Source organism: Panicum virgatum, chromosome 4N, assembly GCF_016808335.1.
Source record: "Panicum virgatum strain AP13 chromosome 4N, P.virgatum_v5, whole genome shotgun sequence".
Lineage (NCBI taxonomy): Eukaryota > Viridiplantae > Streptophyta > Magnoliopsida > Poales > Poaceae > Panicum > Panicum virgatum.
The window spans coordinates 1,574,715-1,644,186 of NC_053148.1; the positions used below are offsets into that span (position 1 = coordinate 1,574,715).

The 69,472-nt window shown below is 46.1% G+C and overlaps 6 protein-coding genes and 1 pseudogene across 11 annotated transcripts; 4 read left to right on the forward strand and 3 right to left on the reverse strand.

Moving 5' to 3' along the window:
• Positions 1-1,854: 1,854 nt before the first annotated feature.
• Positions 1,855-7,822, forward strand: LOC120669870 (peroxisomal membrane protein 11-5). Of its 5 annotated transcripts, XM_039949745.1 has the most exons (11): positions 1,855-3,268; positions 3,358-3,414; positions 3,602-3,683; positions 3,772-3,873; positions 6,134-6,342; positions 6,446-6,520; positions 6,634-6,708; positions 6,930-7,010; positions 7,116-7,190; positions 7,282-7,455; positions 7,564-7,822. In XM_039949745.1, the coding sequence occupies exons 4-11, from the start codon at positions 3,852-3,854 to the stop codon at positions 7,591-7,593; spliced, it is 741 nt and encodes a 246-aa protein (XP_039805679.1). In that variant the 5' UTR covers positions 1,855-3,268; positions 3,358-3,414; positions 3,602-3,683; positions 3,772-3,851; the 3' UTR covers positions 7,594-7,822. The 5 variants fall into 5 exon arrangements, with proteins under 5 accessions (XP_039805679.1, XP_039805680.1, XP_039805681.1 ...); XM_039949746.1 differs by lacking the exon at positions 3,358-3,414; XM_039949747.1 differs by having other exon boundaries at positions 1,855-3,047; positions 3,124-3,683.
• A 603-nt stretch (positions 7,823-8,425) lies between these two features.
• On the reverse strand, positions 8,426-10,250 carry LOC120668521 (annotated as a pseudogene).
• A 7,751-nt stretch (positions 10,251-18,001) lies between these two features.
• On the forward strand, positions 18,002-21,142 carry LOC120670748 (protein DWARF AND LOW-TILLERING-like). The gene has a single exon (XM_039950895.1). The coding sequence runs from the start codon at positions 18,879-18,881 to the stop codon at positions 20,718-20,720; it is 1,842 nt and encodes a 613-aa protein (XP_039806829.1). The 5' UTR covers positions 18,002-18,878; the 3' UTR covers positions 20,721-21,142.
• Positions 21,143-24,092: 2,950 nt separating this feature from the next.
• LOC120669978 (nuclear speckle RNA-binding protein A-like) lies at positions 24,093-28,137 on the reverse strand. Of its 2 annotated transcripts, XR_005672930.1 has the most exons (8): positions 27,827-28,137; positions 26,695-26,816; positions 26,392-26,620; positions 26,191-26,252; positions 26,028-26,109; positions 24,862-24,917; positions 24,540-24,675; positions 24,093-24,440 (listed from the first exon to the last, which is right to left on the reverse strand). XR_005672930.1 is itself a non-coding variant. In XM_039949915.1 (7 exons), exons 1-6 carry the CDS (start codon positions 27,993-27,995, stop codon positions 24,563-24,565), a joined length of 777 nt encoding a protein of 258 aa, XP_039805849.1. In that variant the 5' UTR covers positions 27,996-28,133; the 3' UTR covers positions 24,093-24,440; positions 24,540-24,562. The 2 variants fall into 2 exon arrangements, 1 of the variants encoding a protein (XP_039805849.1); XM_039949915.1 differs by lacking the exon at positions 24,862-24,917 and having other exon boundaries at positions 27,827-28,133.
• An 8,129-nt stretch (positions 28,138-36,266) lies between these two features.
• Positions 36,267-39,449, forward strand: LOC120668988 (calcium-dependent protein kinase 26-like). Its single transcript, XM_039948810.1, has 4 exons — positions 36,267-36,434; positions 36,827-37,584; positions 37,676-37,972; positions 38,655-39,449. The coding sequence occupies exons 2-4, from the start codon at positions 37,002-37,004 to the stop codon at positions 39,290-39,292; spliced, it is 1,518 nt and encodes a 505-aa protein (XP_039804744.1). The 5' UTR covers positions 36,267-36,434; positions 36,827-37,001; the 3' UTR covers positions 39,293-39,449.
• Positions 39,450-39,778: 329 nt separating this feature from the next.
• On the forward strand, positions 39,779-48,118 carry LOC120668987. The gene is made up of 17 exons (XM_039948809.1): positions 39,779-39,934; positions 40,021-40,123; positions 40,191-40,365; positions 40,451-40,556; positions 40,636-40,715; positions 41,248-41,280; positions 41,961-42,093; positions 43,036-43,147; positions 43,354-43,434; positions 43,577-43,641; positions 44,221-44,277; positions 44,805-44,876; positions 45,204-45,449; positions 46,399-46,511; positions 46,620-46,712; positions 47,022-47,217; positions 47,701-48,118. Exons 1-16 carry the CDS (start codon positions 39,878-39,880, stop codon positions 47,164-47,166), a joined length of 1,671 nt encoding a protein of 556 aa, XP_039804743.1. The 5' UTR covers positions 39,779-39,877; the 3' UTR covers positions 47,167-47,217; positions 47,701-48,118.
• A 1,761-nt stretch (positions 48,119-49,879) lies between these two features.
• Positions 49,880-51,222, reverse strand: LOC120671472 (dehydration-responsive element-binding protein 1C-like). Its single transcript, XM_039951805.1, has one exon. The coding sequence runs from the start codon at positions 50,958-50,960 to the stop codon at positions 50,301-50,303; it is 660 nt and encodes a 219-aa protein (XP_039807739.1). The 5' UTR covers positions 50,961-51,222; the 3' UTR covers positions 49,880-50,300.
• Positions 51,223-69,472: the final 18,250 nt, after the last annotated feature.

Consider the following 69,472-nt stretch of genomic DNA (forward strand, 5'->3'; position numbering starts at 1 on the left):
GAAAAGGGGACCTTGTTGCTTCGCTCGTCAGCAGAAGCGAGCGAGTGTTCTTGTGGGATTGTAGATTATCTATCTTCTATAATATAAAGATCGAAAATAATTAAAAATGTTTCTCATCCGTACCCCTCACGCTGGATCCATCTGTCAGGGTCGAGAGAGATGGGAAAAGGTGGAGACCCATAAAAATCGAGATGTTTGTGCCCAAAACTTAATTTTTTTTCTCACCCATCGCGGTTGTACCCACCCCCACCATCGAAATCACCGCATATACGACGAGTATACAAGAAGAGTCCGAGTCCAAGTCAAAGGGGGTGTTTAGTTCATTTTGCAAAATTGTGTAAAGATGTAAAGAGGGCATTTGAAGTACTAAATGAAGTCTATTTGTAAAACTTTTTGCATAGATGGGTTGTAAATCGCGAGACGAATCTAATGATGCTAATTAATCCATGTTTAATCAATAATTAGCGGATGGTACTGTAGCATCACTGTTGCAAATCATGGATTAAGTAGGCTCATTAGAATCGTCTCGCGATTTACAGCCCATCCATGCAAAAAGTTTTATAAATAGACTTCATTTAGTACTTCAAATTAGCAAGATTCTGTTTCACTTTAATGCGTTTACGATTTTTTTACAAAAACATGTAAAGATCTGAACAGGGCCCAAGGGAACGAAACAACGAGTAGCTGCACGGCCTGCACGCGCGTCTCCTCGAGTCCGTTATCCCCGTCCGCGCGTGCCACGTCTTCTTGGTGCTCGTCTCCCTCTACGCAAATCCCTCGGCGCAGGCGGCGTTGATTGAACTGATCGCCGTGACAGCGGCCGTCGGCGCCACTCCGATCCTCTCCGGTGCAGTGCCGTCGCCGATTCTAATCAGACAATGGCGCTGTTTGGTTCGCGCTAATTTTATAGCACGCTAGTGAATAGTAATATTTTGACTACTAATTACGGTGTCAAACAAAGCCAGTTTATAAAACTAACTACAGAACCCCCGTGCTAGTGACTCTGAAGAATCTAATGAGACATTTGACCGAGCGTTTAGATGATGGTTACTATAGCATCACTGTAGCAAATCATCGATTAATTACCGTCATTAGATTCGTCGCGAAAAATTAGACCCATCCCTATTTTTTTTTTACAAATAAACTTCATTTAATACATCATGCATGCAATATTCTCTTTTCGGCAAACATGCGCTAGAATTCTTGCCGATCCAAAAAAAAAAGGCCGATGGCTGCACGAGGCACCAGTGCAGGGGCCGCAGGCAAGCAGGAAGCTCGACTGCGCAGGGCGCAGGCAAGCAGGTCCGTGGAGCTCCATGACGAGGGGATGCACACGACGGGACTCTGTTGCTGTGCCAACACGGAAAGAGACGGATGTGTTGTCTCTTTGTTTCAAGTATATACTTCACGTTTTATTTATTACCACTAAAGTTTAAGTTATCAAATTTTATTCACTACTATATGTACCCGCTCACAGCTTAATTTTGATCTTCATCTTAAATTTTTTTCCTTACAATGAGAATGGAGGTGAGAAATTTTTTTTTTCTATGTTTGGAAATTTTGATTCTATTTATTTATCTATCTTCTTCTTCTATACTATAAAAATCGAAAACAATTGATTTTTTTTACCTAAATCGGACCACCGTACCCCTCATACTGAACCCGCATGTCGGCGTCGAGAGGGGTGAGAAGGGGTGGAGACCCATAAAAACTGATGTTAGACTGATGTTAGGGGATGTTTCTGTCAAAAACTAATTTTTTTTTCACCCGATGACTCGCATACCCGCCCGCGTACCCGTTGGTCAGCGCCTCCTCCTTTCCCTCTTTTACCTCTACTCCGTGCCACGGCCCGTTGGCCATGGCCGCCGCAGCCTCCTCCCCTCCTCCCGCTCGCCGCGCGCACGCGACCGCCTCCTTCTCTCCTCCCGCTCACAATGCGCACGCCACGGCCGCCACAGCGTCCTCCCCTTCTCCCGCTCGTCCAGAGGCACGATGCCCCGGATCTCCACTCACCGGCGTGCTACCTGGTCTGCAGCCCGGCCACCGCGCAGTGGGCGTCCGTGCCGGCCTCCGGCTGGGTCCCCGCCGCCTCCCAGCAGATGATGTGGCTGGATCCCCATCGCCTCCCAGCACGCGTTCCACCTCCACCTGCTCCAGTTCTGGCTGGACGAAGAGATTGAGGCCGAAGAGGACACGGACGAGGAGGACGAGAACGCGGAGCGGGAGGACGCCGAGCACGAGTCCGAGTCCAGCGATCCCGCTCCGAACTTTCTTTTTCATCCACGTGTTTGATCCGAACTGCTTTCCCCCTACAGATTACATATTTCAAATTTGACCATACAAAGTTGTGATTGAATTTTGCGGCCGCCGGAACGTCGAGGTTTGGGAGGCGGCCCTGAGGACGCTCGGCGTGGGAGCCTTCCTCTGCGCTCAGGCGGCGCCGGGCCGCCGGCGCTCCTTCCTGTCCTCACGCGCGTCAGCCTTACCAGCCTCATGCTGCTCATCCCATGGCCCCTCAGCGGCTCAGCCCTTATCCTCTGCTGCGGCACGCGTTTGGGCACAACGCGTTTCCTGTTGACTGTTTAATTATCTGGTTGCTCTTAGTGTTTTGTTGCAGGCTGTGGGGGTTTCCAGTCTTCCAGGGGAAGGTATGGGTAATTGTTTGAAGTAAACTGTAGCATGCTAATTTTGAGACAGCCACTTTATGCTGAAGAAGATTGGAAGCATTGCTTACAGTCAATTCTTGAACATTGTAGCATATATCTTACTATGAACAATAATGCAGTGAGCAATAAGCTCCCTATAGAATAATCGTTATGCTGAACATTTCAACAGACTTTCTGGTTGGTGCTATGCGAGTGTTTGATTGATGTGGCATAATGATGAGTCATGCTGGTTCCAGGTACGGATGCTTTCATTACATCAAAGTAAACATGCAGTTCATGCCTGGCATTTTTAGGTCCGCATTTGATGCTAAGAAAATTCCACAAGGAGGATACACACTTCCTTTTCTTTCTTTGAACTGTAAATCATCGACATAACAAAAGGTGCTTCATCACCCAAGGTAGCAATAACAAGGTGTTATGTTTCGAGAAATGCATAATGCACATCAATTTCATTCAGGAGTCTATTTGGGTGACTCGGTGCTGAATTGCAAGGTTGATGATTCTGCCTGGCTTGCTGTTGATGCTAATAATCATCTGCCATCAGCCTCTGCATCATCAGCTCTACTACGGCAGGGGCATCGACGGCCATAGCAACCTTCACGGTAAGCATGCCATGCAGTCATCTCCACATACCTACAAACCCGTTCCGAAGACTCAGTCCAAGAGATGTATTCTCTCCGTTCATATCCAGCCATGTCTGAAGCATAGGTAGAGACTGAATTTGCAGTACATGCAAACTCAAAAGACGGTAAGCATGAATCCATTCATAAATTTTCGTTTAGCAATAGAAGACTAGGTGCAAATCAATGCATATTTTTAAGCTGCTTCCTCTTTCTTGTTCAATACATTTTATTAGCACTTTGTATTAGGGAGAGAGGAGAGACTTGACCTTTTGATATTACTCCTGAAAAGCGTAAGACCCTTTGTGATTCCAGCCGTCTGCACCCTCACAGAACCTTCAGCGAAAGTGATGAGAGAAGGATTCACGGCAGCAAGAAGCACTGTCGGATCATGAAGGTACACCCCTGCAACCATTTCTGTGAGTTCAAGACACAAGACTGCAAATCTTTTTGACATGTCTCCTCTTTCATGAAATGTTGTCAAGCACAAAAATGCCATCAAACTTGTCTTTGAGGTGTTATCATAAATTTTTTGCAAGAAGGCCTTGGTTCTAGAATTCAGGTTATGCTTCTACAAAGATTTGAAGGTCAGTTCACAAAAGAGATAACGGATGTACTTAATTGATTAATTCTAATTCTAAATATAAGCATCATGGAGGCTTCACAGATTTGCCAAGATACTGCATTTGATTTCTACCTGTATAGCTATGCTGGCATTCAGGTTGGGTGTCCCTGTCCAATTACTGAACTCCGTTTACTCTTTTGGAGTGTTCTGATCCAGTGCAGTGTTACTTGGCTATAGATCAATTCTAGATTTATATTTTGATGAATCACAGCATTGGATCTTGTCACATGATTGTCAATTAATTTGATCGGTATTGCGCAAATAATGGCAGCACCTTTATGAGAAAAAGTGGCAAACATAAGATTGTTTTTTTTTACGGAGGGATGAGAACAAAAATTAATTGAGCAATGAATTGCTTGGTCTCTTTGCTCTTTCTTTGATAAAAATTGTGGCAAAAAAATCTTGGATCCATCAGCAACTCTTCATGCATCTCTCATATGCACAAAAGTTATATTCATAAAAATTCGAGAGGTGAACCCAATATTTTAGTTTTCAGTCATACTAATCTGGACCATGCAGAGAAGGGGAGAAAAGGGGATGCTTGAATCTGGAGTTATGCGCAGCATCCTTAATAGTTGAAGCAAAAGAAGTTAAACTGTCAGGATCTGGCTTCAATAAAGTTGGTGGGTGAGTTATTCTCGGATGTATCCATCCTGGCGATATGAACAAATCACTGCACCCTCGCTTAGGAAGTCAGCAGGATCTTACATGTGCTTGAGATTAAGCATGATTGACACAACAGAGTCCATCCAAACCTGAATTTGATATAGTACGTGAATACAAATACTTATAAGTTCATCCCCTATCCAGCTATGTATTGAAGATAACAAATACTTATTAGCTCAACATCCATTAGAATAAACTAGAACAAACAAAAATAGATATGGATGATCGATAACAAAATCTATGGTGACTTTCCCGTATCAAGATATGCCGGTCCAGTATCTTGACCCGTTCGCAGGAGAGATAATCGTGTGTGTTAGTCCAATCTCAGTGCACAATTTTATTACACAGTTATCAAGAGTAGGTAACACTAGCAGTTGAGTAGTTTTACAGGGATAAAACTCATTTCTCATCTTACAGAACTCTCCCTGTTAATTATCTTGTTATGTCGGCAAAATTGCTGATGTGGCAGTGAATTTAAAATCTATAAAACTCTCTTGGAGCACATGCGAAGGAGAGCACGTTTTGTAGCCGGTTTCCTTCCTCCCCAGTACGCTTAACATTTTAGTACCTCCTCCATAACCGTATTTAAGGGGGAGACGTGCCGAGGCGTGAGGTCTTGTTGTACTCCTGCTACTACCCATCCCTGTCCCAATCAACTGATCGCCCGCAAAACGAGTAGCAGCTGCAGCAAGGCAGGCAGGCGGGCTTGATTCGCCGAATTCGCAGGCGCAGGTGAGGTTTCTTGCACGCCTCGATTGCTCGCAACTTTGAGTTCCTAGTCAATCTTCGTCCCCCCTGGACCATGGCGATTCATGGGTTAGGAAATTCCGTGGTTTGAATGATGCGAGGATTCTAGACTCCGATTGCGCCGTCGATTGGGTAGCTTGGCTATTTAGATTTCGGTGCGAGATATGATTTTGTTAGGGTTCTATCCGCGGGAAGAGAGCAAAGATTCAGGGATCTCTGCCTCACGGCCAGCCTCAATCTGTTCGTCTTCCACGATCCCCAAACTCTGCTGGGATGCTTTCACGCCGCGCCGCTACCGACCCGAATCTGCTGCTGCTGCTGCTTCTCTAGATCTCGCTTCTCCTGGTCGCTTTGGCCGCCGGACAACCGTCTTGGTCGCGGCCGCGGGCGGCGGCTGGGTTCCGTTGACGCCACAGCCTGCGATGTCCCGGCGGCCTGCAAGACAGCACCGCTCTCCACCGTGGATGGGGGGCTGGGGAAGCACGTCTGGTATCAGATGGCGGCGCTGCTGGTGCTTGAGGCCGCTGCCTCCCACTCCCAGCTGGCCGCGGCGTGGCCCACGCCCCGTCGCCTGATCTGTTGCATAGGCCGGTTCGCCATGCTGCCGATTTCTGGCAGCATCAATACGAAGGCGTCAGGCCTGCAGGCAATATCTTCGGGAGAACCCGCAGCACTTTTATCTGTTTACTAGAACTTTATTAGTTTCAGGTTCAGTTCTTCCCTTTGTGCTTTAACTGTGCATGCCGATTCTGCCATTGTGATGTTAATTGAGTCACTGCTGTAGTTTTAATCCAAATTCACTTATGCAGTTTACTCAATTCACACCATGACTTCTTTGGACACTGTGAGAGGAGATCTTGCTTTGGTCATTTTGTACCTAAACAAGGCTGAAGCAAGAGATAAGATCTGCAGAGCTATACAGTATGGATCAAAGTTTCTGAGTAACGGAGAACCAGGGCCAGCGCAGAATGTCGACAAGTCAACTAGTCTAGCTCGGAAAGTTTTCAGGCTTTTTAAGGTATGCTACTGTTTAATTGTTTGCACGGTACAGATTGGAAACTGAAAAAGGTTCAAACTTGAATCTTTGCACGATTTATGAATCTGTCTGTTACTTATTACAGTTTGTCAATGACCTGCATGCTCTAATTAGTCCTCCTGCCAAAGGAACGCCACTTCCGCTGATCTTACTTGGAAAGGTATGCTGATTGCTGAAGGTGGCATTACATTGTTCCTTCCTCAACTCATTCAGCTGAGGATGGTTGGTTTTGTTCTGAAGTTTCCTGATTGATTTTCTTCATGTACTTCCCAGTCGAAGAATGCAATGCTGTCAACTTTCCTCTTCCTGGATCAGATTGTGTGGGCTGGGAGGACAGGAATATACAAGGTTTGAGGATTTCCTTTTATACTGTCACATACAAGAAAAGTTTGATTTACCAGGGTTTCCCCCTACCTTTTGTACTCAAAGAAACAAAGAAAATAAATTGGCACAGAATTCTTCTGCCCTAGTATATCTGCTGAAGAAGTCATACAAGAAAAATGAATACAGCTATTTTTTACGTGGTGACAAACAAAAGATTGGTAATTTTAATCCCATTCCTTTTACAGAATAAGGAGCGAGCGGAGTTCCTCAGCCGGATAGCTTTCTATTGCTTCCTCGGTTCTAATACCTGCACAACCATTATTGAGGTATGATCATTCCCTATTGTTCTGTTCTGGGAGTTTGTATCGTTATCTGGTTTCGGACATGTAATAGTTTCAGTACATGGGAATAACTCATGCCCAATCGTATAGCTTGCTGAGCTCCAACGGTTATCTGAATCGATGAAGAAGCTAGAGAAGGAGCTCAAACACCAAGTGCTGTACAAGGTACCTCCAACTCGACCAAAGAGCAGTCCTTGATGAAACTGTTTTTCCATACTCCTCTTTGCTGAAACATTCGACTGTGTGCCTATGTCAGAACGAGCAATACCGAATGAAGCTGCAGAAGTCCAACGAGCGGCGTCTGGCTCTGATCAAGTCGAGCCTGGACATAGTTGTTGCCGTGGGGCTGCTTCAGCTGGCCCCCAAAAAGGTGACCCCCCGCGTCACTGGGGCGTTCGGCTTTGCCAGCTCACTGATCGCTTGCTACCAGGTACCAAAACACATCCCCTGCTCCTCGCTCTCTGTTCAGAGCCACCCACCGGAGAACCCGAAGCTCGAGTCTTCATTTCTTCTGACTCTCTCTCGCTCTCCTTGGCAGTTGCTTCCGAGCCCACCCAAGAGCAAGTGATGCGATCTGTAGAGGGCAGCTGGTGGCTCCATCCGCTACTGATGGCATCGATGACGACAAATAAATCCGGAAGAAACTCTCCGTGTAGCATGTTTGGTAGACACTTGTATTGTTGACTTGGTTATAGTCCATTGTGGCTGATTATTGTACGATCCAAGTTGTAGCTTGCGGTGCCGGGACTTGTCATCAGTTTTCACGAAATAAGAAATGGCCCGGAACTTGTCATTTATTTAGTCTCTTTGGGTCGAACCGGGGATTGCAAGCGAGCAAGGAATCAGACTCAATGTGGTGTTGGGCCTCCGCTTGCGTTTCTCTTGTGGCCTGTTCCCTTCAGGTGAAGAAACATCAGAATTCAGAAGGCGTCAAACCTGTTGCCGCCTTGTTCAGGGGCTTCATCGGCCGCAAGCCACTGAACTACTTATAAGCTTGATCTTCCCAAGTTGCCGAAGACGCAGGCCATAAAGACCATTTAGTCAAGACCTGAGAAACAACTTGGTCGACAACAGACACGAGGCTCCTTTGCAGTAGTTGTTCATGGACATGAATCTTTCCTTAATCAAACCAGTACACATTGAACATTCACTTCTTTTTACAGAAGAGAAGAGTAGAGTAAGAGCAGATAATTAGTGTCACTGAATGATGCATAGCTATTATTTAAAAATGATCTTCTATTTTTGCTGCAGGAATCATAATGAGTTCAATAGAAATAGAGGAATCATAATCGGTTCAGTAAAACTAGTTTTAGTTATCTCCGCCTCACCATTTAAACGGCATAAAGAAGAAAAAAACACTGCTGATCACATCAACACATTTCATGCTTCTCCTTCAGAACTGAACTGAACTACAAAAACAATCTCTACTTTATTTCTAAGCAAGCAATGGTTCATCGGTCCGTCAATCAGAATCTTAATCGGAACCCGGACAAATCAATGTGAATCCTAATTGGAACCCGGACAAATAGATCGGAATCCTAATCAGAATCCGAATAATGAAGGCCTCCCATGGTCACGACATGACCTATACACGAAGTGAAAGAGTATAAAGTTGATGATCTTATGTATGTCTATCTGTAGCAACGTACGGATACTATTATAGTAAACCAATAACCAATATCGTTTTTTCTTAATCCAAAACCTGAACAAGTAGACAAGGACATGATGGAAAAAGCAGAGCAACCTACATATGCAGACGGCTAGTGCTTCGCTTTACAGTAGCTTGGCGACAAACGGATCGACGGAATGGAGATTTCCAATCCACATGGAATCGATCATTAACCATCCTCACTCCTTGTTCCAGAAGCAAGTTCAGCTGTTGAGATCTTCACCGTGTCCATGGCTCGTGCCCCTCTGGCGAACCTCACGAACAGCACCGCTAGGTAGTCCTTGGTCGTCGTCTTCCCGTACCGCCTGGGCCTCTTCTCGTCCACCATCTCCGGCAGCGGCTCGATCTCCTTCTCCGGGTCCAGCGTGTAGAATATCGCCAGCGAACCTGCAGATACCTCTATTGCGTCCTGTGCACGGGGCTCCTGAAGAATCCATTGCTCATTATCTGCAAAGAATTGCGTGCCCGTAAGGTATGAAGCGAGCAGAACACGATTGCATTGGAACAAACACGACAGCAACCTGCAGATACCTCTATTGCGTCCCCAACGTTGACGAGCAAGGCGTTGGGAACGATGGGCACGTTGTACCAGACGCCGCCGCCGCCGCCGTCGTTGGGCTTCTGCACCTGGAGCCCGCCGACGGCGTCGTCGATGAGGACGACGGTGACCACCGAGGCGTCGGAGTGGGGTTTCAGTCCGAGGACGAGGTCCGGCCTGGGGCAGCGCGGGTAGTAGTTGAACCTGGCGTGCGTCATGGCGACGCCCTCGTTCATCATGCCGACGAAGCGGCCCTCGGGCAGGCCCAGCAGCCTGGCGAGGCTGGCGAGCACGACGTCGGCGATGCGCCGGCACCTGGCGGTGTACTCGCGCAGGACGGCGCCGAACGCATGAGGCCGCGCCGGCCAGAGGCTGCCGACGACCCGGGACTCGGGCTCCACGATGAGGTACAGCCTGTCGCACCAGTCCAGGATCTGATCCTCCGACAGCACCACTTCGTTGCCGTACCCTTCGAACATGAACTCCTCGCCGTTCACCAGGTTGGAGTACTTCTGCTTATCCTCAATCGGGAGGTTGAAGAAACCCCTCGTCACTTGCATCATCTCGGCGAGGAATCCTGGCTCCATCCCGTGACCAACAGCCTGGACAGAGACTGAACCCAAATCAGCTTGGTTGGAGTCGGGTCGATCAACCAGAAAATAGCAAGAGAAAGACTTTTACCAGGAAGAGGCCCCAGTTCTGCAGAGCGGACTGCAGCTTCGCAACCTCGCCGCCATCGTCAGCAGCGGACAGCCGGCTGAGGTCAACGATTGGAATGGGTTCGGGCATGGCTGGTTCGGGCATGGCTGCGGCCGCGGCCGCGGCGGGACGATCTTGGTCGCGGACCACGTACCGGCTCTGTGGCTCCGGCACGCCGGCGGCCAGCTCCTGCACGATCGGCGGTATCTTCCATGGTTGGACATGGTCCTCGGCCATGGTTGCTATCTTGGTTGTCAATTCTTAGTTGTCGTTGTTGTTGGTCCTTTGCCTCGGCCATTGAATTTTTTTTCCATGGACGGCACTTTGTCCCAACTTGATAATTTTAAAAAGGGTCCGTCTATACCTAACTCAAGTGATTTGACCCGTTCCAACACTCAAGTAATTTTGTTCTTTGTTTCACCCAAAACAAGTGAACCAAAAAAATCGAGTGAGACAAAAGGTTTCCTCACCTGAAATTAATAACCATCGGATCAGACATCGACGACCACAAAAAAAAACCACAAAAAAAGAGTACTAAAAAAACATATAAACCAAAACAAAAGGACAAAGATAAATGGAAAAGACAAATTAACAAAATCAAAATATTTCTATGGATTCCAAAATTTCAAAAAATTTTGGGGACAGTGAGAAACCCATCAAATGCCAAAAAATTCAAACTTTTCAAAGAAATTACACCCAAACTCAACATAAATGACAGTGCTATACGCACTGTAATTTATAAAGAAATGAACTGTCATTGAAAGAAAATTGCATATTACAAACATTTCTATGGATTCCAAAATTCCAGAATTTCATAAAAATTTGGTGATAGAGATAAACCCATCAAATGCCTAAAATTTTAAAATATATTACAAATTATTTGGAATTCAAATTAAAAAGATTCAAAGAAATTACACCCAAAATCAACATAAATGACAGTGCTATACGCGCTATAATTTATAATGAAATGAACTGTCATTAAAATTTAGGGATAGTGATAAACCCATCAAATGCCAAATATTTCAGAATTCAAAATATTACAGAGTTATTCTATGGAATTCAAAATTTCAGAATTTTTCTGGGCTGCCTAAGTAACCCAACAAATGCAAAAAAGAAAATTGACATAATCAAATATTCAAGCAAATTACAAACCCAAAAAAGATGAAATTGAATCAACAAACAAAGGGCGAGACCTAGCAGGACGAGACCTAGAGAGGAGCAAATCGAGCGCTCCATCGAACATTTCTGCGGAAATCGTCAGCCACCAAAAAAGGCAGAGGAAGTGGAGCCAACAAACAGGACGATATCTAGAGAGGAGCAATTGAGTGGATCGAAAACCCTAAACCTAGATGAACGGGAAGAGCACAACTCACCACGAAACATTTCTACCGAGGAAAATACACAGCACAGCAGACAAATTAAAAGGAACAAAATAAATGGATTGAACGCAACAAACAGGACGGACAACGAAGTCGACGAGATCTGGAGAGAACGAATGGAAAGGACTGAATCAAACTCACCAGAAATCCCTAACGCGTCGCCGCTCAACGGCGAGAGAGCATGTCGCTGCTCAACGGGGCTAGAGCAAATGCGGAAGGGGGAAAAAGGGGCGGGTGAAATGGATAAGAAAGGGTAGCGGGGAGAGAGACCCAGAAAGAAATATAGGTGCGGTTCCCCAAAATACAAAAAGAAGAGGCTGCCAACTGGGTCTCACAAACCAGCGCAAAAAAAAAAGAAGCGGATGGACGGAACAGAAATCAGTCAGATCAAAAATCAGACGGCCACCCATTCGAGTGACAAAGCCAAGAGAATCACTCAAGTGATCTATAACTTTTCCTTTTTAAAAAACTTGGTGGGATATAAGATGCAAATACCAGACATGGACCCATGAAATATTTGAGCAAAGGACTTGACTCTGATCAATGTTGATTGCTATTTGGTAGTATTTCTCCGTGCCTCCGTCACCAACGCTATTATTCCCCTAAATGAACCACTAGCACATTTCATACTACCAACTACTGGGCTGTTTGGATTGCAGGTTGCAGCCAAGCCTCGCCACGCGAGCAGTGGCGCGTCCACCGGAGTTGTGGCGAGCTGTGGCGAGCGAAGCCAAAAGAAAATAGTCAACCAAACATCAGCCTTGGTATGTGTGGCTGCCGAACTTGTGGTGCGGTGAGTTATGGCTCCAATCCAAACAGCATCTTCGCGCCCCTGGAATAACGCCTATTTTATCTAATCATTGTTAGCAGATGAAACTACCTATGTTGAACCAAACTATCCATTTCTCCTTGTAGAAAAAAAAACGAAGACACATGTTTATGCAACAATCACTGGCAAGGCAGCAGCACATGGCAACTGTCACTTTCAGTTTCCTCTAAGCTCTCAATGTGGGCATAAGTTTTTCTTAGAGCAAATAGAATTGCTGCTCAAGGTGGGTGCAGACCCGTAGAGTTAATTCAATGTCATTCTCATGTTTCATGAATCATGATATGAGAGGTAGCAAAGATAAAAGATATGCAAATGATACAAGGGGGTGTGTGGAGCTATAAAAGGAGCCAGAGGCCTAAACCTCATATTTTTCTGAACGTGGCTAAACCTCAGCTCCAATAGTTTGTTATCAGGACGATTCATGACTGTTGCATGATTCATGAAAATTGTGGTTCACCAACATAACCATCATGCATGTCATTTCCCTGGCAAACTACGTATGAGGTAGGAAAAGCATGAAGAAGACTATATTGTAACCGTTTTGGGAATTATTAGCACGTAACACAAGTAATACCGTTCATAACAGCTGTAGATTAGCATACACATACTGTACCTAATCTGAAACTAATAGAAACTGATGATTCGGAAGCAGCCGGGGGTTTAGGGGGTCCAAGAGTTCAGGAAGGTTCCAAACGATCAACACTCGACAGTACCGGGACCCAGCGGCGATGCATCAACACTCGACAGTACCGGGACCCAGCGGCGATGGCATGACTCGTGCAGAGAAGCGGTCTCTCTTAAGGTTGGGTCTTACCCTGTTAGAGACCCATGCTTTCCTTTTTCTATCACCAATTTCTTACTGTCATCGTGATAATAATTTATTTAATCCATTCCATTTAAATTAGAGAAAAGTCTGTTTTACTTCTCTAGATTTATCACCGAATCTGAAAAACAACCCCAAACTTAAAAACTAGAATCCACTACCACGCGTTCAATGAGGTGGACTGACATGTGGATCCTACTGCCACATAAGTAAAACCACCTTAAGAAAACCGCTTTGAAATGTTTTCAGATTTGGTGAAAATTCAGATGGGTAAAATGGAATTTCTCTTTAAATTACAAATTACAGTATTTGTGGGTTAATTCTTCTAACTACAACTGTTACTGTATCAACTAGTTAGCATGTGAGTTGCGACTATAATTAAGAATGAATACAAAATGAATAGGGCTAAACTGCTACGTACTTATGCAAATAAGGCCCGTGAATAATTAGCTGGGATGGCCGTTGGGACCCTAGATCAAGATGAACAGGGAGAAACTATGCCATGCGTAGCCGTTGGGCCTCTACGGATGGAAGCAGGTAGTAAGTAGTATAAGTGTTCACTAGACTATACATTTTGCTAGATTATTAGGCCAGTTTCAGATTGGAGAATGAAAGATGCTTTTACTGAGAAGGAGATTAGAGAGGCGATCTTTCAAATGAAACTCAATAAGGCGCCTGGGCCGGATGGCTTCCCAGCTGAATTTTATCAGACTTTTTGGGAAGTGATCAAACCTGACCTGTTAGCTTTATTTAATGAGCTTCATCAAGGTAGTCTGCCTCTGCATAGTCTCAACTTTGGGGTGATCAATCTATTGCCTAAAAAAGCTGAAGCGATTATGATTCAACAATATAGGCCCATTTGTTTGCTAAATGTAAGTTTTAAAATTTTTACAAAGGTTCTAACCAACAGAATTCATTTGGTAGCTCATAAGGTTATAAGATCTTCTCAAACAGCTTTTCTTCCTAGTAGGTTTATTTTGGAGGGTGCAGTTGTCTTACATGAGACAATTCATGAGTTGCATAGGAAAAAGAAAAGTGGGGTCATTCTTAAGTTAGACTTCGAAAAAGCTTATGACAAGGTGAAATGGCCTTTCTTGCAACAGGTGTTGCGTTTGAAAGGCTTCTCACATAAGTGGATCTCTTGGATCCAGCAAGTCACAGAGAAAGGGACAGTAGGTATAAAAGTGAATGATAATATAGGACATTACTTTCAGACAAAGAAGGGGGTCAGACAAGGTGATCCGTTATCTCCTATTCTTTTCAATATTGTTGTAGATATTTTAGCTATTTTAATCGACCGTGCAAAAGAGACTGAGTTAATTAGGAGTCTAGTCCCAAACCTGGTTGACAATGGCTTATCTATTTTGCAATATACGGATGATACGATTCTCTTCATGGAAAATGATCTAGAAGAGGCCAAGAACATGAAGCTCTTGCTATGTGTTTTTGAGCAGTTGTCTGGTCTTAAGATCAATTTTCATAAAAGTGAGATGTTCTGCTTTGGTGAAGCTAGGGATCTAGGGACAGAGTACTCTCAAATCTTCGGCTGTGATATGGGTACTCTTCCTTTTAGATACTTAGGAATACCAATGCATCATAGAAAGCTTAGAAACTTAGAGTGGAAAGAAGTGGAGGAAAGATTCCAAAAGAAACTGAGTGGATGGAAAGTCAAAATGCTCTCTGTAGGTGGGCGGTTGGTTCTCATTAATTCTGTCCTTACTAATTTGTCTATGTTTATGCTTTCTTTATTTGAAAAAGACTGGATTATTATAGATCTAAATTTTTCTGGCAGAGCGATGGTCATAAGAAAAAGTATAGACTAACAAAATGGGGGGTACTCTGTACTCCTAAAGATCAAGGAGGGTTAGGAATCTTAGACCTTGACCTACAGAATATATGTTTACTCAGTAAATGGGTGTTTCGGCTTATTAATGATGATGGAATTTGGCAAAGGCTCTTAAGAAATAAATATTTGAGACACAAAACCATCACACAAGTAGAATACATGCCGGGTGATTCTCATTTCTGGTCTAGCTTGATGAAAGTCAAGAATGATTTTTTGAGAATGGGCAAATTCATGGTGGGAGATGGGTCTCAAACTCGTTTTTGGGAGGATGCCTGGCTGGAGACCATTCCTTTTAAACTTCAATATCCAGATTTGTATAACATTGTACGGAAGAAGAGTGCAACAGTGTCAACGGTCCTTAGGTCGAATCCTTTAAATGTAGCCTTCAGAAGATCTTTAGTTGGGAATAACTTACAAGCCCGGCTTCACCTAGTAGCTAAAGTTGTGAATGTTCAGTTAACAGATCAGAATGATACCTTTTTATGGACGTTAAAACAAAATAGTCAGTTTACAGTTCGATCTATGTATAGAGCTTTGGTGGCACCTTTGGCTGTTCCGTACAATAATATCATCTGGAAGTTGAAAATACCCTTAAAAATTAAAGTTTTCATGTGGTATTTACAAAAAGGAGTAGTTCTAACCAAAGATAATCTAGCACGTTGACAATGGAAGGGAAGTATAAAGTGTTGTTTCTGTAATTTCGATGAAACTATTCAACATCTTTTCTTCGATTGTCAATTGGCTAGAATTATTTGGAGGATTGTACATGTTTCTTTTAATATTACACCACTCATGAATATTCTCCATATGTTTAATGGATGGTTAATTGGGCTTAATAAGAAGCTTATGTACAAAATTTTGGTTGGAGCTTCGGCTGTCTGTTGGGCAATTTGGTTAAGTAGAAATAACATGGTTTTTAACAACTCCAGAGCTGCTATTTCTTTGCAGGTAATATTCCGAGGGACACACTGGATCCGCTTTTGGGCTTTGCTGCAAAAGGAGAACGAGCGACCTCAAGTTACCTTGGGGTGCCGTGTGCTTGAAACTACATCTATGGAGTTTTTCGCTTCCAATGGATGATCTTTTAGTTATAGAATTTCCAATGGATATTTTTGTGCTTGGTTCTCAAACTGAGTCGTCTTTTTTGGTGTTCGGAAGAACTTCGAGTGTAATAATGAACAGCTATATGCATAGTTTCATGCAGGGGCTGGAATATTAATATATTCCCGTTTCTAAAAAAAGCCAGTTTCAGTGGAGAGTGTCATCACACGATTATCTAGACTGTGAATTAAGTAAACCGAGCCGGAGGAGTGTCATGGTGATGACACTAACACTCCTCTCACATCCCGTGACTCTCTTCTCTCTTCTGCTACATCAGCAAATTTAATGTTCATGACACTCTCATGACTCTCTCACTGAAATTGGCCTTAGCTGGTTGATTGGCCATTATTTTTCTCCCCGTACTTGAGCTGAATTTACTTGGAGGGGAATGTTTTTTTGTGTGTGTTTTTGTGTGTGTGTGAGTGTGTCAACTATGGCACGTCGCATAAACACGTCAATCGTAGAATTAACTGAGTGCTAGCTCCTTGAATTTACAAGAGAATGGTTTACTAATAACTACTTGAAACGCCATGTCTTCCTCCATGTAGTATTCCCTCTGTTTGGCACACCGTCTGGTCGAACACGCCGTTGTTGCTGCACGCCTTCCCTTACAGATTAGCCAGCTTGCTAAAATGGCTTAAGAGCATCTCTAACAGATTACTTATATCTCTTATCTTAAATATTTTCTCTCTCCATTACGAACAGCTACTTTTATATTTTAGGTAATGGTTGCTGCAACAGATTGCCAAAATTCAATCACCAATAATAAGATAGAGGGGAAATCCCCTTCATTTAGGTGAGAGAGAGGTGTGTTTTGGTAATTATCAAAAAATTATAAGTAATGGGAATCGGATTGGTAATCTGTCGGAGCACCTCCATCACTAAAAACATCAATTTTTTAGTATTGAGGAGAGGGATGGGTAATCTGTTGAAGACGATCTAAGGGTCGCTAACCCTCTCCTAAAACTCGTTGGCGCAGGCATCACATCATATTCAACTTGGCGCCCGAAGTTAAACATTAAATCATGTAAGGGCACAACTAGGAAAATCACACTTCCCTGCTAACAAACAGCTCCTAGTGGCTATGATAGCAAGTATTCTAATGGATATCAGTGCTAACCTGGTAATAACCCTGTTGTAGATGCTCATACAGCCATATCATCGGTGGCATTGTATGACAGTTGTGTGGAAACCGTGTGTTGAACATTACTACTCAGGAAACGATACTTGTACCACAAAAAACAAATGTAGTGATTATGGTAGTATGTCTTACATTACACCTAACCGTATAATGACAGTGCTTATGTAGATGCTCGTGCCAAAAAAAAAAGTCTGAAAGACTTATTCTTTTTTAAAAGAAGGATAATATAATTTATAGATTATTTGTTGATGTTATTATGAAAATTGATAGATTATTTGTTGATGTTATTATGTGTTATTTACTACTTTTTACCTCTCTCCGGACAGGGGCTTACCTCCAAGCTGGCATTTGTATCGTTAGTGGCTTTGTGTGAGTAAAAAGTAGTACTACTGTAGAAACAATACTGAATTTCCAGACACGTCTTAGCTAGTGGTCCTTTTTTTTTTGAAAAAGTTAGCTAGTGGCCATACGTGAACCAAATTCCAACTGGGCTTCCCTAAATGCCAACTCGGCAGCTCATTTAAGCAAGCAAGAGTACACGCGGAGCATTGAAGAGAAGCAGGCCACCACGGGGCACGCGTGCGTGCGCCCCGTCCTGCACCGTCAGCAGACACGTCCGTGCCCCGCGGATCGCGGGTCGCGGGTCGCGGCAGCAAAGCGACAACGGGGCGCCCGCGTGGCGTGGCCCGAACGCGACCGGGCAACCACGCGTGCTTCCACGTGGACGGCGTGGGGCAGCCCAACGGTAACAAGGGGCCATGGCGGGCGACGAGGGCGGGTCACGTGGCGCGCACCTGACCCTCATCACGGGCGCCCCGGCGGCAAGGCAACGGTCACATACCTCACCTTGGCCAGGTGGAATGGAAGGCGGCAACGGTCACATCCCGGACCACCCCCCCGCCACGCCGCGCCAGCCGTCCGGTCCGGATCTGACGGCCGCGCGCGGGCGCCTCGTGATTCCCGCCTGCCAGAACGGCCGTCTCCGTCCCTGGCCCCCGGGCTTCTTCTCCCAGCCCCCCTTCCCTCGCGCCAGAGCGAGTGAGAGAGAGGAGTGAGGCGAGAGAGAGAGCCACCACACACACACAGCAGAGAGGGCGAGACAGGGAGACACAGAGAGAGGGAGGGTTCATGGTGATGCAAGAGGAGGAGCAGTAGCAGTAGGATCCATTAGGGAATAGGAACACACTCACAATCGATCCCATTTCATCCCCCATTGCCGCTGCATTGCATCCGATGTTGCATTGTTAGATCACCGTCCCCTGCTTCCTGATTTCTTCTTCCATTTTTCGGTTCTTTTCCGTCGGGTAATGGAGGTGCTGGGGTTCGCCGCTTGCCGCTCGCTGGGTTCCGCCGCCGTCGCCGCCGCGCGGGCTCTGCGGACGGTGAGCCGCCCCGGCATGCTCTCCGTTGCCCGATCTTTCTAGATGTTTTAGGCCGTTCTTTCTCCAAAATACATTCTTTGATTCTTTTGTACTAATCCCCAATTCTTTCCTGCATATACAGCATAACATACACATAGCCACACCTCATAGACATCGAATTCTTTTTTTCCTCTTGTTTTTTACCCAAAGGAGGCTGACCAAATTCTTTCCCAGACTAGATCCTCTGTTTTTAGAGTTCTCCTCCTTCTCTTGTACATCGATTCGTATACAGATCACATTGCAAGATCCTCTAGCAGTAGCTAGATACCAGAGAGGGACAGAGAGAGAGCAGAGTGAGGAGTGGGTCAACAAGGAGGAGGAGGACGAAGAGGAAGAGGAAGCCGCAGAGGAGCAGAGGAGAGGACTAGGTCTCTTCTTGCCGCAACGCATCCGGCCGCGTCTCCGGGATGTTGGCTGGTTGCTCCTTCTCATCGTCGAGGCATCAGATGAGCACCGCGCAGCGATTCGACATCCTCCCCTGCGGCTTCTCCAAGCGGAGCAACCGCGGCGACGGCGGCGCCGCCCCGCGCGTCGCGGCCGGAGACCCAAGGACCGGCGGCGGCGGCGCCACCTGCTCCTTCCGCACCCACCCGGCACCGCCGGTCACCCAGGCGGTCTCATGGGGCGCCAAGCCGGAGCCCGGAGGCAATGGCGCCGGCGGCGTCTGGGAGAGGAGCAGCAGAGCCGTCAAGCGGGCCCACGAGGAGGACGCCGGTGAGGAGTATGGAGGCCCCGTCGTCCGCGCCAAGCGGACCAGAATGGGCGGCGACGGTGATGAGGTATGGTTCCATCAACCCATTGCAGGGACAGTGCAAGCAGCTGGGGGCGGCGAAGGAGAAGAGCCAGAGGAAGAGAAGGTCTTCCTGGTGCCGAGCGCCGCGGCGTTCCCCCACGCGGGGCCGTCGCTGGTCGCGGCCAAGAAGGAGGAGTTCAGCAAGTCGCCGTCCAACTCGCCGGCCTCGTCGGGCGGCACGGACGGTGGCTCGTCCGCGGTGCCACCGCCGCCCGAGCTTCACGCGAGGAACGGCGTGCCGGCGCGAGGGGAGGCCGGGCGGGAGGCAATGGAGCTCGTGGTCGCGCTCACCGGGTGCGCCGACTCCCTCTCCGCCCGAAACCACGACGCCGCCAACTACTACCTGGCGCGGCTCGGCGAGATGGCCTCGCCGGCGGGGCCCACGCCGATGCACCGCGTGGCAGCCTACTTCGCCGAGGCGCTCGCGCTCCGCGTGGTGCGCACGTGGCCGCACCTGTTCGACGTCACCCCGCCGCGCGAGCTCGCCGACGGCGCCGTCGGCGACGACGACGCCACGGCGCTGCGGATCCTCAACGCCATCACCCCGATCCCGCGGTTCCTGCACTTCACTCTCAACGAAAGGATGCTCCGCGCGTTCGACGGCCACGATCGCGTTCACGTCATCGACTTGGACATCAAGCAGGGGCTCCAGTGGCCAGGCCTGCTCCAGAGCCTCGCCACACGCGCGACCCCCCCGGCGCACGTGCGCATCACCGGCGTCGGCGAGTCCAGGCAGGAACTGCAGGAAACCGGCGCGCGGCTGGGCCGCGTGGCCGCCGCGCTCGGGCTCGCGTTCGAGTTCCACGCCGTGGTGGACCGGCTCGAGGACGTCCGCCTGTGGATGCTCCACGTCAAGCGCGGCGAGTGCGTCGCCGTCAACTGCGTCCTCGCCGCGCACCGCCTGCTCCGCGACGACACTGGCGCCGCGCTCGCCGACTTCCTCGGGCTCGCGCGCAGCACGGGCGCCGCCATCCTCCTCCTGGGCGAGCACGAGGACGCCCTCAACTCCGGGCGGTGGGAGGCGCGGTTCGCGCGCGCGCTGCGGTACTACGCCGCGGCGTTCGACGCCGTGGGCGCGGCCGGGCTGTCGGACGCGAGCCCCGCGAGGGTCAAGGCGGAGGAGATGTTCGCGCGGGAGATCCGCAACGCGGTGGCGTTCGAAGACGCGGACCGCTTCGAGCGGCACGAGAGCTTCGCCGGGTGGCGGCGGCGCATGGAGGAGGGCGGGTTCCAGAACGCCGGCCTCGGCGACCGGGAGGCGATGCAGGCGCGCATGATCGCGAGGATGTTCGCGCCTGGCAACTACAGCGTGCAGGCGCAGGGCGACGGCGAGGGGCTCACGCTCCGGTGGCTGGACCAGCCGATGTACACCGTGTCCGCATGGACGCCGGTGGGCGACGGCGGCGGCGGAGGCAGCACGGTGTCCGCGTCCGTCTCCACCACAGGGCAAAGCTGAATGGGTGAAGAAGGTTAAGTGATGAAGAAAGAACAAGGTTTTTCGCTGGTTCTTTTGCTGTTAGTGATCATTCAGTAGTTCATTATACAGTCTGACAATTCTTTTATACATCCAGAAGAACAAAAAAAACAAAGGAGAAACAAAGATTTGTAGCTTTTTTTATATATAGTTTGATAGGATGAACGATTCAATTGTTAGTAGTTGTAATTCTTTATTCTTTTGGCTGCTGAGCCCCCTGCAAAAATTAGCTGCATGTTATGTAGAAGCAAAGGAGTTTGCAGATGTTGGCAGGATGTCTCCAGTTGCAATACATCATATTATTACATGGAATTTTTTTACCGTATTTGCTTAGATATTTGTAACTTGTAATCTGTGTTCGAGTCAGAAGGAAATGGAATCAAATACTATGGTTTTCATCTGAATTGTTGTTGTTATCAGGAAAAAAAAAGTATAATTGCTCCTGATCAACTTGCCGAATGTTTTGAGTAAACTGGAACGCCTTATGATCCGAGTCTCTTTGAATTGTGTTGCACCCTCCCTCCATGAACTTGATCCTACTGTTGGAACGAGATTGTAATCAGCCATTGCGAGGGGCTGAAAGTGTTATGGACCTATAGAGCTGTCATGGCATCATCTTCTTCTTCATATCTGTGTGACTTGTCATATCTGTCATTCTTCTTATGTAACACATGGGTGCTGTGTGAACTGAAGCCGCTTGATCTGCCTCCACTTTTTCCATGGCTGTTGCTTCACCATTTGCATCGACAGTTACTGAAATGTCCAGTGCAGGAGCATTTTTCACAATGTACGAAAGGAATTCAGGCAGGCAGCTGGATAGATTTGGCCCATTTCCTGGGTTGCGGAGAATATCAGCGGTCCAGTTGGGCCCACCGAGAGTTCCCCATAAGCGGTCTGATTCTGATCGTTAAAGCAGGGCCCGTGGGCTAACTCGGACGAGCCATCGGCGTACAGCCCAGCCGTCGCGCGTTCCACCGCATAGTGTGTGTCAGTGTGTGGGCTTTGGAATGTGATTCAGCCCTGCTAATGGGTTGGAACCCGCACCATACCCAACCCCACCCAAAATTAACATATTTAAGATATCCAACCCCACCCAATCCAATTAATTAATTTCTCAACTCTAACCAACCCGCCCCATTATAAACGGGTAACCCATAAAAACCCATGGGTTCTACTATGCAGAGGAATTTAGTGGTTTTACACTTAATGTGGGGACCACATATATGTCTAGCCACACTACTTTGCACAGAGTATCTGTCAGTCATATTGACTCCTCTCTAAAAATTTCAGTCAATTTCGATAAAATTTTATAGTGTGAACGCGAGATTTTAATTCTAGGGTCCGGCTCTTGATGTGAAGCCCACGTGTAGTTCTAGCCACGCTGCTTTGCACAGAGTAGCTGCCAGTCGTACTGAGTCATCTCCAACAAATTTCAGTCAATTTCGATAAAATTTTATAGTGTGAACGCGAGGTTTTAATTCCAAGGTCCGACTCTTCATGTGGGGCCCACAGGTAGTTCTAGCCACACTGCTTTGCACAAAATAGCTGCCAGTCGTACTGAGTCATCTCCAACAAAATTCAGTCAATTTCAATAAAATTTTCTGATATAAACACGTGGTTTTAATTTCAGAGTCCAGCTCTCACGTGGGGCCCACATTTATATATAGTTATACTATTTTGTAAAAAGTATCCATTTCAACCCACCCCAACCCGCCTCAACCCGCATTTATATAGAACCCGCCCCGACCCACCCCATTAACTAATACAACCCATTTTAATTCATCCAAACACACTCCATTTCAAAACCCACCCCACAAAACTCATTTCAACCCAACCCATTAGCAGGCCTAAACATGAAGATATCGTTAGACTGTGTTTAGATCACTTTGCATTTTATATTTTTGTATTTTTAGAAGGGAATCTTTAATATTTGAAATATTAAATATAGACTAATCATAAAACTAATTACAGATCTCGTATGTAAACTACGAGAAGAATCTAATGATCCTAATTAATCCATCATTAGAGCATGTTTACTGTAAAATTAATGTAGCAATTTAGTGTCTAATCACGTCCTAATTAGGCTCGTTAGATTCGTCTCGTGATTTACAGTCCATTTGTATAATGCGATTTATTTTCGACTATATTTAGTACACCATACAAGCTATTTACAAAAATTTTGTATTTTGGATTTTGAGATCTAAACAGGGCATGAACATCTGCGTATGATCCAAGACCCTGAACCAAGAGGTTGGCTGTCGGTGGTGCTGGAAACACTCCAGCATGAAGAGTTGACACAATTGGTGGTCACAATGTGGGCAAATATGGTACGCAAGGAGGAAGGCGATCATAGAAAACATCTTCGAGAGCCCTCTGTCCACTCACTGCTTCGTGGAGAGGTTTGTATCGGAGTTGGAATCGCTTACCAACCCAAGTGCAAGGAGGAGCAGAATCGAACAGGCGGTACTAGATGGGCACCACCTCCAACAGGCAACAGGTATGGCCAAGTTAAATGTTGATGTTGATGCTGTTGTCTCCAAAGGGTCAAACCGGGGGGCCATTGCGGCCGTTGCACGCGATGAGGCAGGCCGATTCCTAGGAGCCTCGGCCCTAGTTTTGACAGGCATTACTGAGCCAGAAACACTTGAAGCTTTGGCTTGCAGGGAAGGCTTTTCCCTGGCCAGCGATCTTCTACTTCAAAGTATCCGCCTGGCAAGTGATTGCGTGAAAATGCCCTGGGACCGTATGTTCAGGTTGTGCGGGAGATCAAAGCAAGGATGGCAGATCTTCATAAGTGCGAGATAATCCATGAAGGGAGGAGGATGAATGTTGATGCTCACAGACTAGCGAGGGGAGCCCTCGGCAGGCATGTTGGCCGACATGTATGGTTCCTAAATCTGCCTGATGGCGTTTGTAATCTTGCTCTAGACGGCTCTGCCTAGGCAGCTCTTGTAATCTCGCTCTAGACGGCTCTGCCTAGGCAGCTCTTGTAATCTCGCTCTAGACGGCTCTGCCTAGGCAGCGCTTGTAATCTCAAAAAAAAAAAAAAAGTCCGGCCGGCTTGCTTTGTGTTGCAGCCCGTCCCGTCGTCGTCTCACCCACATACTGACATACGCGAAGCAAAATCTACACATGGAACAGGCTGCGCCTATGCTGCATGTCTGCATCGAAAGAACAAATACGAGCACAAACATTCAGCAGACTCAACTGACCGTGGAATGAATGAATGGGTTAAAAGGGCAGCGTTCATGGTGGGCACACAATCCGCAGCGCGTTTAATCCAGCAAATAAAACAGGAACCATCCAGCAGCTGAGCAGATGTGCCGAATCTGAAACTGATGTGTGGAAACTAGATAGACATGAAATACAGGCTACGAAGCCTTTATGCGAGATGGGAGAAATATGCAAGCTCTCAAATGTAGCAGCCAGGCCAGCATTCGTCAGATCCACGGATTAAACGGCAAAACTGCCTCGAGATACAAATCAGCACATTACAAACAACTCGGCAACAGGCATTACGTCGACAGGTATGGCACAAACGTTTTAACCTTCTGTAGTCTATTCTGTCTAGAAGACATCTAGCACGACCAGGGTCGCATAACTGGAACCACGTGGGGCACAAGCTAACGAACCTATCACTGTGCGGTAACATCTCTGGAATCGAACTAACAACCCCTCATGGCCTTTCGACGTCGACCAGGCCTACAAAACAGCGATAGAAGCGGTTGATTAACACAATCCTCCGTCAAAATTGATCCTTCAAAAGAAAGGGCGAGGCGAATTATCAGACTCTCAAATCACCTGGTAATCCGAACACCAAGCACTTATCGCCTGCCACGAGGCCCACCAGGTCCTGAATTCCCCCTTGGACCCGTAAAACGAGCAAACTGCAGGCGTAAATTGGACGAGTTGCGATCATGCTCATCAAACTTATAGCCTGCAAAATCAACCGGAGCTTTGTGATTTTCTTTGGTGATTTTCGTCGAGTCAAACGCTGCATCTACATATGTTGTTATTGATACAAAATGAATTAACAAGCAGTCCGCAACACATAACGGCAACACTGACCAGTCTAATTTAACATATTCTAGCAATACGCCACAGCGAAGTCTGAATTACTTACTGATCTTACTAGAGATGTTGGCCCCTTTCACATAGCCTTGCCCATTAATCATCTCTCTAGAATAAGATATAGGGTGACACACATCATTAAGTAGACCGCTCTCACCCTCATAATCACATCACTGCATCATATCCATAACACTAAACTGGTGGCCACACGAAGAACCAATTACTAAATTATTCACGGTATCGGTAAGCCAAGGGTGTCAGCAATATTTTCTGCTGTAGTGTTTTCCAAAACATGCATATGTCAATATAAAATTGGGAAGCATTATCACATGAAACTCAATCCACCAAGTGGCATAAGCATCAGTGACAAATTGTGACAGGCCATGCGGTGGGAAATTTTATAGAATTTTAGTATGGACTAAAAAGGCAAGATCTACACAAGTTGATTTGGAAAGGTTTTGGGTGGCCATTCTCCAAAACCAAAGAAGGATATATAGTTTGCTTGACAGTTAAGGTTCGGTAGAGCTTCTGCAGGTGCTCCAGTAGCGCAGCAAGAAAGCCACGGCTGGGCAGTGCAACTGCAGCTGCAGCCACAGCCAGTGAAATAGCTGAAGCGAACCATATAACGTCTGTGGATCTTAAAGCACAAAGTAGCACTTGGGGGAGAAAAAAGAAATAGCAAGAAAGAAAGAAATAGTTACGCCCTCCATTACGCCCTCCATTCTCTTTTACTTTGTCATTCGGACATTCATTGATAGCCCACAATACACAAATCTGACCATTAGTTTTTCTAATCGTATGGTACAAATATAATAAAATTAACCTCATGAAAATATATGTGAGAACGAATGTTTGCTGTAACATTTCCATATAAAAGACCTAAACATTTTCATATAAAAGACCTAAACATTGATATGTAAAGTGGTGCTGGAAGGTTATTAAAGGTTCTTGCATGCTTTCTAGGATGACCGCTAAAAGAGAAGGTAGGTTTCAGCTCAGATCTATACAAGATGAAACTTGAGGCATCCAAGGAAAATGGAAGCGGATAAGACCAATACCTGAACACAGTGTAGTCATGGTTTTCGACATTAAACAAAGAATTCAGTATATGACTAAATGCAACCAGAAATAGATTTGGAATTAACTTCAAAAAATGATTTAGATTCAAATGAGCATAGTTTGGAAAGTATCCGTATATGTCAAGTTCATCAGTTTCACCTTGCAAAGCATCCATGGCAATAGCAGCTTGAGTAGCTTCAGCAAAATCAACAAAACAGAGGACAATAGGGTCACCGCCAGGCTGCCAATAGAAAGTAGTAAGAAAAATGAATGAAATCAAAGAAGAGACAAATGCTTGAAAGAAATCAAATAGTTCGCTTACATGTTTTGGTTCTTTGTTTACAAGCCTAACTTCACGGAAGCCAACAAATGGCCGGAAGATATCTGGGGGGGGGGGGGGGGGGGGGGGGAGTGAAGGACCAATAACTAAAGATGGAGGTCTATCATACTTGATATCACCTGCAGTTTATGCAACCAATGTGTAGGGAAAGCGAACAGCAGAAAATATATAGATTAAGGATACGTGAAACTTCTCGACATGTACAGCCAGTAGGAATGCCTTCAATGTATAAGGTGTTTGAGGCATCAGGTGGAAGGGGAGGCTCTGGCATTCCACCACCATAACCAATATTTCTGCTATCCATACCCCTTGCAGCCATCATTGAGCGCTCATCAACTGGGTAGCCAGCATTGCCTCCCACAGCAGGCCTAATAGGTTCTCCAGTAGGTCCAGCACCATAGGATTGAATTTGCTAAGAAGTTCAAGAAAAGTGTTAGCTGACTTTGTTTTTGAGAGATGAAAATGCAACGACACAACAATTGATACCCCAGTACGCAGAAAACGTTCGTAGGACGCATTAAGAGACTCGGTGTCTCTAGCAGCACGATACCCTGGCCTTTCATCATCACGAGGATAATAGCCGGTCATGTCAGGTGCACCAGGTCCATCTATGGAGCGAAAACATCAGTAGTAAATACAGATTTCAAGCCATACTCACCCAGATTTATGTGGAACATTTCAATGCAGATCAGGAATTAATGATAATGTTGTCTCAAGCTATTCGGAGTTGCAGCCCAATCTTAATTATTTCTTCCTCTAATTGTAAATATCTAATCCCTTTTATTTTGTGTCATATTTTTCGTAAAATTGCTTGTCCAAGTTTACCTTTTAAGCCATGGAAATAAGAGGGGGTAGCTCCTTTGTCGGTTACAACTTGACAAACAGACTCTGATGCAAACTATTAGCTGTGGAGGTACTTAGGCCCGTATGAATAAGAAGCCTGGTGAAAACAGTACTATGGTTTTACCGTTTTAGTCCCTAGATACCTTCAGCTTCCTGTTGCGGCTGGGTTTGACCTACGCGTAATGAATCAACCAAAGTTTCCGTACACTTTGCTCCTACAGCTTGCGTCAGACAAACAATTCAAAGATTGTAGCACTGCATGTGGACCACTCAGCAGCAACTAAAGACATGAATCTATCAGTGGGTTTTAGCAGCGGGTTTTAGCCTCTAGGTGTCAATCCTAAACTGGTAATAGGCAACAACCGTTTGCACCAGAGCACCATTTAAGTGATTGCGACACATCGCGCAACCAACAGAGTCCACTACGGCAGATCCGTGGGAACGAGCTCAACACCGGAATCCGGATCCACCTGCTTCCGACAGAAAGCCGACGCAGACGTCACCGAATTCATCGCATCAGCGGTGCACACACCTCTCGCCACCGAAGCTGCTCGAGCGGAAACGCTGGGAACTCGCGCGATCTCAGCTCCGTCACGGGCGGGGAGCAAACACTAGAGCGCATTGCATGGAAGCGGCGGCAGCGCTAGAGCCCCTAAACGGCCGACGGCGCCTCCGCCACGAGCAGATCGAGCGGCAGCTAACGCAGAGTCGCGGACGACGACGCGCGGATCAGATCGCGGGGCAAGGCGGGGCGGGGCGGGGCGGGCGGGCGAACCTGAGAAGTCGGCGGGCCGGGGGCGCTTCATGGGCTGCTGGCCCCCGGCGGGCGCCATCTGCGGGGCGGCGCCCATGCCCGGGTGCGCCCCGGCCGCGGCGGAGGGGGGCGGCTGCTGCTGCTGCTGGCGCGGGTCCGCGGCCGCGTACCTCCAGTACGCGTCGGCCATCGCGGCTGGTCGGTCGCGCCCCCGCCGGGGAGGTGAGGCTCGCCTGGGATGGGAGCGGAAGCGGGAGTGGAAGCGAGGCGGGCGGCGGGAGTGGAGAGAGGGCAGAGGTGGTGGTGGTGGAGCCGCGGGGACGGGGAATGACGTGTGGGGACTGGGGAGAGGAAGAAGGACGCGCAAGGGGTCGTGGGCGGCCCTGATTGGCTGGTATCACGGTCTGCTGTCTCGTTGTATTTGGGCCTTTGGCCGGCCGTATGGCAACTGGGCCTCAAATCGTGTGAAGAGAGCATGCCACTTGTTCACATCCTCGAGTTTGTTTGCAACATTGGAATTTCCCGTTGGATAGGGCTCAGTTTTCCACTTCTTTTTTGAAATTAGAAAGGACTCAGCTGTAATCCAATGTTCTGCCGATTGCCTCCTTTGGTTGAGCTGCCCGTACTATTATTAGTACATGTTTACTATAGAACAACATTATCGAATACTAGACTAATTATATTTAATAGATTTATATCATCAATTAACCTTTATTTATATAATTAGCTTTTAGTTAGTCTATATTTAATATTTCTAATTGGTGTACAAACTTGGATGTAACGGAAACTAAAGTTTTAATGCTTTTCCCTAAACAACGGATAAACACACAAAGAGAAATACGCCACAGTACAATGTCAACGGCTCGACGACCGATTAAAGATAGATCGATCAATTTTTTTTTTTGCTGTTGTACTCTCTCAGTCCCAAATTATTAGTCGTTTTAATTTTTATAGATATATTAATATTAACTATACACCTAGATATGATATATTTATATGTACGAGGTCAGTCTCAGTGCACAATTTTATAGTACAGTTGTCTAGACTGAGAACTAGGTAACTGTGCCAGATATGTTTGATGGTGATGAAACTCTCCTCACATCCTATGAAACTCCATCTTTCTCTCTTCTTGTCATGCCAACAAAAATGATGATATTTAGTGTTATAAAATTCTCCATGAAATTTTCATCGAGACCGACCTAAAATTCGAAACGAATAGAGTAATACATAAAAATGGGTCAACTACCCCACCGGCTCACTTAGATCACGGTCCGTCCATCCATCCAACCACATGACACACACCGGCGACGGCCGTGTCATTCACCGCGAATCCGCGACCCCAGCACAGCCCCCGTTGACATCCCCTTGCTCGATGCTATGACGGGACCCACACCCACACCTGGCCACTAGCACCCTGGGCCCCACCACGTTCCCGACCCGGAGGCCCACATGGCATTGGCTTCGAGTTACCGTTAGCGCGCCTCGTGTCCTGTTCCGTCCAGGCAGGAGGATAGGGGGTGTCTATTTATAGCGTGCGCGATTAGGTTCGCGCGCGTCGCAGAAGAGGTGGAGGCAGCGAGTTCCGGCTGAGGCGGAGGCAGTGAGCTCCGGCCGCGAAGGTGCTCCGGCGAGCTCCAGCGGAGGCGGGCGCGGCGGCAGCGAAGAGGCGGTGGTGGCTCCGGAGGCCGAGGAAGGCAGAGGCGGCGGGGGAGACGGTGAAGAACGGCGGCGGAGGCGGTGGAGGGGACAGGGGGGCGGCGGAGACGGAGACAGATCGAGACGGCGGTGTGGGAAGATTTGCGCAATACTGGATCTACGGTCGACCGGAAGTGGGGCATCTCACGATCGACTGACCCGTCCACGTGGTGGGCCCAACACTCACATGTTTATCTTCTACCGCGGCAGCATCTCTCCCATTCCCTTTCCCCTTCCTCTCTCTCCATTTTCCTTGTCTGGATCTAGCAGCTTCTCCGCGCCCGTGCCGCCGGGCCCCTGCTCCTCGGAGCTCACCGACGGGACCCCTGCTCCTCCGCCCCACGCCGCGCGGGCCCCTGCTCCTCCGAGCTTGCCGATAGGACCTCTGCTCCTCCGCCCCGAGGCGTGGCAGCTGACCAGCGGCTGGGCAGAGGCGGCGTGATGGGCCGGCAGCGGGGAGGGGAGGCGTGGCGGCGGCGGGCGGCGGGCGGGAAGGCCGCGGTGCGGCGAGCCGGCGAAGGGAAGGCACGGCGGCGAGGAGCTCGCCCCGAGGCGGTCGACCCTGGCGGCGGGGCGAGGCGCGGTGCGCCGGCAGGGGCGGCGGCGCTCGCCTCCAGCGCCGCCCCCTGCAGATCCAGTTTTTTTTTTGCATACATTTTTTTTAAAAATAATTTCCGAGTTTTTTATTTTGGATGTATATTTTTTTCTTCCATTTGATAAATTTCTTATCTGTCAAAATTTTTCTCGCAATTTTTTTTTATCTCACCATTTTGTTTCTTGAAATTTTTTCTACCACCAAAATTTCACTTGAATTTTTTTGACTCATAAAAAAATGTCTGAATTTATTCGTACAGACGCCTCCTCGTGCGGTTGACCGCAAATTAGCGTGGCCTGAAGATTTGTGCGACGCGCCTCCCACTCGCTTGCGCGAGAAATAGATGCCCCCTAAATAGGCGTGTACGCGTAGTCCCCCCGTACGACGCGGTGCTCGCGGTGCACGGGGGGCAGGCGACAGCCAGTGGCGGCGCGAGCCGCGGAGCCCCCAAGTGGCGGTCGGCGAGTGGTGGCCCGAGGGCAGGCGGTGAGCGAGGATTGGCCGGACAGAGCCGCGTGGATGCAGTGGTCACCGGTCACCACCGCTCCAAGGAAATTCTGGTGCTGATGCAGCCTGCAGGGGTAGAAGAAAGGTGCTCGGACAAGTCGTGCTCGTGTCAGTGTCACACTTGCATTGGTGCAGTGCAGCGCAACGCACCAACCCGCCCTGGCACCACTCAGCACTTAGCTAGATTCCTCACCACACCAAACATATTCCAAAACAAAATCATTTGTTTAAGAACCCGTAAGGGAGTGTTTAGTTGGTGAAAAAATTTGGGTACTGTAGCATATTTCGTTATTATTTGGTAATTAATATCTAATAATAGATTAATTAGATTTAAAAAATTTGTCTCGTCCTAATTAGTTAAATTGTGTAATTAGTTGTTTTTTTAACTACATTTTATGCTTCATGCATGTGTCCGAAAATTCGATGTGATGGATACTGTAGAAAATTTTTTGGGAACTAAATGTAGGTGCTCCACTCTGAACTCCAACCAGTGGAGCACCATGCGCGTCGATCTCCGAGACACCATCATCGCCATCGCCCGGAGAATTATTCCCCTTGCATGCCACCGGCAACAAATAAAGCACAAGCAGTGCTTTCTTTTTTTAATAAAAGAAACTAAATGATCACGGGAGCACCTTTATCCAGTAAGAAGATGCACCGGCCTTGTCCTTGTCCACCCTAACCACTTCAGCTCAGCTATTTCCAACGTTCTTTACATAATACCCCCCAGCTCAAAGTCCTATGTATGCAAAATGCTTTGCTGCTGATTGTCCTAATCCTAGTCCTAGTCCTAGCTAGCCTTCCTTTTGGCGAGCAACAGCCGTGTACTGCCCGAAATGTCCCAGCAGGAGCAGCCGCATTATTACAAACCGGTTGACATCACGCAGTGGTGCATAATGCAAGCCGGTTACTGTACTTGAAACTTGAAAGAAGAAGAAGAAGAAAAAACCCATCGTGTTTGCTGCTGGCCTGCTGCTGCCAGCACAAAACGGAAGCAAAGCAGCGGTCCCAGGCCCTGGATGGCCGCCGTCAGAAGCAAAGCAGCAGCGGTAGCTTACTAGCCAGTCGAGTGTGTGCAGTGCAGTGCGCCATGGCGGCTGCTGCCAGTGGGTCGCTTTCCGTTTTGGTGGCAACCAGGTGTCCAGGTCCCAGGGCGGCAGTGCGGCTTTCCTCATCACGTCCGAAACGGGACAAGCCGTAGAATCACAACAAGTGGCACGGCAAACCGTGACGTTTTTTTTTTCCTTTCAAAAGAGGAGGAAAAAAAAGGAAAGCCGTGACGTATTTTTGCTGAGGGGCGCCGCGGTTCTGATAGGTCTGGACATCCACTTGAGGGATCGGAGGGGGGCAACTTGTGGTGCTAGCTAGCTTTTTTTTTTTGAGGTATGCTAGCTAGCTTCTTATTAACCCGATTCATCACAACACAGAAAAGGTGATGCTAATCAGCAAAAAAAACACACACACACTTGCGATTTCCTCTCAATTTTAGGAACTCTTGTAGCCTTGTTGCAACTTTCTCCAATAGCCATAGAGTTTTTTTTCCTTCTTTTAACATATTCTAGCAACACATAACGGCAACATTGAATTGCTTCCACCTGATCAACAATTTCTCTGCCAAATGCTATGTCAAGCAGGTTCTAAGTGTGACTCCTAGCGTCAGAAAATTCAACTCGCACAAAAAAGCCAAAGACGTAGTGAAATTAAATAGTGTAGCTCATAAACGTCACGGTTTGGTCTTGGTCTGGAGCACCCAACTTGAGGGTGAGGACTGAGTCTGCGGAGGATCAACTTGTAGGGCTGGATCCTTTAAACTAATCCAAGAAATCAAAAGGTCGATGCCAAGCAAAACAAACAAACTTACATCACCAACTAAACTACATAATTTGAGAGATCGGGCCCGGGTTCTTTATTTGGCTCCCCTATGCATTTGTGTTTGCATTATTGTGTGGGGGAACTGATTTGAAATGATTGGAAGTTTGGATCCTATTCATTTAGTATCTTATTTCAATTTCGCACATTGCCCTGTATTCGGAACTCTTTTTTGCCATAACAATTCCGAAAAACTAGTCTATCAACCCGTGCCCCCGCACAGGCTAGTTAAATATATCTAATAATTATCTATCTCACGGTATATTTAACCAATTAAATATTCTAATTCAGAACTGTAAAAAGAATATATTTATCATTATGTAATTGTAATAAATGTGATAGATTTAGTTACTAACAATTTTTTCTCACTTTGCATCACACATTCATATATGTTTGATTTGTATTTAATTAAACACTTTGTTTGAGCTATTTGAACAACATAAAAATTGGTATTCTTATCTCTTCTCTTATACATGAATATACGGTGACACACACATTATGGTTAGTATTTTTATATAAATAATAACATAAATAATATATTAGTAATGATAGAAATAATAATTTAGAATTTTATTTTGATGTGCTTTAAGATTTTATTATAATAATATAATTTTGATTTTGATTTCCAATTTATTTTAACTTTTTATTATGTTATCATTGGATTATATATATATATAAATTTAGGGGGTTATTTGATATTATTTTATAATGACATAAGCGGGTAATTTACATGTAGATTAGGGGGTTACTTTAGATTATTTTTATAATGACAGAGGTGGGTAATTTAGATACATGTTTCGGGGGTTATTTAAGTCTATTTTTATAATGGGAAACGTGGGTAATTTATTAGAAAAAAATAATAGATTCAATAACTATTATGATTAGATTGTCGAATTGATGGCCGGATGTTTCTGATTTTTGTGAGAATTTGTAGGATTTCTCTATTTTTTTAAACTGTCCACCTAGGTAGTAAGATATTTTTTTTGGTATAAAAACAACGGATTGGATAATAGCTATTTAGTGTGTTGCCAATCGACAGTCTTAAACAGGTTATTTCAACTTTGCACATAATAACTCTTGTTTTTCAATCGTTGGGGTGACGAGAACTCAATAAACAGCATATACTTTTTAGAAAAAAGATTAGACAGTGCTATATTTTGAGCGCTACAAATCAACTAAAAGTAATGCCAAACACATCCTCCACGCATACAAACATAACTCCAACAATTGCGGCCCTGTTTAGTTCCCAAAAAATTTCAAGATTTCCCGTCACATCGAATTTTTGGACACATGCATGGAGCATTAAATGTATTTAAAAAAATAACTAATTGCACAGTTTAGCTGGGAATGATGAGATGAATCTTTTGAGCCTAATTAATCTGTCGGTACCCTGCAACTGGGGTACCCACTCCTACTGTGCCAAGACTCGCGTAGTTATCCGTAACTACGCCCTAAGGAGCTGAGCAGCCGGACCCCTGGGGTCCGACTCCATCTCACCGGACCAACGGTCCCGGACCCGTTTTACGCTCGGGGACGGGTCCGGTGTCACCACGTGTCCCAGAGGTGGAAATGCTCAGCACCTGTGGCCGCGGACCCGGACCCCCGCAGGTGGGTCCGGGACCTCCATGTGCTATCTGGACTCCCGCAGATAGGTCCGGGACCTCCACGTGCCTATCTGGACCCCCGTGAGCTCTCGGCTTAGCTAGTTGCTCGGGAGGGGTCCAGAGCCACCACGTGTCACGCAGACGCGGGCGCGGGCGCAAGCCTTCCGCTGGAAATTCTCTCACCCACCCGCATTAAGTGCGAGAGGTTGAGGCGTGCTCTGCTGCCGCTTTGCACGAGGCAGCTTTTGTCAGTCCACATTGTGAATCGCCAGTTACCGAGGCGGCTCGTCTGTTACCGAGGCATGCAGCAGTGTCTCAGCGTCGCGCGCGTGGGCGACGAGTCATGATGACCAACTACTAACTGAAGCAACAGTGCACGCTGCTACAGCGGACTGAGTCAGTAGTTCGGCGCTTCATCATGACCTCGACGCGCAGCTCCAGAGGCTAGACTCTACTCCGACAAGATAGCTCAAGACCATCCCTGGTCAGAAGCTACGCACGAAAGCCGACGACGAAGATCTCCGGATCTGTAGCATTTAAGGCTCCGCTGTGTACAATATCAAATATATCACCGGGCCCACCTGTCGGGGCCCCGCTCAGTGTACGTGCTCCCCTTGGACATATAAAAGGGAGAGCACGCCCGCTAGACACGAGGTTAACACAAGACAGGCCAAGCGATGCGAGGGCAGACACAACACAAGCTCGGATTCACTCCGAACAATCCCGTTCTCAACCTCTTGAGAGCACAAACAATACAACACACAATGGACGTAGGGTATTACGCTCCGGCGGCCCGAACCACTCTAAACCTGATGTGTTCATCGTGTTCTTGCATCTAGATTGGGCTAATCCTAGCTAACCCCCGAGTACTCACCCTCTGGGTTTAGACGGGTGCATTACGTCACTCGGCTGTGGGTTTGCACACCACGACATAGTCCATGATTGAACACTAATTACCAAATAAAAACGAAAGTGCTACAGACTAACCCCTTGTTTAATTGCGAAATTCAAAATTTCAAATCTATCACATCGAAAGAGAATCTTACATGTATGGAGTTTTAAATCTAAATGAAATAAAAAATAAATTGATAGTTTGCTTGTAAATTGCGAGACAAATCTAATGAGCCTAATTAGGCTATAATTAGACATTAAATTGCTACAGTAACTACTACAATACACAGGCTCTAATGATTTATTAATTAGACTCATTAGATTTGTCTCGTAGTTTACAGACGAGTTCTATAATTAGTTTTGTAATTAATCTATATTTAATACTTCAAATATGTAAATATTCTATTTTTATAATTTTACACGGACAACTAAAAGAGGCTTAAAAAAGACACTTGCTAAACTATGACACGCTTGTTCTACACATGAACCCAGCATTGGGAACAAGTGTCCTGAGCAACAGTAACAGACTGAAAGCAACAGGGAGGCAGAAAAAAATTAGGCCCTGTTTAGTTTCCAAAAATTTTTGCACAGTATCTGTCATATCAAATCTTTGGACACATATATGGAGCATTAAATATAGTTGAAAAAATAAATAATTACACAGTCTAACTGATTAGCACGAGCTAAATCTTTTAAACCTAATTAGTCCATAAATATATATTATTTGTTAAGTAACAACGAAATATACTATAATATCAAAACCCAAACTTTTTCACCAATGAAACACACCCTTACCCGAATAGGATCGGAGGCACAGACCTGCATGTGCCGTTTTTAACAAACGGTACGGCCAGTCTGCGTCACACGATGGATGGCAGAGGCAGGCAGGGCCACCAAATCCCCAGACGTACAGTTTACTTTTTTGAAAAATTTCGTACAGTTTACTTTTTTGAAAAAAAACAAGTCCAACCACTGCACCTAATTTGAAATCAAACAATTCAACCCCTCCTAAATCCTAAACGAACCCAACATCGTACACATTCTATCTACAAGCACATTAACATAGTAGTATCGTAAGTATGGTGTATGATATTAGTCAAGAGCAACCTTCCAAGCTTACCTCTAATAATAAATACTGTAAGTACTCCAGATGGAAAGAAGGGCATGGATAAACAAAGATATTAACCGCATGATTAGCAGGCTAAAATTACGCTGCTATATCACTCGACTCCCTTTCTAATTCTTCTACTACGAGTAGCACGGCTAGCCCTATCAAAAAGTGGGGGCGCCTCCCCACCAACGGAACAGACAGACAGACCAACACCGTGACCTCTCCCCCCGGTCTCTCTCTCTCTCCTCCTCAAGCTCTCCCTCTCCCCCCCGCGGCGCGGCCGAATGCCGCGAGCTGGGCGGAGCTGACCCCGCCCGCCGGCGACCCCGCTAGGCCGCCGCCACCGCAGCGGCATGGGTAAGTCCCTTCCACTAGCGTATCTATATCTTCGAGGCCAGATATGGCGGTTTCTCCGGCAGTTTTCCATCCCGTCTCCGCCTCTCAGGCGAGACGCGGCTCGATCTGCGCGGCCTCTCGCCCAACCGGCTCCGCCGGAGCTTGCTCGGGCGGCTGGCCGCGGGCTCTGTCGCCGCCGCGCCGGCCGCGCGGGTTTCGCGGGCGCCCCCGTGCTGGGAATTTTGAATCCCGAGTCGGTGTCCGGGTCCCGATCCCGCGGGGTTTCTCGGTTTTTTGTTTGGAAACATTTTTTCTTTTGCGGGACAAAGCCGCGATTTTGGGGGCTCCGAGAGCTAATAAAGCTTTGCATTTTTTTGGTTTCTTGCTTGCCTTTCTCGCTTTCCTCGCCGCAGATTCGGCTGCCGAGCGCGGAATGCCCGTGGAGGGAGGGCACTGACCTGAGGCGCCCAGATTCGGGAGCACGGGAGCAGCCTCGCTTGGGGTCCCGGGGATTCGCCTCGCCGGGGCGGCGGAGGTGGTTTGGGGGCGGAGGCTTCTCCGGATTCCAGCGTGTGGGACCTCAACGCAATGGCCGCCGCCGGCTGCGGCGGCGGCGGCGCCGAGGCCAAGTACAACTCGTACAAGGCGCCGGGCTTGCGCGGGGCCTTCCTGGAGGCGGCGCACGTCTCGTGCCTCGAGGACCGCTACGCGCTCGGGCCGCAGCTCGGGTGGGGCCAGTTCGGCGTCATCCGCTCCTGCTCCGACCTGGTCACCGGCGAGGCGCTCGCCTGCAAGTCCATCGCCAAGGACCGCCTCGTGTCCCCCGACGACGTGAGGGGCGTCAAGCTCGAGATCGAGGTCATGGCGCGCCTCTCGGGCCACCCCAACGTCGTTGACCTCAAGGCGGTGTACGAGGACGAGGACTCCGTCCACCTCGTCATGGAGCTCTGCGCCGGCGGGGAGCTCTTCCACCGCCTCGAGGAGCGCGGCTGCTTCTCGGAGCACGAGGCTGCCGTGCTCTTCCGGTACCTCATGGAGGTCGTGGCCCATTGCCATAGCAAGGGGATCGTGCACCGGGACCTCAAGCCGGAGAACATCCTCCTGGTCAGCAAGTCACTGTCCTCGCCGATCAAACTCGCGGACTTTGGCCTCGCCACGTACATCCAGCCTGGTACAGTTGGTATCTGATCAATTCTATGCAAGGTGCACTTTGTCAATGCTAGTCTTTGGGAGCTAAAATCAGAATCTGGGTTTTTCATCAGGTCGAAGCTTGAGCGGCATGGTTGGAAGCCCGTTCTACATTGCGCCGGAGGTGCTTTCTGGTGGATACAATGAAGCTGCTGATGTGTGGAGTGCCGGGGTTATACTCTACATCCTCCTCAGCGGCATCCCCCCGTTTTGGGGGAAAACCAAGTCGAAGATATTCGAGTGCATAAGGTCGACAGAGCTGTGGTTCCCTTCTGATCCATGGGATAGGGTTTCTGATTCAGCAAAGGAGCTGGTCACTGGGATGCTGCGGCGTGATCCTAGGCAACGACTAACCGCCAAGCAGGTTCTAGGTGAGACATGAATTGAGCCGTTTTCGAAACCGCCAATTTTAAATACCTGCCCTTTTCATGCATCAATATCTTTAGCTCGATTCATGATTCCTGACTATAAATTCAGTCATGAATTGATTCGTTTTCGAAACTACCAATTTTAAATTAAATACCAGCCCTTTTCGTGCATCAATATCTTTAGCTCAACTCATTATTCCTGACTATATATTCAGGCAATTGAACTGTCGACCATAGAGATAAGCGAAAACATGTCTAGCCTTGTTTAAACCCTCAACAAATTTGCCTTGTTTACGTTACAAATTGAGTAAAGCATTGTAGCTTCTCCACTAAGCAGTGTGCTAGCGCCAGCTCAGGCTGCTGGTTTTCCTAATTTAATCTTGCAAGGCTGGGAACGAAGACAAGTGTCATTGCAGTCATCACCATTCTTTGGTAGGGCCATGTTCTGGTAGATCCACTACTACCGTACAGACATTTTAAATTCCCCTCTCTCTTCGCTCATGTTACTTTTTAAGATTGCTGATTCATTCTTCCACCCTTCTTGGAATCTGGTTTGGTTGGTTGTCATAGCATCATTTCCGGGCCTTACTGTACAGATCAGCCTGTTGTCAATGATGGCTTCTCCCCCATTTTGTAATAGCTGTTCACCATGTGGGCTTTTTTCTAAACAAATCTTCTTACGCAGAGCATTGGTGGATGCAAGAGCACGCAGACCAATCACAAGATTCCTGCAGCCATTGCCACGGGATCGGCCTCAGGAAGGAGGATCTCGGCTCGTGCTCCTTCTCCACGCCGCTGGCGACGCGGAGCAGGGACGTGAGCTTCAACACCGGCGGCCCCGTCTCTTGCCAGGGCATGACGGATGACGAAGCGTGCTCGCCCACCTTCGCCTGCAGGTCGTCCTTCTCGGCATTTGTCGCCGACTCGGCCCCGTCTTGCTGGATGTCCGGGTTCTCGTTCGGCCAGGCGAGCAAGCCCAGTGGCGGCGCGGCGTTCCTGCCGCCGCCGGTGGCTTCCATGCCGAGCTTCTCATTCTTCTGCGCGCAAGAGTGCGGCGAGCCTGAGCCGTCGGCATCACAAGGGGTGTCGGTTGCTGCTGCTGCTGCTCCTTCCATGTCTCGGAGGATGTCGGAGGTCATGGGGACGGCAAGGCCTATGACGAACCAGTCGCGGGTCGCCGGCATCAACAGCAGGCGGAACCACACGATCGGCACCGGCGAGCGGGAGCCCCTGGACGTGGCGGTGGCGGAGTCCGTCATACGGTGGGCGTCGTGCACGAACCTGTCGACGACGCACTCGCTCCGGGCGTCGCTCGTGTGCTAGCATAAAGTGTTTCGGCCGCCTTTACCTGTAACGCGATGCAAGCTGTGCTGAGTGTTGAGATGAGAGTGACAGTCAGAGGTAGAGAATGTAACCTGGACCCGATATATATGATGTTGTTATTATAGTAAAGCAGTAGATTAACTAGTGATGTTCCTCAGTTCCTGCATGCTGAATGAGATGTGTTGGTGGTGGGCGGAGTTCCACTCGCGCATTTCGTCGAACACCAAATCCACCAAAGACAACAAACCGAGCGTTTTGAGCCAGAGTACTTTGTCGATATGGCTAGGCACCTTGTGAACAAGAATTTCCCAGATTCTTCTCTAAAAAAAAAGATTTTCCCAGATTCATAGGAGCAGTTTATATATAGTATATTTACTAAATCAACGGTTCATTCGACCTATATACTTCAAATAAAATGATTACTGAAAAGAAATGCATGAAACCTGATTTTAAGTGATTAAATATCTGTTGCCCGTCCATTTGAAACTCGTACTAGTACACGGGAAAACGACGAAACGAGTTCGTTTTCGGGCGCGAGCGACGCTCTCCTCCAGCTTTCCTCGCGCAATTCATCGAACACCGCCCATGGCAGCAGCAGCCGCCGACGAGGCCAAGCTCGAATCCTTCCTCCAATGGCTGCAGGTAGGCCCCTATCCCTATTCCTTCCCTCTCCTCCAGCTCCTCTGTTCCCAAAACCCTAAACCCCGACCCTTCCCTTCCCTCGGCAGGCCAACGGCGCCGACCTCCGCGGCTGCACGATCCGCGCGTGCGGCGCCGGCAAGGGCTTCGGCGTGTTCTGCACGGCCGCCCCCGAGCCGAGCGCCACAGATGGTAACATACCCTTCCCCTCCTCTCCCCTCATCCGAGCGCTGACGTGCGCGCGGCTGCGCCGGTGCAGGGGTGGTTTTGGTGGTGCCGCTCGACCTCGCCATCACGCCGATGCGGGTGCTGCAGGACCCGCTCGTCGGCCCGCGGTGCCGCGCGCTCTTCGAGGAGGGGGGCGTCGACGACCGCCTCCTCGTCATGCTCTTCCTCATGGCCGAGCGGCGGCGCCCTGGCTCGCTCTGGAAGCCGTAAGGCCGCAATTCGCATCCCCCCGCACCTTCGCATCCGACTTGTCAGAGCCGTGGTTCAAGTGCTGGGTCACTGCGTCTGTAGGTATTTGGATATGCTTCCAACCACCTTCGGGAGCTCCCTTTGGTTCAGCGAGGAGGAACTTGCCGAACTGGAAGGGACGACTCTGTACCGTGCTACGATGATCCAGGTTCGTCTGTGCCCACCGGTGCTTCTAGACTTTAACTTGGGGATATTGGGTGGTTATTGAGAGAAAATTATTATTTCAGAGGAAGTCGATGCAGTCCTTATTTGATGAGAAGGTTAAAGGTCTCGTTGAGGAGCTTTTGCATATCGATGAATCAGCAAGGTTCGTATTGATTCTGCGTCATTTTGTTCTCATATGCTGCATGTGTAGTCTTTTAGGTCATTCTAAAATATTGTCAGTTATTTGGTTTATTAGGTGCATGGGTATCTATTTATTTGGTGCCTGGTCATTGCCTTTATCTCTTTAAATTAAGTTGTTCGGAGCCTGAAAACTGGCAGAAGGTTGCATCATGATTATAAGCAAATAAATATTGACTTAATTTCCTTCTGCCATCTACTATTCTACTCAATTAAGTGTCATTTGGCTCTGTCTTCCCAAAACTATAAATATTTCACCGCTTGGGATGGCAGATTATATTATGATGAATCAAAAAGGAAAAAAGGATTTAGATCATTCTGTCTTTATTTTACTCCCTCTCATTGAGTAAAATTGGCGCTTCCTGGCCTTCTCTCCCAAACTAAGGCTCATTGCATTGCTGTAGCATGTTTGCTGAAAAATGTACTTGTACTCCTTTTGATCAGTTTTGAAACTTTCTGGTTAGTTTAGTACTAACACCATCAAAACTGTTCTGCAGCTCAACTGAGGTGGTGTTTGAGGACTTCCTTTGGTATGTATAACTATTGTTTGCACTAAAAGTGGTAACGACATAGTATAAACTTAAAACTTCACTTGTATCATTTTGCCATCTTGATTGATCATGCGAATATGTGGATTGTGGACAACCCTGTATTAATAATAATGTTGTAAACAATACATGGGATTAAAGAACCTCTTCACTCTGATGGCTGGACATACCTACATAAATCTTAGAAAGACAAAATCCTCAAATACAATAATCAAGAGAAGAAGCGGAAGGATCTTCTGTCGATATTATGTTTATGACAGTGTAGATTAGTTAGATATCATCTGTTACAATAGTATAACAAATAGGAGTGTATTTTCACTTCACCAGAATTAGTAGTGCTGCAGGGATATACTGTTGTATTTTGAAATCTACCTTGCAATTGGATGCTCTATATAGCAACTTACATAAATGAGTTGGCCAAGCCAAATGAGATATTACCATATTAGTCATGCAAAAAAGTTTAAAATGTTTTGACATTTAACACAGAGCTAGGGACTCTGTCATCTGTGTACTTGAAAAAATGTGAAGGTGTCAAGGACTAGTTCTTTGTACAAATGTACAGAAACAAAAGCTTAGGAAAATCCAAAAATGCCATATAGACATCCCAGTTTTCCTGTCTCCAGTTCCTTTTCATTCTGATCAGCATTATGATGCATTGACAGGGCAAACTCAATCTTCTGGACTCGAGCACTGAACATACCATTGCCTCATTCTTATGTTTTTCCGGGGTTATGTGGCGATCAACACACCAGAACCGACGATGATGTTTCTGATTCTGGTATCCCTGCCCACCAGGTCAATTTCAATCTTTCCAACCTAGCACGCTTGGAATTCTGAGTTTCTTCACAGTTATTTGTCATTTATTTGTTATGTGTGATTTTACTTTTGATCCGATTCAATCTGTTATCAGGACTACTCTGCAAATCTTCTGCAACTTATGCTATCTTTTATTTTGGAATTACATCTGAGGGATCAAATTCTTTTTTGTTGCTGTGTCAAGTATATATCGTTTTTAGTTTTTTTAAGAAAGTAACTCAAATTTCACAGAGAAGCGATGGAAAAATAGTAGAATGTAATGAAAGTGTGCAAGAGAAAAACTAAATAACGATGTTGCTGAAGTAGCATTGGCTTCTAAATAGATTTCATTCTACTATTATACAGCAATGCATGACATTTTTTTTGAAAGAGACTCACATCTGCAGAAGATTAAGTTACTCATGCAACGCTTCCACTAGTTTAGTAAGGATAGTATCTTCTTCTAGTCCATAATATTAATAGCAAATCATCTTGGAAATGAACACGAAATACTAAAAATTAAGGGGCATTGAACAATTATCAGGAAGCTGTATGCAAGGAAACAGTTGCCTTGAAATTGTAGAATGACTTGTATTTAGGAACAGCATTTTTTAAACCAAATTTAGTGATACAGTTTCTGAAGTAAGAACAACATCAATTTTGGAATTTATGGGTAAAATGGCTTTGCCACTTGTATATTCAGGCAAATCTACTATGACCACCATCAAATGTGCCTCACGATTGTGGCAGTGTTTTGTAATTGAATTCAACATTATGTCATGATATTGAATCTGAAGCCATTTTGGAGGAATATCATAATTGTACTTGTACCTATATGCTCAATTGTTTTTGTGTCCTTTTCCTAATATAGCAATAGTTCAAGAAACTTCTTGAGACTCTGTTATGCAATGTTCTACCAAAATCTTTGCTTGTCTTTGGCAGGAATCTGACGTCACAGCTAAGGATAGTACTGCTGATGAAAATTCTAGATCAAGTAACACGGAATCTATTTGGGTTGAGGGCCTTGTTCCAGGAATTGATTTCTGCAATCATAGTAAGAGTTCTAAACTGAATTCTTCAAGTATGTAATCTAACAAAGGTCATTTAGTAGGCAGAGCATTCATATGTCTGTTTTTTGATAAGAAATGCATGTGGGTGTATTTGCAAGGAGTTATATAAACTATAAATAAAGTAATTATTTATCTGTCAGGCGAGCATCGGTGTCCCTCTATTCTAAGCTAGTTTGATTGTATTCACTAGATGTAAAGGCACTGGCAACATGGGAAGTTGATTCTGTGGGAAATGCTACCGGAGTTCCTGCTTCTATGTACCTTATGCTTGGTAACTTTTATGATCCAAACTTTTCTTTTCATGTAGTTCTCTAAATGATGAAGAATCATGTGTCTTTCCTTTAAGCTGATATTTATTGTAAAAGATAATGATTCTATTGTGATTAATTGTATGTATTCATTTCTTTCTCAAGCTGACAAAAGTTCTGTTGAGGCTGGGGCAGAGATCTACATAAATTATGGCAACAAAGGAAATGAGGTACTACTCACATAAATATGTATAGATATAGTGTTATTAGTTTATCACGAATTTTTTATTCTTCTTTACTAGTTTTCCATTTTATGATACTTGCCATTTTATGACTTGGATTGGTCTATTTGTCCTGCATATTCTTATTTATGCTCTATATCACACTTTTTTTAATATTAGTACACGCAACCGTGATACATGTCTAATTGTCTTTTGTGGAACTATATGACCCCTTACAAGAAATTTCTTTTGAGCCGTATTCTTGGACCTTAGTTACAATTTGGACAAATTAATCAGAAAGGGATAAAACCTCAATTGATTGGTATGCACTTCTTGAAGATTCTGTGGCTGTACTTTTTTTTTAATCCCTGGGCTCTGGTTATTTTTAATATTTTAATTCGATAGGTACATGGATTCACAGATTCTTAGTTGTTTATGCATTTACTTCTAGCGCAAATGCTAAACTACTACTCTGGATTTCACAATAATCATGCTTATATAAATGAAAAGTTTTATGCACATCCATGTTTAACACTTCAACAACGAGTGTATCCTTACTGATGAAAGTTGTATTTTGTATACTTACTGGAACTACTGTACCTTTATGGATTTGTGATTGACAACAACCCTGATGATTATCTCATGGTAACACTCACAATGATGTATGGGCTACAAGTTTATAATTTTATAGGCATATTTACAAGTTATCTTTTGTGATTAGTAAATGAAGGTCAGGGCTCTTTTGTGGGAGGACATGTGTGTGGTGTTAATGTGATTGTGACTATTAAATTGACAAAGTAAATGTTTGGTAACTTTTCAAGAGAGGGAGGGAGGGAGTTTGAGTTTGGCTTAACTTTATGTGGTACCAACTCACTATATCAGTTGAAGGTTTAAAGGAAAAGATGAAATGATGCACTAACAGTGTTTTTCTCATTCATTCCAGAGTTAGTAGAGCTACGAATTGAAATTTCATACAATGGGGAGTCTTTGTCTTGTCCTTTGTATAAATTATTTAGAAATTTTATGACTATTTGATAGGCTGTTTGAAAGGCTTCGTGTGTTTACAAGATCAGATAGTTCATACTCAGTATTGTCCCACTTGTGGCATACATACATAAGATGTATCTAATAAAGCAAGCTCTGGTCTACTTGATGTCTTGATGTAAGTGCAGGTTCATTATCCTGTGGAAGCTCTTAGGCAGATCCAGTCTGCTGATATTAAGATGAGACTACTAGAGATACAGGTACTGCCAAGTGATTTGCCTTCTTCTCCCCTATTTATGCATTGCTATGATATTTAGGTGCTGCTTACCCATAGGCACCTGGGTATTTGAAATTGCCTAGTAATAATAAGTAGTTCGTTCTTATTAATTACCTTGCATGTCTGAAAAAAAAACCTGTGCCCTTTCGTATAGATCGAGATATGGTATGTTTTCTGCTTTTGATTGTTAATTTGTACAAGATTTCAAAAATTATCCCTGTTCAGGATGGCTCAAGATCATGACTGCACTTGCCAGTTGAAGCCCTCTTACCATCATGAATTTCACCTGGTTTGCATTCCATATTTGCAGAAGGGTGAATTGAGATGCCTCCTACCCAGAAGTTTGCTTGATAATGGATTTTTTGGTATTCGTTCCGGAGAAGATAAGGATAACAAGAAAAATATTAGTCCTATTTCTAGTTATAGTTGGAGCGGTCAACGCAAAGTTCCATCATATCTCCACAAAATTGTTTTCCCTCAGGAATTTATGAGTACTCTGCGTACGATTGCCATGCAAGATCATGAGCTTGAACAGGTCGCTTCTTTACTTGGAGAGGTTAGTGCTTTTCACTCTGTATTTTCAGCCAAGAGTTGACTCTTAAGACTATTACCTTGGTATTTAGATTCAGACTTTATTCTTGAGGCATCATGCTACGTTTGCTGCAGATGCAATGCTCAGTGCTTCCTTTTCCTTCACTATTTATGAATTCTATAACATTGTTAGAAACCTACTGATTGATCTTTTGATAACTGTGTACTAAATTTTCTCTAAAAAAATAACTGTGCACTGTAAATTGCTGCAGATGCAATTATGAGTGCTTACGTTTCCTTCACTAATTATGAATTTCTATAACATTGTTGGAAACCTTCTGATTGACCTGTTGATAACTGTATACTGTATAGGCACGTAGTGTCTGCATATAGGTACCTTTTCATAGCTATCTGTTGTGCCAAAATGGCAGAATCATATGTATTATTTACGCATGTCTTGTTAGCAGGCATCCTCCTATGGCTCGTAAACTTGGAATCCTTAGGTTCCAAAAATCTGAAAAACTAACTAGCACTGATGCTCCACACAACTCTATAGTTTGTTGCATATCTCTACTGTTTTTGGCAGCACCATGGATGATCCTTATTTCATGTCTGTTTGGATGCACTAATTTTTGGCAGCACGTCCATGATCCTTAATTTGTGTCATGAAGTCCGCATTCATGAATAGGAGCTTTATTCATTATGCATGCAGTAAATAATCTTGATGAATTGTGTTCCAGAAAATCTTGATGAAGCAGTCGTGATCTCAAGTTTTGCAGCAATATTATCATTTTCTAGTCTAACCTTAGCATTCACATAATTCTATATGGCCTATTCAACTTGCATGTAGGTTTAAAATTGAACAGCTCAAAGAATTTATTCTGAATGCATTGCATCTAGCCTCGAAAAAACGACAAATCGTGTATTATGCTGGAAAATTGATTCTAGGCCTTCACTGAATTTGCTCGTGCAAGGTTGGATCTAGTGAAGATAGAGAACCATCTGGTGCAGAGATCCAAAGTGCTGTTTGGGAAGTCTGTGGTGATCAAGGGGCACTCGGTTTGCTTGTGGATCTTCTTAGGGTCAAGTAATGAACTCATCTTTTTTATTTTCCCATTGGTGTATTTTGGATCATATAGCTGTATCTAGTATGGCACCACGGATAACCCATATATCACTCTATTCATGTTGCAAGAATGGCTGAACTTGAAGAGGGCTCTGGAACAGAAGCATCTGACATGCAACTGCTTGAGGAGTTCGATTCCATTCATTCAGAAGACTACATGAGGTGCAGATAAATTTTTGGTTTTGCTCAATTGATAGTTATTTCAAATTCAATATCTTAATTCACATGCATGTATGTTAATATACTTATATCCTGCAATGTACTACTGCTACCGGCCACTATTGAAAATGACTATTTTGGGGTAGAACATGGTTTGTGTGGAGGAAGTGGCCAATAGTGAATAGCCCCAAATATCGAAGATATGCAGTAGAGTGCAACTTTGTCTATTAACATCTTGTTTCATCATAATTATATGCAAACTCTTATCCTAATCTGTTCACTATTGACATTGTTTTCTTGGAACTGTCTCAGTGGAAAGGATGAGAATAGCAAAAGGAAGTTGAAAATAAATAATCGTTCATGTATAGTGTACCGAAGAGGGCAAAAGCAGTTAACAAGGTTGTTCCTGAGGGAGGCAGAGTATCTTCTGGAGCTTTCTGCAAAAGAACAGACCTAAGAAACCTATCTGGTCTACAAATTTAGAGTTGTTGTGGAAGATAATGCCCCGGTAAGTGTAAATATTTCAGTACAGAGGCATGAGTCAATATACAAATGTAATTTGTTTTTATCATTTTTTGCTGCATATTTTGCAGTAAAATTCATTTTCTACGTAGAATAACAAAGCATACTTTCTATGCTCCCCAACTTTGCTTGGGATTAAAAGGCTTCATTGTTGCTGCTGTTGGTAACAACGTATGCTTTCATATTTTCTAGGATTGTCCATTTCAGTTGATAGGTCTTACCAACGTGATCTCTTTCTTCTAAGGGAAAAAATAGGTTATTTTGAACTTCTGTAATTCATAGTAAAACAAGCCCTCGAGTTTTACTCTCTGCAAAGTTCTCATGCCTGATTTGCTTCAAAGTTATTCCTGAAATCGCATGAAAAGAATGCACAGTAATCCTTTAATGTTTGTGAATCAAACTTTACAATTGCAGTGATGAATGGTTGCAATAATACTTTCTAACTTGTTGAAGCTTCTGATTTTTAAAGGCTTGCAGCAGTTTAGAATTGCAGAGTTGTGAAGCTAATGCTGGTATCCGCACCTGATGGAGTATGACCAAACGAGGCACCTGGCTGTAGTAGTAGTTTGATGGGGTCTGACGACCTTCTCTGAGCGCGGGAGAGAGCAACCAGGCGGCAAAGTTGCATTAGCTCCAGGCCTCCACCATATATATTTTTTTCCCGGCAACATCATAGAGGTTTTATTATTTATTTACCTCTCCTCAGGAGGAGGCTTGCATTGCGTTGGAGTTGGATTATTCTTTATCGTATCAGGGTAGCATATTAACACTTACCATATTACCATCCTCGTTTGTACTGTACTAAGTATACTTGATTGTTTTTGAACGTAAGTATACTTCATTGTAGAGGAGGGTGCACATTTGATGTCAGTCCTTCAGTTTGATCACATCACTCATGGACCATGGTGCACAAGGGACAGGAGCATGGCTTTCCAGAGAGCCTTATTATTATTATTATTATTATTATTATTATTATTATTATTATTATTATTATTATTATTATTATTATTATTATCGTTTCATGTGAGGACTTCCGCTGCTCTACTCCATACCCGTCATGAATCCGAGGTGCTCTTGGATAGCTGGTTTTGGTCTCACAAGTGGCTCATAAGAATAAGATAATTCCTCTGCTTCGGAATGCTCTGCTCTGGTTGGCTTGTAGCTGTATAAAAGTTGACCTCAGAGAAACTTGCATTTTGCTTGCATTCAGATGTGAAGATGCAAGTCAGCAAGTGGTGAAGCGGACCGGGATGGGAGGCGCCCACTTGGCTGTGACGGTGAGCTTGGCTTGTATGGAGGAGCCACATGCGCAGGCCTGATTCCGTGACGATTCGACGGATCCTGTCCGGGCTGCAGCTGCGGGCGAGCAGAAAGCAGCGGCTTCTCCACGGATGCACGGATGGATGGATGGATGATGATGGGCAGTTTGTCCCGGGCCGCGCCGCCCGCGCAAACGCGTCGCCGCCAGGGTCGGTGCCGTGCCGATATTTCAATCCGAATTAGGCATCACCTGACACGCTGACACCAACTGTCGTTCCGTTCGGCAGCAGCTCCTGCTTTAACCTAACAGTATTTTCCTCTCACACCACTCCAGCCACCAGCTCCAACCATACAGTAATTAGGCACGCACTAATCGCCTGCATGATTCCCAATCAAGTATCTTAAGCTGAAAAGCTCGCAACAACAAGTCGCACGTGCCGGAACTTGTGCCGGCTCCGGGGTGGCCGCCGCCGTGGATCCGCGCCGCCCTTCGACAAGATCTTGACCCCCTGCCCTTGGCACGTGACGTGAGTGCACTTGCTCAACAGCTGTTGGAATCGGGTGATTAAACTTTAGTTCTTGGGGTGTTTGATACCAGTTTAGATATATTAAATATAGGCTAGTTGTAAAATTAATTTTATAAATGCAGGCTAATTCACGAAATAAATCCATTAAACCTAATTACTCCATGGTTTGATATGTTATGCTCTAGTAAACATATGCTAATAATAGATTAACTATATTTAATAAATTCATCCTGTAACTTATTAGTCTCCATTTATGCAATTAGTTTTATAGTTAGATCATATTTAGACTTTCTAATTGGCATCCAAATATCCGATGTGATCTGAATTAAAAGTTAACATAATACCTAATCCAGGCGCATGGGTTCAAGGGTTGAAGGTGAACTGGTCAAGTCCTGGAGGAGGACGAGCATATGGGCTCTCACCCTCTATCCATCTCCGGTGTGCTGAAACAAGCAAAAAAACCAGCCGGTTTCGCTTCTGAAAGAAAATTATATACAGGGGTGTGATGAATTAATGCCCATAAGGTCACAACTTTCTCCAAAATATACATAATTTAAAAAAAACTATTCAATTTTACAGCACTAAAAATAAACAAAATTAAAAAGAGGAGTGGGTCGCGTACCGTTGCCTTTTCCCCCATTTGAAAAGCGCTGTTTGTCGTCAGGTGATAAGAACAATAGATGATCGATTCGGGTCCAAACATAAAATTTGAGTTAAGCAAGGCAAATTCAGTGAATTTTTTTTTTGCTGAATTGCATTCACACATGTAGTTAATTCCTTTCACAGCTCCCATGAAGTTTACACTGCTACTGCTATTTGAGAATACAAAGAGGAAAATGAAAAATAATAATATGTAGGAAATGAAGCAGTAACTAAATCTATTTGTTTTCTCTCGTTCAAATAAATAAATAAACAAGATGACGAAGAAATAGGGAGCTAAATCTATTTGTTTTCTCCTTTCTTTCAAAAGATAACTCTACTCAGGTTCCAGCTGAATACTTGAGGTAAGCACCAAGTCTATTTGTTTTCTTCCTCCTTGCAAAAAATACTAACTCTAGGCAGAGTTGTTTTCTTTATTTCCTTCCCCCAAAAGAAGAACGGCGAAAGTGCTTTTGTTGCATGCTCTGTGCCGTTCCTCTCGCTTACAAACTTGAATTTAAATTCAACATCCTCCGGGAAAAAAGGACCTATCAACTCAGCTTCTCCTCTTCCAATCTCCTATGCTTGAGACTTTAGAGTAGCAGCTGAATTCATCCAGCTCGAGGCTGCTCCATCCAACTCATCAGTAGTTCCACAGCGTCATGTCGCTGCCGCAGCCGGCGGCGCCGGCGCCGTCGTCGTCCGCGTCCACATGCCAGCCGGCCTGCCAGTCGTTGCCCCCAACGGCGCCGCAGCCCATACCGTCGTAGTAGTACGGTTGGTCGAAGTCCATGTTGCCGTACATTGCCGCGTAGTCGTAGGGCGCGGCGTCCTGCTGGTGGTGCATCGCCATCGGTGCCGCCGCGTCGGCCGCGGACGACGAGGAGGCGACCGCCGCCGCGGCGTCCTGCTGCGCGGAGGCCTCGGCGAGCTCGATGGCGGCGCGGCGGATGTCCTCGGGCGTGGCGAGCGTGGCCGGGTCGACGCGGAGCAGGCGCGCCGAGTCGGCGAAGTTGAGGCAGGCCGCGCGGCCCCGGAGCGCGAGCGCGGCGACGTCGTGCGCGCGCGCGGCGGCCTCGGCGGTGGCGAAGGTGCCGAGCCAGATGCGGGACTTCTTGTTGGGCTCCCGGACCTCGCAGACCCAGCGCCCCGCGGGGCCGCGCCGCCGCACGCCGCGGTACACCGGGTGGCGGGTCTCCCGGAACTTGGTCCGCCCCGCGGGGCGCTTGGGCGGCGCGGACATGACCGTGGCGTACTCCTCCCCGGCGGCGGCCTCCGGCGACTCCTGCTCGTCGTACTCCATGTCTTGTGATCTTGTCTAGCTCGAATTGATCTTGGTGGCGAATGGCGATGGGGTCTCGGTTCGTGGCTGCTCCTTGCTCGGCGACGGAGGAGTGGGAACGTGGCCCAGTTTATATAGGATTTGGTGAAGGAGGAGGGGGCGGGAGAAGTTTAAAGCGGGCGCGTGGCGGGAGATGGAGGTGAGCTGGAGGACGGCTGGTTGCGGGCGCGGCGTCGGGACTTGGTCGGGCAGGGAGGGAGTGGAGGCTGGCGTGGTGGGCGGTGGCGAGACGGCGGGGAAGCCGCGTTGGCGTGAGCATGGCGTCGGATCGGAAGGGAGATTCCTTAGCCAGGTGGGGTAAGTAAGGAGGAGTGCAGCTGGGGATTGGGGTGGAGGCGTGGAGCCCGCCATGGCAGCGACGGAGGTGGAAGCAAGGAAGCAGCTGCGGTGGGGACTGGGGAGTGGGGGAGCAGCTGCCCACGTGGAGATGGCGACTCGAGCTGGCTTTTGGTTTTGGGCGGCTGAGCTCAAGTACTGTACTCTGATGATGACCTGCCGCTGACTGACTGACTGACGAAAACGAGCAGGGGCAGCTGTGCTTTATTTCCCAAAAAAAAAAACTGCAGTGGAGTGATCTAGATAACGGTGCTTCCTTACGTCATTTGTGTTTTGAGGGTATATATCTAAAAAAACTCAGGTTAGAAATACTTTCTTTATCTCAAAATATAGCTAATTTAACTATCCTATGAGAAAAAATATTAAAATACTAATTCTATATTCATTAACATGTTTGATCATGCTACTACAAGACACGCGACTCCGACGTGCGTTGGGGTCTATCATGTTTATTTTACATGTGCCTCTAGAGCACCTAGCACTGTCGTAAGATTTGTCTGCCACCATACGTGTACGGCAATAAAAAACAAAACAAAAGTGAGGTGATTTATTAAGTGGTGTATTTTTTTCCACCCACTAGGAAATAGTTGCATTCTAAGATAAAATTTGCCTCTTTTTCCATCGAGAACCCACCTCGATTTTTTCCCAATTACTCCCTCCATTTTTATTTACGTGTTGTATTAGTTTTATCCTAATTAAATTAAATTTGGTTAATATTGATCAAATTTACAGAAAAATAAAGCAACATCTATACTAACCAACATATGCGCTATCAACATATATATTTCATAGTGATTGAATGAAATAAAATTTTTGTATTGTAAAATGTAAATATTATTAAGTATTGGGATCCGTGAGTAGTAGTCTGGTTTGTTTGCCCCGTTTAGTTAGCAAAGTTTTTTGGGCAAAAATTTTTGGCACTTTTTTCAACACTAATTACAAGTATTAAATATAGATTAACTATAAAACTAATTGCACGGATGGGCGGGAAATCGCGAGGCGAAACTATTAAGCCTAATTAATCTATCATTAGGAGTTATTTACTGTAGCACAACATTGTCTAATTATTGTATAATTAGGTTCATTGGATTCATCTCGCGGTTTCACCCGGAGGTTATGTAATAAGTTTTGCCAGTTATCTACCTTTAATATATCTAATTAACGATGAAACGTTCAAAATTGCGGGAGCATGTGAAAATTTTTGGCACTAGCGGGGAGACGGGACGAAGGAAGTCAGCGTCCGGTGCGACGTGATGATTGATTAGATTGATACTGCGGCGGGCACGTGAGCGCGAGCGCGAGCGCGGCAGAGGTTCCGTTCCGTCGGGTCGCGCTCGCGGGTTTGTAATTGCCGCCGCCGCCTGCCATGCCATGCCATGCCATGGCATGGCATGCCAGCTCGGAGACAAGGGCTGGCCGCCCGTGGCGCCGCCCGCGGAAACGCGTCTGCTGCCGCCGCTGCGTGCGTGCGTGCGTGGGCCGGCGCCCCTGCACTGCGCTGCAGCAGCCGCGCGCATGGGAGAATTCCGCCCGATACGACCACTAGTCCACTACTCTCTCCTCCTCTCCCTGAAGGCCTGTATCAATCAGCTGTCGCCGTCCGGACCCATTCAGCGGCGCATCCGCTTCGACGGCCCACGGGTTGTAGTTGGAGTTGGAGTTGGGGCCCAACAAGAACAGAGTGCGCGACAGTGGCCACGGGGCCCGGGGGCTGCCACGTGCTGCCGCCCCGAGCTCCCTCCTACCTGGGAGTGGCACGTGCCTCTCCAGGTGGGACGCCGGGAGCGGGGAGCGGGTCGACGTGACGTGGCCGCCGTGTCCCAGTCGTCGTAGGCTCCGTCCGTCCGAGCGGGGACCGTGGGGAGGCACGCGTGGGTCGAGGATTGGGCCGCAGGGTGACTGATCGAGGTAGACGACGATCCACCATGAGCATCTTCCCATTCCCATCCATGTTGGGCGCGGCGGAGCGTGGTCGGTCGTCTCGTCACCCGGCACCCGCCGCTCGCTCGCTCTCACCTCTCAGGCTCGGGCACAACGAGCCAATTTTCCATCTAAATCCACTACGGCCCGCCGGCCTGCTACCGGCACGCCCCGCTCGCTTGGCGCTTCTCAAGAGGCTTCGGCTTCGGCTTCCAAGCCTTCTCCCGAGTCCCCATAGCTGCGTCGCCGCGCTGCGTTCCGCGCGAGGGTCAGCCACCTGGGAGCCGCCGAACTCGCGGTGGAGGTTGAAAGCACGGAAATCCTAGAACCTTGAAGCGGAGTGCCAAACTGGCCACTCTGACTTGAAGCGGAGGCGGCCAACAAAGCTGAAGCGCCACACCACCCGTCCCCAAGCTCCTGCTACACCCGGCCTTTCCGTCGCTGCGCTCTCTGCATCTCGCGAGCACGCCTTCCGCTTCCCACCATGGATCTCCCGCTACCTTCCCGTCGCCTCCGCGAGCACACACGCGCGCCGCCGCCACTCCGCCGACCGTCTGTCGCGCGCTACTCCCGAGCGTTGCCAGCGCACTACGGCCGGTCACCGGCCAGCGGCTGCGGTGTCGTCTGAAGGTGCCGTGGCTGTGCGAGGGTCAGCCGTGGTTGCTGCGCCACCGGCGCACTTCCGCCGCCGTCTCCCGGCTCTGCGGCGGGCGGCGGTGGACGCGGCCACCGCGGCAATGGGCGGACGCTATTTGGCTTGCCGACCGGGGGTGGACGGTATTTCATTTACCGTCCACCCAAGGATACTTGGGAGCCGTCCGATCTGTATCTTGCGACTGAGATTGAAAGGTAGGGGAGACCCAGCCGGCCGTGCCGCGCCATGGCCCTGGACCGCCGCGCGCTGATGGGTGTCCTCCACGCCGACGGAGGAGCCATCCGCCGCCACCACAGCACCTCGCCGGATGCAGGCTGCGAGCGATGAACGCGGCTCGGTGCCGGCGCGCGGGGCGAGCAGGACGACGCGACGGCGAGGGGAGGAGCCGAGGAGGGCCAGATCGTTGCGAAGGCCAAGCTGGAGGAGGAGAACATGGAGGTGGCTGGTTGCGCGGGGTACAGTTCCAGCGCGCAGAGCTCGATTCGCGGCGGCGTCGTCTCTCCCCGTCGGCGATGTCAGCGGCGCGCGGCGCGGCCATGGCGCGGCAGTGCCGTCCGTTCGCCACTGTATCAGGTGTGACCTTGCTTCATTTTGTACCATGTGATGTTGATCGGACGTACCTCAGGTACCCCTGGGGGTGGACGGTAAATGAAATACCGTCCACCCCTGATCACGACGTCCAGCGGCCATGGCCACCCACCGGTGAGCTCGGAGGGGCCGACGTACGGGAGGAAGAGCAGCGCCGTCCTTGGATGGTGAGATCGTGTTCCTCCACTGACGGAGTTGGCACTAGGCGCCGCGCCGCGCCAGCAGTGCTGCTCCGCCGTGCGCAAGGTGCCGCGCGCCGCAACCACAAGTGCCGCATGCACGGCGACTTTGCGAGTGCTCGCGGCAGTGGATGGATGGAGCAACGCATCTGCGTCGACGCTGCGGTTACACGGCATGGTCGCCTCTCGCACGCCGGATCATCTGCGTCGTGGTGGACGGAGAAGCCGAGGGCCGCCGTGCCCACTCCTCAAGCGCACCTGCGCCATCACCTCGGCTTCACCAACCACCACGAGACCAGACTTCGTCGCGTCCTCCATCCACCGTCGTGCGTCAGATGTTGGCCTCCGGCGACGCGCTGCTCCCGAGCGCTCGCCGCGCGAGGGGCAGCGTGGTTGCTGCGACACCCGCTCAGCGCCGACCGAGCGGCACTGCTTGCCCGGGGAGGAGCGGGATGCGCTCTCGGTCTTCAAGGTCAGGCGCTGCTTCTCCTCGCTTCCTTCGTCCCCTCCCAGAGCTCCTGCCGGTGGCCACCGCCACGTTCCGGCCGTGCGACGTGCGCCCCGTCAATTCGGCATCCACCATCTGCCCGGTCCGCAAATCATGACCTTCCCTCGACTTCTTAGTTCATCCACCGCGTGCTGTTGTTGCTGCCTTGTTGCGGCAGCGGAGCGGCGGCATCCCAGCCCTAGTGCCGGCAGCGGCCGGCCGCCCGTGGGGGTGGCGAGTTGGCGACCAGCTCGAGGCGAGGCGCTCATACTGCCTCATCCCCTAGAACAGGTACAGTTCGAGTGCAGATGCAGGTGCAACTTCAGTTGTTTCATTTTACAAACTGCGATGGCTGGCCTTCCCTCGACTCCTCGATTCATTCACCGGAGCTGAAAATGAGCAGACAGTTGTGCTTCACTTAAAAAAAATAAAAAACTCAACCGGGGGTATGAGTATGACGCCCCCAGACATTTACTAAGAGAAAATCTCTCACGCAGGAACCCTTGTCCCACCCCTTCACAGCTACCGTAACCCGTACCATTGCCCGTGTGAGAGCGGATCATCGGACCGGGACCACTTTCCATGTGCTTCACTTAGTTGCAGCTCCAGGAGTAAGAACCTCATGTTTTGCGATACATGTCACGTTTTTCTACCTAAATGGTTATGCTAGTGATCTACATTGCTCATGCATTACATATTTACATGTCAGACGATGGAACCAATTATGCTAATGGTTCAAAAGAATTTTTGGTCTGGGTTGTTATATATCTATGTTCCCATTACTTCCACCAAGACAGGGTTGGCACAACTCTTTCTCCAAACAATCATTTTGAGCGACTACCCATCCGCTACTGTGTGAGTTTGAGATTTTAGAGGACACTGAAAATGGGTGCTGCCACAGCTTAGCATTGGGATGCTGCATGTCTAGAGATTGTTTATGTACTGTAGTAATAGTATTTTTCAATCCTGCAATCCTCTCCGTAGTATGGGTTCAGCTTGACACGGCTTCGGTCATAATAGAGTGGGTCTAAGTGGCGCCATCCGTGGACTGCCTGTTCATGCCGTGAGCCTAGGAGGCTATTCTGGGCAATTTATGTGCATAAGAGTATCCTTTATATTCGATCAAATGCATATCGCTCTGCAACTAAAAGAACTTCCTCATGTTTGTGTGTGCGTGTCCAATCCACGGCTTATTTTTATTCTAGCTAAGCTTCTCAGTTGTTCCAATAAACTTGGCATCGATCTCCTATGTTACCCGGATACTTGGATACGGATATGGATACGCGATACTTCGATACATCATTTTTTCAAAAAACACTGATACGAAGGTACGCGAATATATATATACAGACTAGTTCAAAACGACCATATTTCACAGTATGATAATATAAAAATAGTATGCAAATGAGAAATCTAATTGTTATGTTGTGGAGCTCCTCTAGTATCAGATAGATCGAGAGCCCCTATATCATCTAGTATATTCTCTATGGCTGGTTCATCCAGCGAGAGTTGAGCTTGCTGAAGAAAATCAGCACCACCATCAAGGTTAAACTCAAAGGTATCTCCTCCAATATCCCATATTATTGCTGTTGGGCCCTGGTAATATTCTTCTGTTTTCCTTGAAACAATGGCGATAGTGCAATTGGCGGCTATGTGGAAAACAACGAAGGGATGCGTGGAGAGAGGGTCTCACGTGTATAGATGATGTATTTACAAGGTTAATGAGGGGTTAGGGTTTTGAGGTATCGGGAAAGAATCGGAAAGGTGTCGACAAAGTATCGATATTATTTTATTGGGATAAGTCTATTTTACAACCTCGAACTAGTCAAGGAGTCCGTTTTTCAACCTCCAACTATGAAACCGGGTAACATAGGCCCTCGAACTGGCAAAACGCCCGAATCACCCCCTCGATCACTGTAGCAAGCTGTTTTGAGGGCGGTTTTGCTACAGTAATATTTCCGAATTTCTGGAATTTCACACCTCTCAATTAAATAATAAAGAAAGCATAGTTAATATTGTCTAAAAATCATGATATTTTTTTGGGAGGTAGATAAAAAGACAAGGAATCTATTTTGGCTAGATGTGCTACAATAGACATAAAGTAATTTGAATTATAAAATTTTAAAAATAGGTAGAATTCAAAATTCCTTGAATTTTTAGGTCAGCTAAACCTATGATAAAAATGCATTAAAAATATGATAATTCATAATTTTTTATTTAGTTTAGTTAGGTACTTTTTATTGGCCCAAGTTCTATAGAATATTCATAAATTAAAATTTGAGGAATCAAATTTGATTCAAATTTGAGCATTGCGAAGGAATTCAAAAACTTTCATAAAAACTTGGGCCAATAAAAAATACCTTATTAAACTAAATAAAAAATTATGAATTATCGTATTTTTATTTCATTTTTATCAAAGGTTTAGCTAACCCAAAAATTCAAGGAATTTTGAATTCTACCCATTTTTAAAATTTTATAATTCAAATTTCATTATGTTTAATGTATCACATCTAGCCAAAATAGATTCCTTGTCTTTTTATCTACCTCCCAAAAAAATATCATGATTTTTAGACAATATTAACTATGCTTTCTTTATTATTTAATTGAGAGGTGTGAAATTCCAGAAATTCGGAAATGTTACTGTAGCAAAACCGCCCCCAAAACATCTTGCTACAGTGATCGAGGGGGTGATTCGGACGGTTTTGCCAGTTCGAGGGCCTATGTTACCCGGTTTCGTAGTTGGAGGTTGAAAAACGGACTCCTTGACTAGTTTGAGGTTGTAAAATAGACTTATCCCTATTTTATTTATTTAAATATTATTAAAATATTCAATACTTGTCCGGCAAGTATCGAAGGAGTATCGGTATCCCGTAAGTATTGGAGGAGTATCGGTATCTTGATACGTGAGGGTTCGCATCGTAGGCTAGCGCGTCTCCTGCACAGCCCCGGATGCAATGGAAGTTTCTGTCTATGTGCTTGCTTCTGTCGTTATGGACTGGATTCTTGCTCAGACGAGTTTGTAGATTTGTTCTCCACCTTCAACACTGGCATGTTGCCCCCACGAACAAACTCGCATAGAAACATCGCTTCAACTAGAGGGGCATGCCTCCATTTGAGTTTGGCAAGGGGTTGCAGTCCTCCAGCCATGCCATCTCCAGAATCTTCAGCCGGTCGACAGATTGGCTGAGCTTGATCGCGCCTGCTCTAAAGGTGGACAACAACTCTACAACCTTGTTGTTGATGATGAAGAACCCAGTGCACCACGACGGAGCCAGCACATTGACACAAAATTTCATTGCATATGGATTTTGCAAAGAGGGGGTAGAATGATGGCAAGTCCATTAGAACGTATGAGCGGTTCAGTGACATCTTCACCAAGATGTGTATTTGATGGCATCAAGTTTTCACATGCTTCTCGCAAGATCGGCTTCACCAGCATCAAGTAATCATAGCTTGAGGTAGGAGTTTTTTGTTGAATAATTCTTGAGTTAGGTTATTTTCTTCTTCTTTTTTTGTTCCAGTTATAATTAGCCAAGCGCATGTGCATGACCTTTTTTTCAGCTCGAGGTGGTTGTCTAGGAGGAAACTCCTCGACTACATGAGAAATGTACGCCACGGTCCAATGCTGGCCAACATCATCCTGGAGGTGCAGTGCCCACACTGCATCATCCTCTGAACAAGTGCAGGATGTGCGGTTTCAGATGTTTTGCTTCAGAAACCGCCATGTTTGATCACCTCAATACATTCACTCAGGACAACGATGATTAAGATGGTATGTACATGACCAAGATTGACCACGTTATCGGTTGTTGTGGCCCTACCGTTTCAAGGTCTTGTCATGACCGCCAGTTGAAGGAGCCGAGCTCCGACCTATATGAAAGTCCATTGCCAACCAAGAACCGGTGCTGAACAATGTGCAGCAGAAGGGTGAAAATTTCTTTGTCATGAACCAAACAATCGTGTTAGATATAAAGCTTACAGATGAAAGTCCACAAAGCTAGTCAAGATCCGTAATCCCTGATCCCTTCTGGTAGGTGAAATGAGCTAGACATATTTTCCCGTAACTCTGTTTTCCAATGTTTCAGGAAAGCTTGGGAGGATAATTGTCACGGACGAAGTACTGGTTCAAAGCTCTCTCTATATATACTCCTTTTTTGTTCCCTTTACTAATTCTACCATTCAATTACCTTCTGTTAACTTCAGTTTAACTTACATGGACACGATGTTTCCCCCATCAGGATCAAGACTGTAGCCGTTACATGCATACGGATTGCATTTGTAGTAGTACGTGTTAGAGCTCTCACAATGGTGTGATTGTATCATCCTCTTCATGATGTTGTTACTTCAGGTTATGCTGGTTGAAGACAGCATCATACTTGCTATACTGCTAGTTTAAGAGAAAACATGGGTCCTTGGTTCAAGCAATTTCTTCATACTCTTCCTACTATACTCTGTCAAAAATGTCATCTGTTCTTACTAGATGGTCATGCTACTGAACTGTGTTGGTCATCAATTATATCCCTCGGGAATTCTGCCAGCTAAGATATCGGTTTAAAAGAAAATTCGGTGTTGGTTTTTTATTTACCATCTTCATTAGTTACTTCCACTAGGACACGAGATGGCACAACCCTGCTGCCGGCCATCAATCATTTTGAGACACTAATGATCATCAGATTCTAAAACAATTAGGCTATGAGCAAGGATGAGATTTTAGAGGAAAACTGAAAATGGATGCTACCACTGTTAGCATCTCGGCAATCATGCTCCATGCCTTGCAACTGAAGATTGTTTAACATGATTAGTCAACCTAGCAATGCACCCTATACCACAAGTGACGACAGGATATTTAAAGATAAAGATCCTACGGTGGAGGATTGCAAAAGGAAGTTTATCTACCAATTCTCCTAACCTCCTCATAGAGCTCAACAGAATCTTATCTCGGCTATGGAAGCTTGGTTACAGAATGTATAATTTTCAGGATTCCTTGACCTCTCCTTCCCCCTCTTCTTTTCCCTCTTGTAACTGGTTCTTTCCCTTTTATTTTAATAAAATCACAGCAGGGACGTGCCCCTCCTATTTCCTTAAAAAAAACTGCACTGTACATGGACTGGGCATAATGGACAACCACTAAATGTGTCTTTGCAAATTGTGCTAGATCATTTGCCTTTCTATATAGTGAAAAGTCCAGTTTACACCCTCGAACTATAATAGAAGTCCGATTTTCAACTTTCACCTACAAAACCAGGCAACGAAAGCCATCCAACTGTCAAAACCGGGCAACTTTGAGCCTTTGTGTGGTTTCAAAGGCGGTTTTGTATTTTTTTAAGAAAATGAATTGCATGCTATTAATTTATAGGAAATTGTCCCTATTGCTCACATCCAACAGGAAATAAGATGAGCCCCTCTAGATGTGTTGGCTAGATTCGCCACTGATACTCTTCATGTCTAAACTTTTCATGTTTTCTTAAAAAGGATACATTATGGATTGATGGATTGCACTAGCAGTAGATTGCTAAATTCTCATGGGCTTCAGTTGACTTAGTCATGAGTGCACGCGTACAGACGTGCACACGTATTGCAATGGCTAGGAGCTGCCACCACCACCGATTTCAATCCGCAAAGTGAAGCCTCGAGCAGAGTGTCACCATGGTTGCCTCTAGTCGTCCCCCTCGTGTACTAGCATCTGCAGCATAATGACTTGACAAACCAAAACATTTCTGGTCACCACAATAGCTGAAACTTTTCAGTACATTCAACAAGCATCAGATGTCCCGCACGAGGTCGAGATGGCCTCATTCTCTAGCTTACTAGCTGATGGAACCCCTGTCACATGGCGGTGTGAGTCAGAGCACCTGTCCGCCATGGATCATCTCCTGCTATGTTTAGTCAAGTGCTTTATTGGTTGTGCGCATGTTCAGCTCGCCATGGGCTTGCTCTGGTCGCACAAGAACGGGTCAAGTTGCGCCATGTGCGGACTGCTCGTTCATGGTGCGAGTCTCCAGAGGCTATTTAGGGAATGTTGGGTACATCGAATCCTTTAAATTCAATCAAATGCAACAGAATCTTGCCGCTTTGTACCACAAATAAACTTCCAGCACGTTCCTCGTTTTCGTGTGCGTACATAGCTCGGTCCCATATGAAATGAAATTTAGTTTCTATGTGCTTGCTTCGGTCATGATGCACTGGGTTCTTGAACTTTCCAATGAGTTCTAAGAACCCAGTGCATCACGACCGGAGCCAGCACATTGTCACAAACTTCATTTCATGATTTTTCATCTGACAATTTGCAAAGAGGGGCTAGATTGACATTTCAATTTCACCAGTTGGATGAGGGGGTCAGTGACTTCTTCACCCAGCCCTTTAGTCGCATCAAGTTCCACAAGCTTCAATTCTCCCATGATCGGCTTCATCAGCATAACATCAAGTAAGCAAAACATGATTTAGGGGAGTTTTCTTGAATAATTCTCGTACAAGGTTGTTTCCATTTTTTATTTCTAGCTATGATTAGTCACTTGGTTAGTCATTTGGGTTTTACCAGAACTTAGACTTTTGTGAATGGGAAAAAAAGAAGAATTAAGGTTCGGCTTCCTTTTTTTGGTCACCAACCATTCTTGCCGGGCATTAGCAGCTTTTTCCAATAATAGGAATATAATGTAAACTTTATATGTACAAGGATGCGAAGACGTTTGTCCGGACATGTGATGGCAACACCACTGACTTTCCTATTAACATAGGCCTACACCAGGGGTCAGCATTGAGCCCTTATTTATTTGCTTTAGTGATGGATGAGGTCACAAGAGATATACAAGGTGAGATCCCTTGGTGTATGCTCTTTGCTGATGATGTGGTGCTAATTGACGAGAGTAGGGCAGGGGTTAATAGAAAGTTAGAGCTGTGGAGACGCACGTTAGAGTCGAAAGGGTTCAGACTTAGTAGGACCAAAACCGAGTACATGATGTGCGATTTCAACGCGACTAGGCATGAGGAGAAACTTATCCAGCATCGGCTGAGATGGTTTGGACATGTCCAACGAAGGCCTCCTGAGGCGCCGGTGCATAATGGGGTTCTTGAGCGGGTCGATAATGTAAAGAGGGGTAGAGGTAGACCTAAACTGACGTGGGATGAGTCGGTTAAAAGAGACCTTAAGGATTGGAATATCTCTAAAGAGGTAGCTTTGGATTGGAGCGCTTGGAGACTAGCTATCAATGTGCCTGAACTTTGAACTTATTTCTTTCGGGTTTCATCTCTAGCCTACCCCAACTTGTTTGGGAAAAAAGGCTATGTTATTGTTGTTGTTGTTGTTGTTGTTGTAGGAATATAATGTAAACTCTATTTTCTTAGAGCCTAGGAGGTGTTCAATTTGTCTGAAAAGAAAACTGAAGAGTTCTCTAGTTAATACTAAACCAAGTTGTATGTTTTTTTTCTCGAACATAAAACTAAGTTATACATTAAAAATGACTAGTTTGAACAAAGATAAAACAACCAATTTTATTACCGACTGAAAACAATAAGGTATGAACAACTCAGTGATTCAACTAATCTTCATTTAAATTGTGTCAATTTTCAATACATTATAAGTAACCACATAATTGCATCACTATGATTATGAAAACGTATGATATAATGTCGATGGTAGATGGCACCAAGGTTCTTAAGTGTGTCACTTAAAGGACAAGCACATCATCTTGGTCACCACAGCCCACAATGACAGAGTTACGCTTTGTTACCGTAGGGCATAGGGTGCCTCACCATTTTAAGAACCTAGGGTGCCTTACTATTTCTATCCAAAATTTTGATATTTACCATAGAGAAAAACCATTTCCTCAATTAATATTGACTCCCCGTTGCACATGAAAAACAAATGTAAATTCACAATACTTACATTACAATGATAAATCAGATAGGACCAGACCAGCAGCCTTGGAAAAAAATCTAGAGTAGTGAATCAATAATATGACTTCAGACGTCCTTAACTCAATTTACTGATCTAATTATTTTCGTTTATTAGTTCCATGTGTCGACTAGAATCACTCACTGCTGGTCAATTGAGAGTGGAAACCAATATTCTTCAGTTGAAGCCAATATCCATTTCTTCTTCTTTCCTACTAGGAAAAAAAAGTAGGGTTGAAAGTGATTGGAAAAAAAATCTCGTAGTGATCGATTTCAATTCCTTATACCGTTTCCTATCATCTCCGTTTTTAGCAAAACATAAAACTTTACCGAATTTGTATCTATTCATTTGATAAGATGTAGAAAAATCCCAACCGTTCCACTTTCATTTTATATATTGCCATACCATTTTCGATCGTTTTCATACCTAGGAAAAATATTCCAAGTTTTCAACCAAAATATGAAACTGCATTATGAACATGAGTTTAGAGCTCCCAATAGAGATGGAATTCCTTTGAAGAAATATATACATTTGTTAGAGATAATTGTTTCACTTTAGCAGCATTCTAAAAGGAAAGGGAAACCCTTTCGAGCTAACATATTAAAAAAAATAATAGCTAATATCCAATGTCCAGAGATAAGATTTTACTAACAAATGCTTCTCTAGGCATTCCAGTTATTTTCTTTTTCTAAAAAAGGCATTCCAGTCATTTACTGAAATATTCTTATATGCTTATCCCCGCACGCAGGCTTATGATCTAGATGCACTCCTGAAACAAAATATGAATAGTTTAATGTTTGACACCAGCTCCAAAGGATAGTTTGGGTGCTTCAGAAAGATCTTTCAAATTCAGTTGTCATGCTGCAGATTATTCAACTGAATTTGGAGCTTATAATTCCCTGTAACTATCATGAGAAATGTCACGCTCTTCTTACTTGATTTTCATGCTATAGTCACACTGTTCGAATGCATTATATCACTCATAAATGATGATTACTATTCTGACGGTACCCTTTAACAGAAATTTTGATATATGTTTCATTATATACATATTCTCTCAGCTTCATGACTTTGTGTAATATTTTTGTGTGTGTTGTCTGAGTAAACAAAATGCAGGCCATCCCGGCAGCCATCTTGCATTGAGGCGGTTTTCATTTGCTCTTCAGACAATCTTAGGCTGTATGGAGTTGAGATTTTAGTGGAAACTGAAAATAGATGCTAAGCTAGTAAGTTATCCTCAGTACAATCTATAGGTGATTGTGTTGATCCAAACAGAGTTGCCTGAAGTATTTGGTGCTTTCATGCATTGAGGTCATGACAACCAGTAGCCTCACAAAATTATCTAGCATTGGAATTAAAACATGGATGAGGTATCCAGGGGGTTTACCCTGATGCATGCACATCCAGTCAATAAGGTTTCTCATTTTGGCTTTTGGACCCTCTTGTTTCTCAAAGGTGTTCTATCAGGAATCTATCAATTTTATTTCATTTTAGAAAACATACTATGATTATGTTCAGCAAAGTTTCTTAAGAAATTATGACGAGCTACTAATAATCATTTTAGCAACAGATCCTTCTTCGATAACAAATCACTACTATTTTGGACTTGAAATGCACATGGTTTAGAAAAAAATCAATTCTTGTTTCAGGGAGAATTTCTAGTTAGAACCAGGTTTTTTTACCGACCGGTGGGACAAAACCGCCGCCCACCGGTAGCGGTAGACCGGACCGGTTACCGGAAAAAACCAGCCAAATTCAAAATCCAAACAAAAAACTCATGTTCAACAGGTTCCTATCGGCTAGCCGACCGGTTTGACCGGTTACTGGTCGGTTTGAGTGGTAACCGGCGAAATTCATTTTTTTTTCTTTTTTGGTTTAAATTCAAATGCCCACAAAGTATACTAAATGAATATTTGTATAACATGTTTTAGCCTAAATGAACCCTCCAACTCTCTTTTGTACTACTTTTACATTGTATTTGTATACTTTTGTATGCATGCTTTTTTTGTTTAACTTCAAATGCTCGCAAAGTATACTAAATGAACGAATATTTGAAAAAATTTGACACCATTAGATTCGTCGCAAATTGAAGTATTTTTAGGAATTTTTTTGGGAAATTTTCATTTTTTGGAATTCAAATTTGAATTTTGAATTTGGGCCGGTTTGAAACCGGCCGGAACCGTAATCGGTCCGGACCGGTTTGACTGGTTACCGGTAAAACCGGACCGGTTCCGGTCGGAATTTTTAACCCTGGTTAGAACATGGCAGAAAAAAGGTGCAATTTAGACTTCAGATTATTTTTTTTTGCAAAAGTTCTCAAATCATAATATTAACAACAAGAAACTTGCTATGTTGACCTCTACTTATCAACCTGAGCAGTTTTCTCAACAAGAAACTTTATTTGAAAATTGAGTTAATGTACCATCGTTTCTAGTAGATTCATAGTGCCACACTTGTATCAGGTGATATAAAGCATGGCCTTCTCCTTCTGCATTTCTTGAATGGAAAAAAAACTCTGAGCTCTGGGAGAGAAAACAGAGGACGTCAGCACCACAAGTCTACAACCAAATCAAGAGGCTAAGTTGTCGCCGCCTTGAGAGTTGACACCTACCTCTCCCTGGTGGACGCCGCGGGTATGGACGCACCAGGACAGCCCCTCCTCCAAGCAACACAGGCCGGCGGCCGGCCTATATGTATGTCCGCAAGCTCCATGAGCGCAGCGGCGTGGGCGTGGTGCCCGGACGAGCGTCGAGCGGCACTGCCCTCGCGGCACGGAGCAGAAAGAGGTTGCGGTGATCGGAGCTGAAGCCGGCGGCGGCGGTAAGCGCTCTCTTCTTTGCGCGCAGGCGAGAGCTCTTCCGCGCTCTCTCCCAGCTCCCCGATCGGCGTGCATGGCCGCTGGATGCCGGCATCAGGGGTGGACGGTATTTGTTTTACCGACTGGGTGGACGGTATTTCATTTACCGTCCACCCAACGTGCCTGGGGCGTCCGATCGACAACCGTCGGTCGCGATTTGAAGCAGGCCAGACCAGATACAGAGGAGACGAGCCGTCCTGCCGCGCCATGGCCGCGCGCCGCCGCTGACATCGCCGCAAGAACCGCCGCCACCGCCGCTGCTGCCGTGAATCGAGATCCCGCGGCCGGGGCCATGAACTCACGGGAATCAATATTCTTGTCCCCCCTCTTGCGCGGCGTGCCGGCCATTGGGAAGCTTGGATCATGCCATCACGGCAACCAAGTAGGCGTCCGCCACTCGGTTGCAAATACTTCACGGATGCGCCCGCGCATGCTTGAGTTCATGCTGGGCCAGGATGCAAGGAGGCGAGGAGCGGACGGTAACTGCTATCGCATGCAGTTGCTGTGCTGCCGAGGCGCACGGCGTGCGTGGCAAGGCACTTCGAAGTCACGCCATGCCCATGTGCAGTGCGTCCCGGCCGTGGTTTGTGGTGCCTAATGCCTAAGCCGACGCGGTGGCCGGTGGGTGTGCTCTCTTCGAGTCATCGTCGAGGGCAGGCGCTGCTTTTTTCCTCCTTGGTTCGCCTCCTCCCAGATCGCTGGCGGGTGGCCATGGCCGGCGGACGACCGCCGGAATCAGACCATCAGGGGGTGGGCGGTATTTCATTTACCGTCCGTCCGCCCCTGGGTACCTGAGATCCGTCCGATCAATATTTTACGGTCAAAAATGAAACGAGGCTGAGCCTGATACAGAGGCTACGGACGGTAAGGCCGCGCCATGGCTGCGCCGCTGGCATCGCCGACGGGGAAGACCGCCGCCGCGAATCGAGCTCTGCGCGCGGGAACTCATCTCTCGGGATCAGGCACGAGACGCGGGTACTCTTGGCCGTTAGGCCTCGAGCGCGGCGCGCCGACCAGGGGGCCATGCTATTGCCATGCCATGAGGGCGACGACCGATGACGAGCAGGTGGCTGCCACTCGGCGCGCACCTTCTACATGGCGCAATGCTCTGCCTGCCTGCCTTGTCCTCAGAATACGTGCAGCAGCTGCGTGCATCTTCAGCTAGTTCTCCTGACAAATCACAATGTTTCAGTCTCCTGAAACCCGAGGCCATTGATTTTCAGCAGACCGAATTCACTGCAATTATAATCCATAAAAACATGTCATGCTCTTCTTACTTGATTTTCACGCGATTGAATCACAATGTTCACGATCACGATTAGCGACTCCTATGCTGTTGGTTTAACAGAAATTTTGGTCTCTGTTTCCAGGGTGGCAAGGCAGCTGCAGTATCCATTTCTTCTTTCCTACTAGGAAAAATGTTCTAAGTTTTCAACCAAAATGATACTGAAACTGAATTCTGACATGAGTTCAGAGCTCCCAATGGAGATGGAATTCTGTTGAAGCAATATAATACATTTGTCAGAGATCATCCTTTTACAGTTAGCATCTTTCTGCAGAAGCTAGAACAATTGTTTAGCTTTTGCAGCATTCTAAAAACGAAAGGGCAACGCTTTCGAGCTAAAATATTTAAAAATAATAGCTAATATCCAATGCCCATATGCAAAATTTTACTAACAAATGCTTCTCTAGGCATTCCAGTCGTCCCCTGGAATATTCTTGTATGCTTATCCTCATCGTGTAAAGTCATCACATCCTCGTCCTAAAACAAAAATATGAATAGTTTAATGTTAGTTTGACACCAGCTTCACAAGGATAGTTGGGGTGCTTCAGAAAGATCTTTCAAATTCAGTTGCCGTGCTGCAGGTTATTCAACTGATTTTGGACCTTATAATTCACTGTAACTATCATAAGAAATGTCACGCTCTTCTTATTTGATTTTCATGCTATTTAGTCACACTGTTCGAATGCATTGTAGCATTCACAACTAATAACTACCATGCTGTTGGTAACTTTAACAGAATTTTGATATCTGTTTCATTATATATATTTGCCCAGCTTCGTAACTTTGCGTATTATTTTTGTGTGTGTTGTCTGACTACATCAAATGCAGGCCCTCCCCAGCAACCATCTTGCATTGAGGCAGTGTTCATTTACTCTTCAGACAATCTTAGGCTATGTGAGTTGAGATTTTAGTGGAAACTGAAAATAGATGCTAAGCTAGGAAGCCATCCTAAGTACAATCTATTGGTGATTGTGTTGATCCATCGAGAATTGCTTGAATTGTTCGGTGTCTCCATATGCATTGAGATCATGCCAATCTCTCTAGCATTAGAATTGGAACATGGATCAGGTATCCAAGGGTTACCCTGATGCATGTACATCCAGTCGGGAAGGTTTCTTCACTTTTTGTTTTTTGGTTTTTCAGCAAATTCTTAGTAATTCAGTAGTGGCTTAACCTTCTTGTTTCATCAAAAAAGTTCTATCAGGATTCTATAAGTTGTATTTCATTTTAAAAAAACATGCCATGATTATGTTCAGCAAAGGTTCTTAAGAAATTGTGGCGAGCTACTTGGCTAGCTAACTTGTTTACCAAGCTACAATCTAGGTACCAGCTGAATAGGTCATACCAAGCTGATGATGCACTCCTGTAACTTACTGTGTAAAAAGAGGAGACATTTGTTTGGATTAATGGTACAATGAAAGTGATTCAATTGTCGGAGGCTATCATGCTTACTATGTAAAAACTCAAGCTTGGCAAGTAATCAAATCTAAGACCGTTAGATGTTTCTGGAAAAATTTACCATCTAATTGGATGAATAACACAGTCACTCGAACTCGAAGCTACAATCGATCATCAGCAAAATAATAACACAATTAATCTCAGTAACATAACCCTATTACACAGATTCTCTACTCCTGCCGCTACAGAGTGTCTACAGAGTGTCGACGGTTGACGACGCCTCAATCTAGTGCAGAGCGCTTGCTCACCATGGATCATCTCTTGCTATTTTAGTCAAGCGACTCTTTTGGTTGTGCGCATGTTCAGGTCGACGCGGTGGGCTTGGTCGCACGGGAGGGAGAGCGGCTTGCAGTTGCGCCATGCGCGGGCGGCTAGCTGTTCATCCATGCCGTGAGTCCAGCAGGGGCTATTTATAGGACACGTTCTGTATACTTTATTAACTCCCTCCAATCCTATCAAATGCAACAATACTTGAGATGTGTTACTCGTGTTCATGCGTGGATCCTGCTTGAAATGAAATTTAGTTTCAATGTGCTTACTTCGATCGTGATGCACAGCTAGGGTTCTTGATCAGTGACACCGTGACTTATATTGATCACGAAGGTGGGGTGGATCAAGAACACAAAACATCACGATGGAGTCGGCACATTGACACAAAATTTCATTTCATGATTTCCACATGGGAGCTCGCGAAGAGGGCCAAATTGATCATGCCAAAGATGCTATGCTCTCGCTCCCCGCTGCCATGCGCGGTTGTCACCGCGTTCCGACTTCCGAGTCGACACCGACCTTCTGGCTGCTGGCCACGACACACCAG

Bases quoted from the DNA above. Each gene is read 5' to 3' on its own strand.
- LOC120669978 (XM_039949915.1), bottom strand. From the start codon at position 27,995: ATGGCCGACGCGTACTGGAGGTACGCGGCCGCGGACCCGCGCCAGCAG. The intron at 26,817-27,826 runs GTTCGCCCGCCC...TTCGCTCCATAG, and splicing joins CCGGCCCGCCGACTTCTCAG to ATGGACCTGGTGCACCTGAC. The intron at 26,253-26,391 runs GTATCCTTAATC...CCCCCCCCCCAG, and splicing joins TACATGTCGAGAAGTTTCAC to ATATCTTCCGGCCATTTGTT.
- LOC120668988 (XM_039948810.1), top strand. From the start codon at position 37,002: ATGGCCGCCGCCGGCTGCGGCGGCGGCGGCGCCGAGGCCAAGTACAAC. The intron at 37,585-37,675 runs GTACAGTTGGTA...GTTTTTCATCAG, and splicing joins CGCCACGTACATCCAGCCTG to GTCGAAGCTTGAGCGGCATG. The intron at 37,973-38,654 runs GTGAGACATGAA...CTTCTTACGCAG, and splicing joins AACCGCCAAGCAGGTTCTAG to AGCATTGGTGGATGCAAGAG.
- LOC120669870 (XM_039949745.1), top strand. From the start codon at position 3,852: ATGCTTCTACAAAGATTTGAAG. The intron at 6,343-6,445 runs GTATGCTACTGT...TACTTATTACAG, and splicing joins AAGTTTTCAGGCTTTTTAAG to TTTGTCAATGACCTGCATGC. The intron at 6,709-6,929 runs GTTTGAGGATTT...TTCCTTTTACAG, and splicing joins GGAGGACAGGAATATACAAG to AATAAGGAGCGAGCGGAGTT.
- LOC120668987 (XM_039948809.1), top strand. From the start codon at position 39,878: ATGGCAGCAGCAGCCGCCGACGAGGCCAAGCTCGAATCCTTCCTCCAA. The intron at 40,557-40,635 runs GTTCGTCTGTGC...TTATTATTTCAG, and splicing joins ACCGTGCTACGATGATCCAG to AGGAAGTCGATGCAGTCCTT. The intron at 44,877-45,203 runs GTACTGCCAAGT...CCATATTTGCAG, and splicing joins TGAGACTACTAGAGATACAG to AAGGGTGAATTGAGATGCCT.
- LOC120670748 (XM_039950895.1), top strand. From the start codon at position 18,879: ATGTTGGCTGGTTGCTCCTTCTCATCGTCGAGGCATCAGATGAGCACC.
- LOC120671472 (XM_039951805.1), bottom strand. From the start codon at position 50,960: ATGGAGTACGACGAGCAGGAGTCGCCGGAGGCCGCCGCCGGGGAGGAG.